The 70,644-nt window shown below is 35.8% G+C and overlaps 7 protein-coding genes across 33 annotated transcripts; 4 read left to right on the plus strand and 3 right to left on the minus strand.

Moving 5' to 3' along the window:
- The first annotated feature begins 1,548 nt into the window (after window positions 1-1,548).
- LOC112769601 (NADP-dependent malic enzyme, chloroplastic) lies at window positions 1,549-6,481 on the plus strand. Of its 13 annotated transcripts, none has more exons than XR_011876200.1 (16): window positions 1,549-1,905; window positions 1,994-2,094; window positions 2,295-2,329; window positions 2,423-2,467; window positions 2,558-2,636; window positions 2,730-2,770; window positions 2,875-2,971; window positions 3,042-3,168; window positions 3,239-3,310; window positions 3,403-3,475; window positions 3,556-3,651; window positions 3,829-3,879; window positions 3,990-4,082; window positions 4,924-4,946; window positions 5,327-5,389; window positions 6,254-6,481. XR_011876200.1 is itself a non-coding variant. In XM_072225173.1 (16 exons), exons 3-7 carry the CDS (start codon window positions 2,249-2,251, stop codon window positions 2,959-2,961), a joined length of 333 nt encoding a protein of 110 aa, XP_072081274.1. In that variant the 5' UTR covers window positions 1,549-1,905; window positions 1,990-2,094; window positions 2,173-2,248; the 3' UTR covers window positions 2,962-2,971; window positions 3,042-3,168; window positions 3,239-3,310; window positions 3,403-3,475; window positions 3,556-3,651; window positions 3,829-3,879; window positions 3,990-4,082; window positions 4,924-4,946; window positions 5,327-5,389; window positions 6,254-6,481. The 13 variants fall into 13 exon arrangements, 5 of the variants coding, with proteins under 5 accessions (XP_072081274.1, XP_072081271.1, XP_072081276.1 ...); XM_072225173.1 differs by having other exon boundaries at window positions 1,990-2,094; window positions 2,173-2,329; XR_011876193.1 differs by lacking the exon at window positions 3,990-4,082 and having other exon boundaries at window positions 1,990-2,094.
- A 12,528-nt stretch (window positions 6,482-19,009) lies between these two features.
- On the plus strand, window positions 19,010-22,491 carry LOC112772774 (probable WRKY transcription factor 69). 2 transcript variants are annotated; one of them, XM_072225996.1, is made up of 4 exons: window positions 19,010-19,455; window positions 19,839-19,875; window positions 19,967-20,134; window positions 21,740-22,491. In XM_072225996.1, exons 1-4 carry the CDS (start codon window positions 19,347-19,349, stop codon window positions 22,281-22,283), a joined length of 858 nt encoding a protein of 285 aa, XP_072082097.1. In that variant the 5' UTR covers window positions 19,010-19,346; the 3' UTR covers window positions 22,284-22,491. The 2 variants fall into 2 exon arrangements, with proteins under 2 accessions (XP_072082097.1, XP_072082098.1); XM_072225997.1 differs by having other exon boundaries at window positions 19,991-20,134.
- Window positions 22,492-23,145: 654 nt separating this feature from the next.
- On the minus strand, window positions 23,146-26,388 carry LOC112772773 (ras-related protein Rab11D). Its single transcript, XM_025817772.3, has 2 exons — window positions 25,276-26,388; window positions 23,146-23,816 (listed from the first exon to the last, which is right to left on the minus strand). The coding sequence occupies exons 1-2, from the start codon at window positions 25,494-25,496 to the stop codon at window positions 23,381-23,383; spliced, it is 657 nt and encodes a 218-aa protein (XP_025673557.1). The 5' UTR covers window positions 25,497-26,388; the 3' UTR covers window positions 23,146-23,380.
- Window positions 26,389-29,367: 2,979 nt separating this feature from the next.
- LOC112769602 (uncharacterized) lies at window positions 29,368-30,411 on the minus strand. Its single transcript, XM_025814099.1, has 2 exons — window positions 30,341-30,411; window positions 29,368-30,064 (listed from the first exon to the last, which is right to left on the minus strand). The coding sequence occupies exons 1-2, from the start codon at window positions 30,409-30,411 to the stop codon at window positions 29,368-29,370; spliced, it is 768 nt and encodes a 255-aa protein (XP_025669884.1).
- A 4,085-nt stretch (window positions 30,412-34,496) lies between these two features.
- Window positions 34,497-39,295, plus strand: LOC112769603 (TMV resistance protein N-like). Its single transcript, XM_025814100.3, has 5 exons — window positions 34,497-35,403; window positions 35,574-36,675; window positions 36,773-37,054; window positions 37,218-38,090; window positions 38,184-39,295. Exons 1-5 carry the CDS (start codon window positions 34,754-34,756, stop codon window positions 39,039-39,041), a joined length of 3,765 nt encoding a protein of 1,254 aa, XP_025669885.1. The 5' UTR covers window positions 34,497-34,753; the 3' UTR covers window positions 39,042-39,295.
- A 2,904-nt stretch (window positions 39,296-42,199) lies between these two features.
- LOC112769073 (disease resistance protein RUN1) lies at window positions 42,200-48,127 on the minus strand. Of its 14 annotated transcripts, none has more exons than XM_072226103.1 (8): window positions 47,083-48,127; window positions 46,428-46,991; window positions 45,156-46,239; window positions 44,718-44,986; window positions 43,313-43,956; window positions 43,130-43,195; window positions 42,775-42,899; window positions 42,200-42,704 (listed from the first exon to the last, which is right to left on the minus strand). In XM_072226103.1, the coding sequence occupies exons 1-5, from the start codon at window positions 47,742-47,744 to the stop codon at window positions 43,926-43,928; spliced, it is 2,610 nt and encodes an 869-aa protein (XP_072082204.1). In that variant the 5' UTR covers window positions 47,745-48,127; the 3' UTR covers window positions 42,200-42,704; window positions 42,775-42,899; window positions 43,130-43,195; window positions 43,313-43,925. The 14 variants fall into 14 exon arrangements, with proteins under 14 accessions (XP_072082204.1, XP_072082203.1, XP_072082200.1 ...); XM_072226102.1 differs by having other exon boundaries at window positions 42,775-42,910; XM_072226099.1 differs by having other exon boundaries at window positions 43,130-43,234; window positions 43,332-43,956; window positions 44,705-44,986.
- Window positions 48,128-51,740: 3,613 nt separating this feature from the next.
- On the plus strand, window positions 51,741-54,038 carry LOC112769604 (uncharacterized). The gene is made up of 3 exons (XM_025814101.1): window positions 51,741-52,074; window positions 52,363-52,643; window positions 53,616-54,038. The coding sequence occupies exons 1-3, from the start codon at window positions 51,741-51,743 to the stop codon at window positions 54,036-54,038; spliced, it is 1,038 nt and encodes a 345-aa protein (XP_025669886.1).
- Window positions 54,039-70,644: the final 16,606 nt, after the last annotated feature.

Below are 70,644 nucleotides of genomic sequence, written 5' to 3' on the forward strand. Positions count from 1 at the left end.
CAGCTTCTTTGTCCAACCGTTCCCATGTGGGTCTAACGTCTTCTTATCTTTTCTCACATCCTTAGAACTACTAGCTGGGAGAACCGGAGCACCCTCACGTTCATTTTGCGGCTGGCGGATACTTTCTCGTCGAACAATCCCTCTTTCCTGCATCTTCTTTTTGCCATCAACAGGCGACAGTCTCCTGTATTTTGCTTCCCCAACAAACACAACCTTACCTCTCAGTCTCATACGATTCATCTCTGTTATGGCCTTTAAAGCCCCTTGTTAAAACCATCACCATCTACTTAATTTTTTTATTTTATATTATTTTAAAATAAATATTAAAGACAATGTCATGGCCTCTCCGTGTATGTGCACGATTCATTGATTCTCCTGCTTTTCCAAGATTTCAATCATGGCACTACATACCATGTCTTCTTTTTTAACATTATTTGCCTACGTAAAGATACAAAGCTCCTATCAAACTTAAGCTTACATCAATTAAGTAAGCACATGTCTTATTAAAATATTTGATACATTTTTTTTTCTCCTGCCTTTTTTGGTCCGTAAACAATTTCTAGGTTTGGTTTGAAAGGTACAAGAAAGTTTATAAGACTTGGTATAATTTACAAAAGTTCCTCCTTGGAGGTAGGAGTTCTCTTTGCTTGTAAACTGTTTTTAATAAATAATCTATAATTATCTTCATAAGCGCTTGTTAAAACCTAGGAGTAAGTTTCCGCTTTCATGGTAAACAGTATCCAATATACCTCAACTTTAATAATAAATCAAAGAGTTTAATTTTAATACATTAATATTAACATGATAAAAATAGGCCGAGTCAAGTCAAACTTTAGTTTTAACGAGTCTGACTTATATTATAAATAGGTGAATTATATGGTAAATATGTAAATTTACAGATCTTTCTTTTTATGGGATGAAAGAGGGATTAAAAAAAGTTAGGATTCACATTTTGAACAACAATAAAATAATCAAAAATAACTATAAAAAGAATTTATATTCTCTCATACAACTTTAATCTGTATAGTAGAATGTCCGAAATAAATAGATAGTTTAAGTTTAGGCATGTTACTTCTTATAAATTTTTTTTTTTTTATACTTGAGTCTAGCTTGTTTAAAGTCTGACAAGCCAATAATTAAAAAAATATTTTAACGAATTGGTCCAATGAGTTTTATAGTCTTTTTTTAAAGCCTATAATTTAACATTTTTAACTAATAGACTTTACAAAAAAAATTATGTATGATCTGTTAAATAAAACGAGTCGAGTCGAGCTAAGTTTAAAACGAGCCAAGTCATAAGGTCTCATGACTCCCATCAGGTAGTCTGGCACACTTTGTTCAATTATATTTATTTTTTTAGATAATTATTCATGTGATTTTGTTGATGTATCGATACATAATTAGATATACGTGTAAAACTATTTAATACTGACAATAAATTAAAAATTAAAAATTAAATTTTAAGACAAAAATATTTTTGGTTGGGACACTACAAGGTTCTTAGCTATTGGTGGAGGTTATATAGTGGAAGTTTTTTAAAACCCCCATAAATAAATTTGCACATAATTCAAATAGCCACACACCCAAAACTGCCAAAAGCCCACCCAAACACTCAGCTCCTATCAAAGATGCAAAACAGAGCTAGCTTCCAGGGAGAGGGAGAGTGAACAAGCCCTATTGATCGAAACCCTAAATTGTAGTCGCCGCCGCCGCCATGGCCACTGCCACCACCACAGCGATTCATCTCCTTGCCGCTAGCGCCAATGCCACCACGTGCTTCGACATTCTCTTTTCCCATTGGCTCTTCCGTCGGCGTGTCTCCTGAGGTTACGACACGGTAACGTGCTTCGACATTCTCTTTTTCGTTGGCTCTTCCGTCGGCGCGTCTCCTGAGGTTACGACACGGTAACTTTTGAGATCTCCTTCTGTGTTCTTAGTGTTGATATTTTTGCTTACTGATTTCGCAAGAAATTTTCGTTATAATGCAAGGAAGGAATTTGGTTCAGACACTATTGAAATTTCGGGAAAACAAAGCTAATGTGTGATAACATGATTAAGTGGAGGAAGGAATTCAGTTCGAAAACTATTGTAGAGGTATTGCTTTGAATTCGTTAAATATGTCATATTATCATGATTAATTGTTAGTTTGAGTTAGGGTGTGTTGTTGTATAGGACTTTGATTTCAAGAAAATGAATGAAGTGATAATTCTTCTTTGAGCCTTAGACTACAACAAAAGTTTATGTGAGCATGAAGAGCTTGTTCCAGATTTTTAATTTTTTTTTTAATTTTCCAGCTGAGCAAGAGCTTGTTCAAGATGTTCCTGCTTTTGTAAGTCATAAATCCATGTCCATCCTTTGAAATTTGGTTTCACTCTAAGGAGATCTATCAAATTCTTGATTTTCTTTCTTGTTTCTGTATCAGGCTAACAATGCAGCGGACTCTGTCCGTTTAAATCTACTGCCCGAGGTAAAACTTTGATCCTTCCTATTCTCTCACCATACCTTGATAGAAGTTTTTAATTTTCTGCACAATAATTGATGATTTATGGTTCAATAGGAAACTTCAACCGTTCTTAAGGAACCAATTGGGGATGTACATATAGATGACTCCACCAGCATAAAGAAATTGCCTCATGGTACTGTATATTTGTATCTGCCTCTTCTCTTTTTTAATTTTTTATTGTTATTGACTTATTGTCCTTTCTAAATGTTTGGTTGGCTGGTCCTAGACTTGCAAATGGGTGAATCTAAGGAGCATTCATCTGGCAGGGTATTGTCAGCTACAAATGAAGGGGAAAATCCATCAAACTAGTTATAACAATAATCCTTTTTCGCCATTTTACATGTGACATTGCACTGACTCTGTTTTTTCAGGAGAGGAATGAGAGGTTGTTTTACAAGCTTCTGATTGATAATAACATGGAAGATCTGCTTCCTGTTGTTTACATTCCAACTGTTTGAAGAATGCAAGGTTAGGTTCCTTTTCCAGATTCTCTTGTTTGCTTCTTCCCTTCTCTTCCCTTGATTTATTCCATTGTCAGGAGCTGGAATTCATACACAAGAGTAGCAGCATTGTTGGCTATAGACCCAATATCTTCTCAACCACTCTCTCCCATCTCATTGCCACCAACTCTTACCACTTCCTCATTCCCTTCATTCCCATCCGAGGTACTCTCTTTCTTTATCATCTCTCCCTCTATTGAAATTTCCAACCTCATTCAAATTTCTTAACAAAAAGGTTGAAAGACAAGTTAGAGGAGTTTTTCAACTGTCAATATGAGCTCTTTGTTGAATTCACCGCTCTAATCAGGTTACTACTCTATCGTAAGGACCATCAATTGCTTGTTGGTTGTTACTTCTTTTACAATCTTTACCTTATTGTATTTATGAATCATCAAACAGATGGAGTAGAGGTGCAAGCATTGGGTGGCATAGTGATGATAACAGACCCTACCTCAAACAGCGACACTTTGCAGTCAGGATTCCACTTTCCACTACTCCTCTCTTTTATTGAATTTTATTAGATACTGTTGCTGACAACTTTTTTCATCAAAGGTGGTGTGCTATTTAAATAATTATGGCAAGGATTTCAATGGTGGACTCTTTCGTTTTCAGGATGGCCAGCCAATGTCAATTATGCCAATGGCTGGAGTGAGTTTATACTCTTTCACTACTACCACTTGTGTTTTTCTTTTCCGGTCAAATGGTTTCTACTGCTAAATAAAGAGAGTGATTTCTCTTTTCTCAAAATTTTGTTATTGAAATGATTCAATGTAGGAGGAAATGTTTTGCTTTTTAATTTATTTTACCCTTTTTATCTTTTAACAGGATGTTCTGATATATACCGCTGACCAGCATAACATTCATTCTGTTGATGAGGTATATTCAATTGTGCTCCTTTCTTGCATGTCCTTACTTACTTGACCTTGTACATAATCAGCTGTTTTATTTCGATTTAAATCTCCTTCTCTCGGACTCTCTGTCCTCAGAAGAAAAGGGATAGAAGAGAAAACGCTTTCCTTGGATTTAAATGCTTTGGATTTATATTGGGTTCTGTCGATTTCCTTGTCTATCAGGAAAAGGTTTGTTTTTCTACTTCAAAGAATCTCTCCGTACACTGCCTGTCTTAACAAGCTCATCAGCATACAATTTCTAGAGATCAGAATTCTTCTTTCTCAACCAAAAATAAAGAAGAGTCAAGTTCCCCTTATCAGTCAATTAACTTTGATTAATTAATTAATTAATTAGGAGCAGTAGCTAATTAGCTATCACACATCATTATTATTTTAAAATATTATTTTAAAATATGTTGGTTGATGAGATGTCACTCAATGTTAAAATTTAATTAATCCCAATATCATCCTATGATCTTAATCTTATCTCCAAGTTTGGACCGAGTCATTCATTGTACTTCTCACTCCAAAAGGGAAAAAGTAAAATGCTTTCACTTTACTTTTCTTTTTTTCAACAAAAAAAATCTACTAGTACATTTCTTGTTCTATAAAATGCAAATAGTCGTGCTATTTAATTGTCTGATCAGGTACACTAAATTAATATACACATTTTTTCCTTTTGTTATTAGATAGAGTAGGAGATTTATTTCATAGCTAATTCATTTTATTGGTAAAAACTAAAAAAGCATGTTAGTTTTGTAAATAAAGTAACATAAAAATGAGTATACAAACATTTTTAAGATGAAAGAAGTGAATGAAGAGAAATAGGAAGAAGCAACTTAACAGTTAGTAGTCATTATCGAGAATAAGAAACAGAAAGCAAATACACAAATAAAAATGATATTGGGGAAATGGAAAAGGGTCCCATGAAGCACAAAGGAACAAGTGCACATAGTCAAATTATATACTACTTCTATTACTTAACTCTCTTCTTTTAACTTTTACTTTTTCTTGTTTTAAATTTATGCAGACTTCGTGATTTGAAGCAGCTAGGTGAGTCAACTTACTACATATGAATGAAATAGTAAAATAGGATTCATGGAGTGCAATAATACTCTATTTTTGGGACCATATTAACATCATTATATTTCTGCTACTTTGTAATCTAATATGTTTTGGCTCCTTGAACTATTTTACTTGTTGAGGTTCTTATGTTTCTCTTTTTGTACATATAAGTCATAATTGTTACTATTTTACTTCCTTATGTTCCTTTGTTTCTCTTTATGTTTTTATGTTTTGGCTCCTTGAACTATTCTACTTGTTGAGATTCTTATTTTTCTCTTTATGTTCTTATGTTTTGGCTCCTTGAACTATTCTACTTGTTGAGGTTCTTATGCTTTTTATAATAGTACTATAAAATTCATGATTTTCAGGTTTGACTACATTGTTCATGATTGTCGTGCATGTGGCCTAGGTTGCAACTTTCAGCCTGAAAGGTATTTATTAAGAGGAGTGCTTTGAGTTTGACAATGATTGACCTTTTGTGCAAAAATGTTACTCTACTCTTCATTCCTGAATTATGCAGAATTATGCAAAAGCATCCATACTTTATCGATGTTTTTCTAAAGCTCAGCTGGCTCTACCATGCATAACCCCCAAGATTCATTCATTTGCTTCTCTATCTTAACTTAATCTTTCTTCTTTCCTTCCCCTTTCATTTTTTTTATATTTATTTTTCTTTAAAAGAAAAGACGGGCAAGAATTGTTCATTTCCTTTCTTCCCTGTTACCGCTCCTAGTTACTAATTACTGTAGAGCTGGGTGATCGCTTAGTTGAACTTCCAACTTTTACTCTCATGCACTACTAATACAAACACCCTTCAATGTATTTTCCACCAACATTAACCAATTGGCTTTACCTTATCCCTAAATTGAACCACCTTCCATTTCCTGCTTTCACCTTCTAATTCTATATCCAATCTCTCTATAACTAAATTTACTATCTCATGCAACTTATATTAGATCTTTAACTTATTATTTTAACGTCATTCATATTTACATAAAAGTCAAAACTTCCAAAAAGACTATATCTAATTAAATAAAAAGACTTACTTTGGTAATTATTATTATTATTATTATTTGTTCCACGCTATTGGATATTATGTTATTAGTACCAGATATTATATAGCGAACTACGAAAATTTTAAACATAAACACTAACTTTAAAAATACTAACTATGGATTAAGATTATTATTTCATTTTGTCACTAATCTACTTAACAGAATACTTACTCATGATCATGTAATTAATCGTTATTATAGCAACATCATAACTAAAAATAATTTTACTGTATTTTGCAGATTGATGGAGACAATGCAAGTCATTGATAATGAAATACGTTATCGTGCCAAAGATTGTTAGTAGATTCTGAAATATTGAGATTTTTATGTAATTAGATGAGATTGAAATATTGAAGTTGTTTTATTTTACTTTAAAAAAAAAGTAATAGTTATGTAGAAGAATATCACATGGAATTATGTTTGGAACTATTGACATTGAAATTTTATATATAGTTATGTTTTATGAAAGATTTAGTTTTTAAATTTTAATATTAACAAATAAATTTTTAATTTCAGAGTATGTAAATGAGATGAAATTAATAAATGATTTGAAATTAAAAATAAATAAATAATTATAGGATTTGTGGAGGTTTGAAAATCTCACAAAATAGTTTATTTTTGTTAAATTAAAAAATCAATTTGCGGAGGTTTTAAACTATCACAAAAGTGATTTAAAATTGTTATAAGAATTCAATATAAAACTTCCACTAAACACAAATAAAACCCCCCACTGAATAGATTGTGGAGGTTTTTAAAAACCCCCCACAAAAGACCTCGTGGCACCTCCCCTACAAAAGACCTCGTGGCACCTCAAATTTTGGGGGTTTTGGAAACTCCCACAAACCATTTGGTGGAGGTTATAAACCTCCACAAATAGGAGAAAAAATCTCCACAAATAAACAAAAATCTTGTAGTGGGACATGATCACATGAACAAAGAAAAGAATGTTTGAAGCCCAGAAATAAAGACGTAGTAAGAAATGGGCCTGATCGGTTCCTTCGGGTTTCTGAACGATGTCACTGGTACGTTTTACTTCCCTCGGTGGCTCAATGGATTTCATCATATAACAACTATGATTATGATGAATTTGAGAAACAGTTGCTGTGCCTGTACAGTGTATCTCCACCAAAATCCTACAAAGGGAAAAAGGTAGCTTTATCTTAAAAAAAAAAAACCGCACTGGCTACAATAATATTAAAAGTAATAATTAGAAGTTATAATTCATCTTTCTAATATTTTAAAAATATAATTAAAAATATAAATTAGGACTTTCAATTATCTTTTTAATGTGAATAATAAAAACTATCAACAATATTATCATACATATAAAAGACAACTTAATTATTATAACACAGATATTACATATTATATATTGATTATTTAATAATGAGAAATACTCGATAGTTAACAAAATTTATTATTTTTTTGTTATTATATTTAACCATCAATTGAATTTATTTAGTTTAATAATTTAATAGTATATTTTTAACCCATATTTTTAAATATTTATTATTAATTAATAGCAAAAAAATGACTAATTTTTTAATATTTCTCTTATTTAATTAATCATTGTAATTATCTTTCTTGTTGTCTGTTTTTGTGTAGGAACAAAAAATAATTCAAAAAAAAAAAAAACAATAGAGAAAAAAGAAGAAGAGAGGGAGAGAAAGAGGAAGAGGGTTGTACATTATTATTAAATTGAAAAAATAGTCAAATATTAATCATTCTTTAAATTGGACATCAAAATTTATTTTTAATTAAATTTATCTTTTAAATATTTTAAATTAATCATATTCTTTTACTTTTATTGTTGATGACATCAAAAATTCACTAACAGATTAAATGACATCACAGCATATATATCTAATCGTCATAATTAATTATTAATATAATAAGTTGATGAAATTATATCAAATCAAAATCAATTTGAGGAGGCTGTTAAGGCATTGATGAAGTTTTTTAATTTAAAATTGATTTGATTTAATTCATAAATTTATTATATTCACAATCAATTAAGACTATCAATATATACTATAATATCATTTAACATGTCAGATTAACAAATTCTAATACTGTCAACAATAAAAATAACAAAAAAAATTAATATAACTAATTTAAAATCTTAAAAAAAAAAATTTGATCATTTACTCTTGTTAAATTATTACCGCTTCCTTCGTAGAGTACTAAATATGATTCTCAAATAGTGAAATCTCACATGGCCAAGCAATATATAGCATAGGAGATGAAGGGTTGCCCAACGAATTGTATAGCACGTGAGAGTAAACCCTGCCGCTACTATTTATGCATATATATTTGCCCTAATCATGATCTAGTCTTTCTTAGAGCCCAAATTTTAGCACACATAATTGGATGTAGCTTTGCTTTTGCATGCGTTATGGTTTTGTTTAATTTCTCTTCTTTTCTATATATATATATATATATATATATATATATATATATATATATATATATATATATATATATATATATTATTGATCAAATATTTGATTCAACTAATTCGACTTGTTTTGATAGGAGTTTCAATACGAAAATAGAAATCATTCTCTAAAAATAGTATGATCAAAACTTTAGTAGTCCCTCTTCCTCAGATAATTGAATTCTCCCTCCCCTCTCTTCAATTGTTATTATATATTTTCATATATCTCATCAGTATATCACTACCATAACTATCTGTAATAAATTTAAGCTTGAAAATTCGGGTTTAAATAAAATATATTGAAATCTAAAGTCTCAAGTTTCAATTTTCAACTTTGCGGCTGCTTTGAAGAATTCATTGAAGGGCTTATTGTTCAAATTCGGGAAACTTGTGACTCGAGCTCAAAGAAAAAGAAGAGATTCAGATTAAAGAAAAGGTTTGGTACACAAATTTAAGTGGTGAACCTCACAAATCAGGAGTGGGAGGTTGCTGTTATATAGTAAAGTTAACTCAGCATAGGTAACCTAACTAATTTGCTAAAATAATGTTACAGCTAGTTACAGCTAACTTAAAGCATAGCCAATCTAACTAATTTGCTAAAATGATGTTATTAGCTTAAGGTATCAACATCCCCCCTCAAGCTGGATAGTGAAAATTCACTAATCCAAGCTTGGAATACATCTGCTTGAAGGGCCCAGGAGGCAAAGCTTTGGTGAATACATCAGCTGTTTGGTGAGCTGAAGAGATTGGCAGTAACTTGAGTATCTCAGCTTGAACCTTTTCCCTTGTGATATGGCAATCCACTTCTATATGTTTGGTTCGATCATGAAAGACGGGATTGGCAGCGATATGGAGTGCGGATTGATTGTCGCAGTACATTGTGAAAGGCTTTGGATGATCGACATTGAGGTCCTTGAGGAGATAAAGAAGCCATTGTCCTTCGATGGAACCAAGGGCCATTGCCCTATATTCAGCCTCGGATGAAGAGCGAGCCACCGTGGCTTGTTTCTTGCTCTTCCAAGAGATGAGGGAAGTGCCAAGAAAGAAGCATTGTCCAGAGATAGAACGACGTGTATCGGCACAGGTCGCCCAATCAGAATCTGTGTAGCCAGATAAAGAGAGGTCAGAGTCGCTGCTGAAGAAAAGGCCAGTTGCTGGAGAGGCTTTGAGATAGCGAAGAAGATGCATGCCAGCTCTATAATGATCATTAGTAGGACAATCTAGATATTGACTAAGTTTGCTGACCGCAAAAGAGATGTCCGGACGTGTGTTAGTAAGGTAGATGAGGCGCCCAATGAGTTGCCTATACTTGGTTGTATCTTCGAGTCTAGTGCCTGAAGTCTTTGTAAGTTGAGAGTTGTAACACATGGGAGTGGAAACAGGTTTGGATGTTAACATACCAAAATCCTTGAGGAGATCAAGGGTATATTTTCGTTGATAGAGAGCAATTCCCTTACTATTTCGAGCAATTTCCATGCCAAGAAAGAACTTGAGTTGACCAAGGTCCTTAATGGTGAATTTCTTGTCAAGAAGTGTCTTCAGGTTGTTAATCTCTTGCATGTCATCCCCAGCCATGACGATATCATCAACGTATACTAAAACTGCTGTGAATTTGTTTCTAGTTTGTTTAGTAAATAATGAATAGTCATGCTTAGACTGCACATAACCCGCTACTGTGAGGACAGAGCTGAGCTTCGAATTCCACTGCCTGCTCGCTTGTTTGAGTCCATAAAGGGACCTTTCAAGTTTGCAAACAGTATTGGAAGGGACTTGTAGTCCTGGTGGTGCTTTCATATAGACTTCTTCGGGTAAATCGCCATGTAAAAATGCTGTATTGACATCCAATTGGTGAAGGTGCCAGCCCTTTACTGCTGCAAGAGCCAAGATGAGTCTGAATGTTGTCATTTTAACCACCGGACTAAATGTATCGAAGTAGTCAAATCCCGCAGTTTGAGTAAATCCTTTTGCGACAAGTCTTGCTTTGTGTCTTTCGATGGTTCCATCAGACTTGTACTTTGTTTTGAAGACCCATTTGCAACCTATTGCCTTTTTCCCAACAGGGAGGGTTGTGAGAGACCAAGTTCTATTGCTTTCAAGAGCCAAAAGTTCATCACTGATAGCTTTCTTCCAACAATCTTCCTTCACAGCTTCTTCAAAAGACTTGGGTTCGGTGTTGGATGATATGGTGAGGGAAAAATGTCTCTGAGATGGTGAGAGTGCATCATATGATAAGTGAGCAGAAATTGGATACCTGCAAGGACTATTGGCAATAGCTTTAGAAGATGAAGTTTGCATGCAATGATAGTCCTTTAAGTAATTTGGTGGCTTTCTTGTTCTGCATGGTCTCTCATTCAATTGTGATTGTGTGTGTATCTGTGTATGAGATAATGGTGTTTGTGAAGGAGGAGATGATGATGTATGATCAAAAGTTTGTTGATTTAGTGAATTTGAGGAATTCGGTGTGGGTGTGTGATCGGACGGTGTATTAGATGCTAATGTTTGATCATGAGATGATAAACTATGTGGTGGTGCCTGATTATGAGTGAGAGTGTCTAGTGCATGATATATATGTGATGCATGAGATGTAATAGTAAAAGGATCTGTTTCATCAAAAACGGGTAAAGATGATTTCAAAAGTCTTGGGTTCTCAATTTGAGTGTTAGTGCTCTTTGTGATAAGAGGAAAATGAGACTCATAAAACACAACGTTCCTTGAAATGAAAACCTCTTTATTTGTTAAATCCATCAAAATGTATCCTTTAGTGTTTGATTTGAATCCGAGGAACAGACATTTCCTGGCCCTACTGTCAAGCTTCTTCCTATTTGCTATCAATGTACAAGCAAAAGCAAGGCAGCCAAACACTTTTAAGGAGCTAATGTCAGGTACCTTTCCATATAAAATGCTAAATGGTGAGTTCTTCTTTAGCTTAATGCTAGGTATTCTATTCATCAAGTACACAGCATGATGTATTGCATGAGGCCAAAGACATTTGTGAAGGTTTGATTGAAAAATAAGACCTCTAGCAATGTTAAGAATGTGTTGGTGCTTCCTTTCCACAACGCCATTTTGTTGTGGAGTTTCTACACATGAAGTTTGATGAATGATACCTTTAGATTGGTAAAAAGAGGTGATATTAAATTCTGGACCATTATCAGATCGAATGGCCTTTATTGTTTTGTCGAATTGAGTTTCTATCAAGAAAATAAAGTTTTTAACCAAATTTGAAACTTCAGATTTCAGTTTGAGAAAATGTACCCATGTATATCTACTCTTATCTTCAACTATTGTCAAAAAATATTTGAAACCGTTGGTTGAAGGAATGGAAATTGGTCCCCATATATCAAAGTGCACTAAATCAAAAAATTCATTAGATGTAGTAGAACTAACAGGAAAGGGAAGTCTCTTTTGTTTAGAGAAATGGCAAATATCACATGGTTGTTTAAATTCTTTACCATCTACAAAAGGATAAATGTCATGCATCAATTGCAAAGTATCTTTTGGTATATGACCTAGTCTAAGGTGCCACAGATTATTAATATTGCTAGTGCAACTTATTGTGCTATTGGAAAGAGAAGTGTCATTGCGGCATGCTCCATCATGTGTAGTATGTGGAATTTGTGATTGTTGAATGAGAGATGAGGCAGAATTTTGAACCAGTTTAGTGTTGGGTTGAATAGTCAAAGAGTATAATCCTCCATTTTCCTCAGCTGTGCCAATCGTCCTCCATGTATTCAAATCCTGTATCTCACAGCTCTTGTCAGTGAAAGAAGCTTTGCAGTGTAAGTTTTTAGTTATTTGAGAAATTGAAATAAGATTGAAATTGAAATTAGCAATGTATAAAACATTTGTAAGATAAAGATCTTTTGAAAAAAGAATGGTTCCGGAAATAGAAGTGATAGTATGAGAACCATTAGGTAATTTGACCAAAATTGGTTTTATATGAGTGTAGTGGATAAAATCAGTAAGTGTGTGACAGACATGATCAGTGGCTCCTGAATCAAGTATCCAAGAGTTGGAATAAAATGATTTCAATGACAAGAGATGTGATATGTGTGTGCTCATGTGTAGGGTGTGAGTAGGAATACCTGACTCTGAAGAATTGATTGTGGCACCAAGAGACTGAGAAGGGGATTGTTGCAGTAAAGCTATGAGTGCTTGTTTTTGATCTTGAGTGAAAGAGAGCTCAGCACTACTACCTTCTTGTTGTGGAACAAGGATTTGACCTCTACTTTCATCAGATTCTGCAGTGGTCATCACATTCATTGTTAATGTGTTGTGCTTTTGTTGTTGCTTGAGATGGGGTGGTAAACCATGCTTTTTGTAGCAGGTGTCTACAAGATGACCAGTCTTGTGACAGTAGGAGCAAGTTTTGGATGGTGGCCTTCCAAAACGGCCACCTCTTCCTCTAACCCCTCTACCTCGCCCTCGAGTAGCCAAATGCTGAAATCCAAGAGAGGTGTCAAAACTGGATTGAGCAGCTAGAATTGTTTTTGATTCAAGAATGTCAGGGGTGGTTAATTGTCGTTCTTGCTGGGTCAAGAGTGCAAAGGCATCATTGATTGTTGGGAGTGGCTTCATTAATATGATATGTGATCTCGCTACAGCATATTGTTCATTGAGACCCCTTAAAAACCTAACTAAGTAACGGTCTTTTCTATAATTTCTAACAACACTTAGTCCACAAGTACAAGATTCTCCACAATTGCAATGAGGAATTGGCTGAAAGATGTCTAATTCTTGCCATACAGCTTTCAATTTAGTGAAGTATGAAGTAATGCTCAACTCACCTTGTTTGATGGAGAACAACTCTTCCTCAAGTGTAGCTATTCTAAACACGTCCCCCTGAGAGTATCGATGTTGGAGATCACGCCAGATATCAGCAGCATTGTCATTCCATATTACACTATGAAGAATTTCTTCACTGATCGAAGAAGCTAGCCAAGACACTACATGAGTATTGCACTTCTCCCAAGCCATGAAATTGGGGTCATTTTCTTGAGGTTTCGGGAGACTTCCATCCACAAAACAGAGCTTGTTCTTTCCTTTTAGCGCCAATGTCATGGCTCTTGACCATGTGCTGTAATTATGAGTGGTTAACACAACGTTAATGATGGAGATGCCAGGATTTTCTCCATGATGCAAGAAATAAGGGCTTGATGGGTCAGAGATAGAATTGACTTGAGTTCTGGACATATGTGATTGAAGGTTGGATATTTGAGATAATAAACGAGCTAGGTTTTGAAGATCAGAAATTGAAAAATTTGAATTCGGGTTTTCATTGTTGGACCCTGGATTCACCCCAACTGGAGGCTCTTGATGGTGTGCCATAGTTGTTTAAGAAAAGAGAAGAAAGAATTTGGGGTTGAGAAGATGAAGGAACACGAACGGAGTCACAAGACGCTCACCGCACCATGTTCAAATTCGGGAAACTTGTGACTCGAGCTCAAAGAAAAAGAAGAGATTCAGATTAAAGAAAAGGTTTGGTACACAAATTTAAGTGGTGAACCTCACAAATCAGGAGTGGGAGGTTGCTGTTATATAGTAAAGTTAACTCAGCATAGGTAACCTAACTAATTTGCTAAAATAATGTTACAGCTAGTTACAGCTAACTTAAAGCATAGCCAATCTAACTAATTTGCTAAAATGATGTTATTAGCTTAAGGTATCAACACTTATTTTAGGACAATATGATATTTTTATAATTATATACTTAAAATTAATTATTAAAATTAATTATTAGAGTAAAATATATATATTAAAATATAGAATATATATTAAAAATAAATTAAATTATATAAATTGATATATAAATATATAATAATTAATTTTTATGATTGATCTTAGTGCGTACATACATAACATTTTTAATATTTTTAATATTATTAATATTAATTAAGTTTAACTAAAATATATGTCATTTTATCACTTAAAAAGATTTTATAAAAAACATAAAATAAAAATTTATAATACATTTATTTTGTATTTATTAAAATAAAATATTTAAAAGTTTTTACATAATAACAACCTTAGTATATACTAATTAAAGATACATATTAACTAATAATGGATATGACTTTTGAGTTTTGACCATTTCAAATCGTAGTCATAATAATTTATTATTTATTATAAACGCAAACAATATATAATGATGTATACCCGTACATAATATAATATACTTTTATTGTAACCACTAATTTCTTTTAAAAATCGAACTTAATACCTTCTAGTTATATATATATATATATTCTTTAATCATTAAACTATAGTTATTTTTATATTTATTGTTTCATATAAGACATATATCAATATATCCAAAATATATACATACACATTAACATGAGACTTAATAAAATGAACACTACATATTATATAAACCTATTACCATTTTTGTTTTGATAGTCTACCTCTCCGATCCTTTCCCCGTCGTTAATTAATTTATGCTACAATATAATAAGTCAGCAAATTCTTTATTGGTGGATTTATCCGAATAGCTGTAGAGATCTTAAGGTTAGATCTAGCTAACATATTCATTTTTTTTCCATCATTTTGTTTACTCGTACTATTGAATGAATGCATGGGAAGCTTGTAAAAAAAAAAAATACAAATGAAATTATCGTATTGTTCTTGTTTGGGAAACAAACTCTTATTTAATATCCTGCTGCGGTTTGGCATTTTATTCCTTTCGTATTTTTTTTTATTTTTTATTTATCGAAGATAGAGAAACTCGAATCTGGAACCTCCTAAAATAATGAATCTTTCTTCGGCGAAAAAAAAAAAAGGCTAAATTATCATAAAATAGCAAGACTTTTCAAATTGTTTGATGTCATTCTTATCCAAATGTGATGCAAGGCAAAGATATAAAAAACTGTTAAGTGATTAATATTTTTTTTTTGTATTTGCTTTATATATATTTTAGTTAATCTTAGTCAATTTTTTTTTATTTTTTTTCTAAAAATATTGGCCATCTAAAATATTTTAAAAGGAATTCGACGAAATAATTGTTAAATTAATTAAAATATAAAATAATCTTAATTAACTCATCTCCAACTTCTATGAGCTTTCCAATAATGCATTGCGATCTATGCCAAAGTCCAAACAGAATTAGGTAGATTTCAATACCATTTGATTTAAAATTAATTATTTTCTTATTTAATTCATCACCCACCTTGTCCAAGGAAAAAAACAAATAAGCTCTTGCTTAACCAAATCACTATTTTAATACCAATGGATCACAATGTATAAAATTAAATATATGTTGTATGCATGTCAGACGACCTAGCATTTTAATAATTGATCATAATAACAATGTTATTATAAAGTACCTAAGAAAAATAATGGCATGATATAATAAATGACCAGCTGGCATACTTATAAGATAAGATTGCAACAGTTTAATGATTAATTAATTATACATTAGTTAGACCAGAGGAAAATTAAACTAATTAAATCCAAGCGAAAGAATATCGCGGAGTAATTATAATTATAAAATCACAATAGATAGATAGATAGAGAAAATATCTCTAAATTTATTTATAAATTTGAGAATTTACTCTGAAATAACTATATATATTATTTAGCAATCCAGTTCATGATATACCTACATATACCTTTGTATAAATATAACCAAAATAAATTAAGAAAAACTGGCATTTGTTTTCTCTATTTATTTAAAATTTAATTATAGTAGTGACAAAATTAAAATATTTTTAAAATTATTAAAAAGAAAAATAAACAAAAAGGAATTCGAGATAAAATTAAAGCTTCCTATCTTAAACATGATATATTGGAGGAAAAAACAATAACTATCTTTCAAATTTCAAATAACGTTGTTTTCAATGAAATTATAATCTACTACGTACTAGATAAGAGTTCAATGGCATTAATGTATTTTAGGCTCAATCTCAATCCTATGGGCTATTAGTAATTTAGTAGAGTGAGAATCTTATATTACTACTCTCTTACGAAGATTGAAAAGGGTTCAAGACAAAACAAAATAAAATAAAATAGAAAATATCTGTGGATATTAAAACATGGTTACTCTTGATACACATGTCCTTATTAATTGGTACTGACTGAAGTGGTGTTACAATATACTAATGTAGAATCATCCCATATTTGTTGAATGACAAATAATGTCTTTTCTTTGTTGACTAATAATAATAATCTCATATTTAAGTTTTGATGAAAGAAATAAAATTCAACATTTTTTAAAGAGGTGATTTTTAGCCAACTCAGTTAGCCATGGTAAAAATCTCCTTTTTAAAACCCTAGCCATGGTAAAATAGATGGTTACTATTTAGCTTTAGTTTTTTTGGTCGGAACAAATTAAGGAATTGGGTTGTTTGTGAAAATAGGAAAAAAAAATTGTAAAATGAAACTTCTTTGAGAACTCTTGTAATTTGCAAAAATGACGTTATCATGGTTAATTGATTTTGTTTTCAAAACTCAAATTAAATAAATTATTAGTGTTCATCATAATAAAATAATTGAGATTCTCTAATAACCACCCTTATTTATGAGATAGTTGTTGGTTAAAAATCACTTTTAAGAAATAATTGTCTTTTATAAAATTTGAATTAATTATCTGACCATGATTATTACTTTTGATAATAAGAAGATACATGTGATTTTAATTAAAAACAAAATGCTAATATAGAACAAAGTTTTACTTTTACACTATATCTATAAATAAAAATATTATATGCACATTAAAAATTAGATAATATATATACTATGTTTAATTTATTTTTAATATATTTTATATTTTAATATATATTTTATACTAATAATTAATTTGATAGTTAATTTTTAACGTACTAACATGATTTATCTATAAATTAAATACATGGTATGTTAAGTGTAAAATGGAACAGAATCAATAAGAAAGTGAGAAATTAATAACTCTAAATTCTATATAGTGTAATTATTTAGTTCCTTCTGATTTTTTTTTAATTAAAAGTGAGACTCGAATTCGAGACCTTTAAGTAAGAATGAAGAGATTATATCTTCTGATTTAACTTTGAAACAAACTCAAATTTTATCTTATTAGTTAGATTATGATACTCCATCACAATACAACCTTGTTCCATTCATTTCCTTCCCATTTTATTCTATTTTTACTAGTTTCTTTTCCGTGTATTATTGGACGAGAAACCAAAAAATACAAATGAAGTATATATGTAACAACACCTGGTTATAAAATTAACTATAGTGGCACACAGTTTAGTAAACTCAACCATGTTTTAATACAACTTTTTCTTAAATTATAGTGAATGACCATGATACATGAGAGTCTAACACATCATAATTAAGATTTCTAGTTATAGTTATGAGACAAAATGACTTTAATAATTAAGCATATCCAACAAATTAAATCAATTCAACTAAAACCCTTTAACTCGGACACACACACACACAAAAAAAAAAAAAAAAAAAACCCTTTAACTCCACACGCACACACACGTACACTTCTCAATAAATCTTATATTTTTTTTCCCCTCTAAACCCGATGCAGACATATAAAATGGGAAGAAAAAAACACAATATGTTAAACAAGAAAATGTGATAGCCATACTACCTTATAGGGTATTTTTTTTTTCTCATTATGCTGTAGCAATTTTTGTACGTTAACATGCATGTCTATACTTTTTGAGTTTAATTTATATGATTTTACAATGTAAATATTTTTTATATTATCTAGTTAGATATTTTTACTTATATAGGAACATAGTTTTAAAAAAAATCTGTATAAGATGTGAAACTGTGAATAACTTGATTAAATATATATATTATTAGTTCCTTTATGGCTTTATTGATTAAATTTTCTTATAGACATACGTATGAAATTTGGTACCACTTTTTTTTTTTGTCAAATTAATGATTGATTATATAAACATAATTAATTTGTCCACACACGTAAGAGCGAACAAGTGCTGACTCCCACACGATTTATTTTGTTTTGTTCCTCTCACAAACACAAAGTGTCGGATGAAAACAAAATGTATGTGAACTACTAGAGGATACAAAAAAGAAAAGGTGAAGCTTTTATTCTCAAATCTTTTAAAGAAGCCGATTATATATAAACACTCATTGTTAGCTTCAATCACCGAGGTTAAAAGGCGCACTTTATCTTCTTAATTATACATTTTTTTTTTAAAAGAGAATGTAAAAGCTATAGGCACATACACTACTAGTGAGTAGTGACTATATACATAATTATTAACGTATATAATATTTTGGTCTCGCTTTAACCCTCTGAATTTGGACGCCCTGCCACCAAACACAACATACACAATGTGAAAACACGACAAAAATAGATGCACATGTGCAACACTACTACACGCATTAATTAACACATTTTCTACTAAGAATTACTAACCCTAATATTATTATAGCAATTAAATACATACGTATAATAATATACACACGCATACACATATAGGGTAGTAATAATATGTAATGAGAGATTCATCAACCAATGAAATGAATGAAAAACTCTTGTTTAACCAATTAGCATTAACCCACACCCCAATCAAATAAATAATGTTTTTAATTGGTATTTTGCTTGCACGTCCACAATAAACAAATTAAAACTCTTTTTGTGCCAATCTGTCACCATGGCGGCTCATATATTAAACAACAACCCCACCCCCACCCGTTTCTCCTCTCTCACTCTCACCCTCTTCCCACTAATAACAATTCCCTCACCACCACCGCTTCTCCGGCCAACCACCACCTCTTTTTCCGGCGAGCCCATCACTTCTAGCACCCAACAACACCAACTCCTATATAGTAGAGAAGATGCATATGTAAGAGTTTGTGTATTATATATAAAATAAAATATAAATATATATATCAAACCCATACAACAAGATTCACAATAATTCGAAGCCCATTATGTACCGTAGAATCAACACCCGACCATTATACGTGGCTGACATAGAGGACCAGGAGAACGAGCCCGAGCCCGCATCAGAAGCCGGGCCTGCTTCTCCTTCCTCAGGTGAAATAGACATGTCTCGGAGAGAGGCTCGGTGAAATAGACATGTCTGTGAAGATGCGGACTACCTCCACCTGGACAGAAAGACCCTATGAAGCTTCACTGTTCCCTGGGATTGGCTTTGGGCTTTTCCTGCGCAGCTTAGGTGGAGGGCGAAGAAGGCCTCCTTCCGGGGGGGCCCGAGCCATCAGTGAGATACCACTCTGGAAGAGCTAGAATTCTAACCTTGTGCCAGGACCTACGGGCCAAGGGACAGTCTCAGGTAGACAGTTTCTATGGGGCGTAGGCCTCCCAAAAGGTAACGGAGGCGTGCAAAGGTTTCCTCGGGCCAGACGGAGATTGGCCCTCGAGTGCAAAGGCAGAAGGGAGCTTGACTGCAAGACCCACCCATGACACAAAATTTGAAGCACCATCACCTAAGAAAAGGTTTCACTTTATTCTTTTCCTTAATTTTTCTGTATTATTATTATTATATTTTTAGTTTTCTGTTGAATTGGGAAGTTAATAACCGTTGAAGGGGGTTTCATAATACGGTACGTAGGAGGGAGATGAAGAAGAGAGTGGTCACAATACCGATCGGTGACGTGGACGGATCTAAGAGCAAAGGAGAATCATATCCACCGTCCGATTCATGGGCCTGGAGGAAGTACGGCCAGAAGCCCATCAAAGGCTCACCTTACCCAAGGTACTACATACTACTAATTATTACTAATCTCATGCTACCCTTAATTACCTTCCTTAATCATCAATTTCTCAGCTTAATTAAGTAATTAGCCATGTTTAAGCAATCAACATAATTAAACTACTAAAGGCTAATGCAGATTGTTTTTGGAGTAATTAAGAACCGGGAATTTGGATGTTAATTAAAGAATTAACGGTGGTCATTAGGAACTTGATGTGTATACTGGAGTGTTGCGGCGGTTGTCGGTGGTGCCGGCGAAGAGAAACATTTTGTGCAGGCGGCTGAGCTAAAATGCGCCATGTGTGTTGTGGTGGTGGGTAGTTAGAATTTAGAACTTAGAAACTTGGGTTGTTGTGATGCTGCAGCACGCGCGGGCTCTTAACCGCGTTTCCGTCACGCAATAATAATTTAAGTATTAAAATATGACCGATTGGAAGCCGTCATTATCTAAGTTTGATATTTTGGTTTTTCGAAGAAGAGTTCATTTTTTTAATAGAAAGTGATTTGCGTTTCCACGAATATGAACGTTTCAACTTGAAAGTTTCAACTTTAACCAAGTAGGTTGTTGGAAGTTATGAGTTTTTGTATGTGGCTAAGGGCATATGTGCCTGTGCATGTATTATGTACTTGAAAAGTTTTTTTTTTTCTCTTGCAGAATTGCATTTAATTTTAGGGAAACAATATAATTTGGAAGGAAAATTTGACTCTGAACTTAAAGTAAAGTTTGTGTAAACGGTATTAAATAGATGACATTTTTAACCATAGGTATAAGCATATTATTTTAGGAAATGAAGGATGCACAAGCTAACGCTGAGGTGCTGTGTTTGAGAAACACGCGCAAGCTTTGGATATGTTGAAACTTGAAAGAAGAAACCGATCCATGAAAGTGCCATTTTCTAGTCTATTGGATTGTCCGTTTGTCATCCAGTCCACATCACTCTTCATTGTTCTTATGCTTTTCCATAAACGTTTTTTCTTTTTTCATTTTTTTTTTTGGTGACTTCACAAACATTTTTTAATTATGCCATTAATATTTTACATGAATTCGTTAGCTGAATTAAAAAATTATTCACCCATTTTTTTTTATCTAATCAAATATGTTAATTTGTAACTCTACCATACAAAAGGGGATAAAATTCTACCAAAAAAATATGTATAGTTTATAAGTCTTTTATGTTTATTTTATGTTAGTCCTTCGGTCTTATATTTATTGATGGCAAACATATTTGACATTTATCAATTATAAATTTATAATTGCTTTTACGTGTTTATTAATAGATTATTTTATTTATTAAATATATTTTTTGGTGTCTTATTTATTAAAATATATGTAATAGTAGATAGAGTGGTTACTATTTATTTTTTGATTTAACAAATTTTTTTTTTTATTTTAGTCTTTAGATGAGCTAAATCCAAAATCTATTAATAACTTTTGTTTCTTTTGTTTTTTCTTATAGACGGTAGTAGTACATTAGAAACCTTAATCAAACCCTAATAAACAATTAAATGGTAGTATAAAAAAACCTTATATTAAAATTAATTTATCGATTAATCATCAATCATTAATAATTAATTAATTAGTTAATTTGAATGATGTACAAATTGCAGAGGATATTACCGATGCAGCAGCTCAAAAGGGTGCCCGGCGAGGAAGCAAGTTGAACGAAGCCGTGTGGACCCCACAAAGCTCATCGTCACCTACAACTACGAACACAACCACTCTCTTCCGGTAACCAAATCCCACTCCTCCTCCTCTTCCTCCTCTTCTGCCACCGGTAACGCCACCGCTACCGCCGTCACCGAAGTCGTTGTGGCCACCTCTCCCTCCGAGTCCGCCGCTGGCTTCCCGCCGGAGGATCTGACGGTATTCTCGAGCCACGTCGATCTCGACCTCTCCGGCGACTCCGCAGTACTTCTCAGCCACCACAACCACCACGGATTCGGGTGGTTCGACGACGTGGCCTCAGCCGGCGGCGTCCTGGAGAGTCCGATCTGTGGCTGCGTTGATGACATGGCGCTGACGGCGGAGGAGGAGGACGGGGAAGAGTCGCTTTTCGCCGGCCTCGGCGAGCTGCCGGAGTGCTCGGCTGTTTTCCGGCGAAGGAATATTCCAAGCGCCAGCGCGATCCAGTGCGGTGGCATCACAGGATAACAGTGAGACTGTGCTGGGAACCTTTTTTCGGTTTTTGTCCAGCGATATATATTATAATATTCATGGCCTGAAAATCGTGCGCATTTAAAAAGGAAAAAAATGAGAATATAATAGAAATAAACTATCTTAGATTCATGGGATTTCTTTTCTTTTTTACCCCTTGTTTTGTACATTTGAATAAATAAATAAAAAATTGTTTAGCCGGCCACCACTTGTGCAGGATTGATTCGGAGTTGTTTTTCTTGTTTTGTACAATTGAACAATGAGAAATAATCATAAAAAAAAAAGAGAAAGAAAAGAAATGGGTCTTGTATCACACATTCATTTCTAAAGAATGTAAATCATATTTTCAGAATATTAATTTTCCTAGACTGGCGAAAAACAATTCACGAATTGCGATTTTTCATGTTATATAACTTTAGATTACCTTTATCTACGAAATAATACTAAATTGAATATCAATTAAATTGACGAAAAATTGCTTTGAGAATATTCATTTGTGGATTTATCGCCAGAAAGGGATCTATATTGTGTAAACAGGAATCAATCAGATACATAATTAATAATTGGCAGGCTACCACTTGCGTATATTTAATCCCTCATCCCTCCATTCCTTTTAGTGTTTTGTACATTTGAATCAATGCACATGCACCACATTAGCAGACATGTCTACTGGCATATAATTATATTATCCATAAAATTTCATTTTATTCATTTTATTTAACTCTCAATAACAAAATGAGATGGATTTTCTGTTCTGCATTGCAAGCACAAAAGTTCTAATGAGATTTTTTATCGTTTTCCTAAGTTGCTGCCGAACACTGTCTCCATTGTGTTGAAAACTAAATCCAAAACAGTAAGATTCAAACTTACAACTGCACTAGAATTGAATATTGCAAATAAAACTGACCTCTACCAACTTGGGTGGATCAGTTTGTTTCAAGCACGTTTTTAGAATAATCGTTTTGCAAAACATAAATGCTGCATGTGCATGGTTTGTTAACAACAATATCCAAAAACAATAGGTAAAAGCTAGCATTATTCTACAAGAACCTATAAGGATTCACGTGAAAGCATTTACAAGATGGCACAACCATTTAGTTTGAGCAGCATCCAAATCTCTTCAAAACCGAAGAATCCTCTTTCACATTTATTGTCTGTCCTTTAGAGGGAACGGCGGAAGTATCACTGTTGTCCCCGGCCTCGACAGCTCTCTTGCTTACTATGCGATATATCTGAGTAAGAACCTCAGTGAATGCATTCTCAACATTGGTTGCCTCCAAAGCAGAAGTCTCCATGAAGTAGAGAGATTCCCTCTCTGCGAAAGATTTTCCATCATCTGTTGGGACGGCAATGAGGTGTCGGAGATCCGATTTGTTTCCAATTAGCATGACCACAATGTTAGGGTCTGTGTGATCCCTCAACTCTTTCAACCACCTTGAAGCATTCTCAAATGTAGAATGCCGTGTGACATCATATACAAGTAAGGCACCAACAGCTCCTCGGTAGTACGCACTGGTAATGGCTCGGTACCTATCATAGAAAATTCACAATTCAGTTGAGTGGAATCGATAGTTTTTGTTTGGTTTAGCACAACAAACATCACTTCTCCAACCTGATTTGCAATGGAACTTTGTGTTCTCTAATAAATTGCAAAAGAAATTTATGGATCAATATATTCTCACTAGATATTCCACTAGAAAAATTCTTATGTTCTCTAGTCTCCAAAGTTAGAAAACATGATTCAAAACATCATAAAAGATTAGAACCACCTTGGCAGAACATATTTAACTTGTGACGACATTTCATAGAAAGAATACCAATGAGTACATGTGGCATAATATCATAATTCATAAGAACAAGACAGCAAGGTAACTATCTTCATTCTTTGTTCCTTCTTAAGTAATGATCAATATCAGTAAGGGAAGGGAGGATTCCAAGTAGAAACCTTCTATCAGTAGGATACATGTTGACCAAGTAATTGCATTTGCTAAGGCCATGAATGAAGTTGCAATTGCATTTTATTCCATAAAATTATTGTAGTCTTGTATGCTGTTAAGGAAGTAAACTTAGAATGATAAGGCCCTGTTCTCAACTATGCAAATAATAATACCAGAAAGAAGCGTCAATTTCCAACTGCTTAAGTACCATCAATTTATTGACAAGTATCTAGTATCTACTTTTCTAATAGTTTGTGAATAATTTCAAGTGGTTGAGATATTAAAATCATTTCATAACACTTATATATTTCAAATAAAAAGGTAGAGACAACAAAAAGAACGCTATGACTAGTTTACACATAAATAATATGGAACAAAGAAGAAACCCTCATCCAATATATCTTAGATGTCATCCGCCCAAACTCTATTTGGTGAAGGTTACAAGTATCGTATAAGCTTTAGCATATGTGTAATTCACTCAATTAGAGTTAGAGGCTGACAAAGCTGACATTCCATTGTGCTTTGTGGGAGTTGCCCTATGGTAAAGGGACAGCAGGTAACTCAAAATTAACATGAGCATCAACTACTTTGCAAGAACCAAGCATCTTAATTTTACGAAGAAATCAGTACAAAGGAATTGCTGGGAGGTACTTTTAGCTTCAGAAGCATGTTATACACGCAACTAACGCCCCAAAAAGGATGAGATCCATTCCATCTTGTTGCCTATCATAGCAGGGTAGTGAATAGTGATTGCATAATTCGGAAAAGCAGTTCAAATTATCTGAATTTTCTTTCACAAGCATGTCGAGGGCAAGCATAAGCTAAGGAAATGGCATGAAACAATAATATCGCTTAACCTAGAGATCAAATCAAATCAATATGATTTACCTCTAGATAAATAACCATACTTTACAGAATCAAAGCAACAACGGGAACTTAGTAACAATCATGATCACAATCAGAGCTCCAACAAAAAATAAAAAGCTTTAATTTTGTAAAAATAGAGAGAGAGAGAGAGAGAGAGAGAGAGAGAGAGAGAGAGAGAGAGAGACCTTTCTTGTCCAGCGGTGTCCCAAATCTGGGCCTTGACGACCTTGGAATCAATATTCAAGGTCTTAGTAGCGAACTCAACACCTATGGTGGACTTTGACTCCAAGTTGAACTCGTTCCTGGTGAACCTGGAAAGGAGATTAGACTTGCCAACACCCGAATCGCCGATCAGAACCAGCTTGAACAGGTAATCGTACTCTTCCTCGCCTCTGTACGCGGCCATCTTCTCTTTCACACCACTCACCACTTTCAAAAGGGGTTTTACTCTCTCTGTTTTCTTTGTTGATTTGACGCTTTGTTACGGAAAGAGAGAAAAAAGAAGGGAGGGAATTTCGGGAAGGATTGTTAAGGTGGGATCAGGATCAGCTACTGTACACTACACTAGAAATTAGGGATCCCGATTGTGGTTTTCCTCTCTTGCGTACTACTCACTACTCTCTTATGCTCCTCTCTTAGCACCTCTAACTTTTTCCCCCTAATCCCTTTTTCTTAACATTTATTTATCCATACGTATACACTTAAATCACCAATTTTAAACAAATTAACATAATCTTTTAATTATAAAATATAAATAACGTTAACTTGCGTGTCATGAAGATGCTAATTTTTATCCTTCTTTTTTTTTTAACATTTAAATATGCATGCTTTGTAGAATTCTAGACTGTGTACTTCAATGGTTAGTTTTAAGCCAAAGTTGGAATAGGAATAACCTATGGGACGGATCAAACTTACAACTAAATGTTTTAAGCCTACATGAATTATAATATAACAAAGAGAAAAAAAAAAAAAAAAACTTAAAGAGGCCAAATAAACACTTTTTGTTGGTAAAGCATAATAAAGACAGAGGAAATTGAATTGAAAGTTTGGTTGACTACTAAATAAAGAATGGAATCAAGTGTTGTATCTAGAATTCACGCTTATCCAAGTCAAGTTAATTCAGTCTTTCTTATCCAGTTCATTGACTACGCATTATATTGCAAGTCAGATTTATTTCACTGATGTCCTCTCATCCTTTCTCTTCGTGACTGCAATGGATGCTGAAAACAATCAAAGCATTTCAGCGCTTCGTCATAAATGCAAATACGATGTGTTTATCAGTTTCAGAGGTACTAACACTCGCAAAGGTTTTGTTGGTCATCTTTAGAACCATCTTTCAAATATGACTAGAGTCTCCAGAAAGGAGAATCCGTTTCCTCAGAGCTAGTCCATGCAATTCAAAAGTCAAAATTCACGGGTTTCTCGTTGTCTTCTCAAAATGTTACATTTGCTGACTCTAGGTGGTGTTTGGATGAAATGGCCGTCATAGCTGAATGCAGGAAAGAAGTGAAACAAGTACATAAGCCACTTTTTCTTCTTATTCTAGTAAAAATTCGAAACATATTCTAGAAAGACATGAATTTGAGTCTTGTCACTAATACTATAAGAACTCTCTGGAAAGAATGTATTAATCTAATGGCCTTGGTGGACAAAACAATACTAGACCTACCTAAACTTTCCCTTATAAAGAAAAAAAATGCATACAGGCATCAACATGTCTTGACAATTAAGTAATCAAAACCTTGAGTTAACAAAAGTTGCAAGCATTACTCGTCTATTTTTTTTTTTTTTTTGAAACAAAAGAAGCTCAACACGTTAAAGTGGAGCATACAAAAGAAAGAAATACATAAAAAACTACTAACAAATACATCAACTCCTGGCATCTCCAATACTGCCCTTAGCCTCCCACAGGATCACAACCACGTCATTTTGTGTAGCTCAACACCGTCCTTGTGTAAATTACCTCAATACTTGCTCTTGTATTCTTGAAAATTCGTGCATTACGTTCCAACCAGATATTCCAAATCACTGCAAAGAACGTTGTCATCCACATCTGCTGCCCTTGTTGTCTATTGGGCATGCCGCGCCAACTCTCAAACAACTCTTTAATGGTTCCAGGAATTACCCACTCTTTACTAAGTGACCTCAACCACTTGCACCACACCTGCCATGTTACCTCACACCGAAGAAATAAATGCTCAGCAGATTCTACTTCCTTAGTACACAGTACACACATACATACTATCACTCAGAATGTTAACTCCTAATTTTAACAACCTTTTCTTGGTGTTAACTCTACCAACTAGCACAAACCACCCAAAAAGCTCAATTCTCGGAGGTACGAAACCTTTCTAAAGGGAACTCGTGAAACTATAGCTCGTGATCTCGGCCGACAGCGTCTCCGATTGTATGGCCTGTATCACAGATCTAGTAGAAAAAACACCTTTATTTTCAAACTTCCACACCAAATTGTCCTCCTGACCAGATGACAATTTCACTGGCCTTAACCTCTCATGGAGCTTATGGACAAGTTCCAGCTCCCATTGGAACAACTCCCTCCTCCATTGAAAATTCCATATCCATTCTATCCCATCCCAGAAACCACAATCCCCAATGACAACCCCTTGCTGGCTTGAAATAGAGTAGAGTCTTGAAAAACTCACTTTGAGAGCACCGCCTTGAACCCAGTTTTCTTCCCAAAATCGAGTTTGCATACCATTGCCTACTTCCATCGCCAGACCATTAACCACTTTATCACGAATACGTTGTTCTTTTATATTCAGTTGACATATGTCTTTCCAAGACCCTCCTTTTACTGGTAAAGGCTGAGCTGCTAGCATTACATCCGGGTTCAACTTGTTGCACGAACAAACAATCTTCTTTCACAGCGAGCAATCCTCCTTTGAAAATTGCCACCACCACTTAAACATGAGCACTGTGTTTTTCAGCACTGCATCACCAACCCCAAGCCCCCAGCCTTTTTCGGAGCTTGGACTAGCTCCCACTTCCAAAGGTATACCATAGTTACCAGTCTCCTTGCACCATATAAAGTTCCTTTGTAAAGCAATCAGCTTGTCCGCCACCGCCTTCGGCATCTTGTACAGACTTAGGTAATATATGGGGAGGCTATTCCGATTTGATAAGGACAAGCTTACCTGATTTATTCAAAACCTTAGCTTTTCATAGGCTAAGCTTCTGTTCCACCTTATCGATGATTGGTTTCCAAGTCTTCACCAGGCGCGGGTTCGCTCCTAGAGAAATCCCCAAGTATCTTACCGGTAGAGCGGCTTGCTGGCATCCCAGTAGCCCACACGCATGATCAATCCATCCTTGCTCACAGTTCACCGATATCATATTCGATTTATCAAAATTGATGCTCAGCCCAGACATCAACTCAAAACACCACAACAATCTCTTATAGTTTACAATTGTTTCAGTCACCGGCGGGCAGAACAAAATGGTGTCATCCGCAAATTGTAAGTGCGACAGTTGAATATGATCTCCCCCTACCAGCAGCGGAGCAATGCGCCCGTTCCTGATGGCTTTCCCCAACATCCTATGCAAAACATCGACAACTAGTACGAACAGAAGTGGAGAAAGTGGGTGCCCTTGTCTTAGTCCCCTCTCCATCTTGAATGGCTTGGATGGTGACCCATTTACCAGGACTGCCATGGTAGCCGTAGTAACACACTCCTTCACCCAATTCCTCCATCTTTGGCCGAAGCCCATTTTCTGGAGCACAATATCAACAAAACTCCACCTTATTCTGTCATAGGCTTTTTGAAAATCCAGTTTGATAATAGCCGCTTTCTTTTTCCGAGTCTTCAGCCAATGAACCGTCTCGCAGGCTATGAGTGCTCTATCATGAATTTTTCTACCCTTTACAAATGCAGTCTGAGTCTCCTCGACCAACCCTGGCATCACATATCGCATTCTTCTCACCAACACCTTCGAAATAACTTTATACACACACCCCACCATACTAATCGGTCGAAAATCCTTCACCTCCTTTGCACCTTCAAACTTCGAGGCTAGTGTCACCCACGTTACATTTACATCCGCTGGCATCTTAGCACTATGAAAGAACCTTAGTACCAGCTGTACCGCTGCAATAAATTCCGGCCCAATGTCCTCCCAGCATCTCTTTATGAAGTTCATGTTATACCCATCACTCTCCGGGGCCTTCGATGATTCGCAGTCCCACACGGCCTCCTTGATTTCCTCCTCCGATGGCATCACTTCCAGTGCTTCAACCTCATCCCTCGGTATATGCTTCACTAAGCCATCCCTAACTCCAATCCTCGGAGCATATTCCTCTCTCTATATAACTCCTTGTAGAACCCTCTAATCGCACCTTTTATTCTCACCTGATTTTGCACAAGTCTTCCATGTATCATCAGGGCATCAATCCTGTTATTCCGTCTTCTGGCCGAGGCAATGTTATGAAAGTATCTGGTATTCTTATCCATGTTTGCAGCATTCTTGGACCAAGACATCTGTTTCCAGTGGATTTTCTTTCTATTGTACCATTTTGCACAAAAGCTTACCAGCGCCTTCCTTCTAGCCTCCGTTGTACCATCATATATCCCATCACTAACTAAATTGTCCAGCCTGGTGATCTCCTCCTCAAACCTCATGAGTCTCTTATCCATGTCTCGGAAGTTATCCTTGTGCCATTGCCACAGTGATACTGTTAAAGCCCTCAGTTTACACGTGAACTGTGCTTCTCCGAGGCTTCTCCATTCATTCTTCACCATTCTCAGAAATTCCTCGTGCGTAAACCAGGAATCCAGACTTCTGAATGGCCTAGGGCCCCCTCCTATTCTTGTAACTTCCAAGATCAACGGGCAATGATCGGACAACCCCCTTGGGCCACCTTTTAGTCGAATATCCGAAAACTTCTCAGTCCATTCAATATTAACCAGCACCCTATCAATCCGACTACAAGATCGACCCCTAAACCATGTATACTTTCTATCAGTAAGAGGCAAATCTATCAACTACATGTCATGCACCCAGCCCTTAAACTCTTCCGATGATGCCGACAAGCTAGTAACTCCTTTGCGATCCTCAACGTATAAAATTTTATTAAAGTCCCCTAAAAAGCAGAAAGGAACCTGACACAACCCCGCCACATAGCTCAGTTCTTCCTACACCCCCCACTTCGCCTCCCTCCCATGCGTCCCATACACCAAACAAAAAGCACAACGGAAGTTGGTCCTTGTTAATACTCCTTCAACGCACAGTCACCGCTCACCTTTATATCTGTGATGTATTTGAAACACACCATCATCCCAAATCAATAACAGACCCCTCGCCATCCCGACAGATTTCACAAACTCCCACCCAGCAGTACTAATTCCCTAAAGCCTTGCAACATCATATTTAGTAAGCACTTCTTGTTTTGTTTCAAGCAGTCCTAACATGTTCAAGTTATATTTATTCTTCAAAGATTTCACCATGCTCAATTTTCCGTCCCCCTTCAACCCCCTAATGTTCCAACATATCACAATCATTTAAACAAATTTTTACTCACCTTACTTTGATTTTTTGGCCAATTCCTTCTCGCCTTTTCCTTCTTCTTCGCCAGTCTTCTCTTCGCCGCTATTTCTTCATTTTGTGCTTGCAAAATCCCATAATATCTTCTTCCTCATCGTATAACACCGCCCCCGGTTCCATAGCCAGTGCCCAGGTTGCTTGATTTCCTGGATCTGCTCTTCCTGCGTCCCCTTGTACTCCTCGCCCTCTGAATGACAACCAGTTTCTGGTTGAGACCCTGCTCCTCCCCCCAGGGGACCACCCCCGTCAACCACAGCCGGTATGCCCCCCTCTGATTTGCCATTTTCTACCGAGGTTCTACCCTTCCCAGTTTGCCGTCCCAGGCTCTCGTGGGACCTAACATCGTGGAGCCTGTCCGCCCTTCCCCCGTCCTGCGCCACCTATTCCCGCCGGAGTACTACCTCTCCCGCGGTCGTCTCCCCCTGCGACACCCTTCCACACTCACGCTCAACCACCGCCTCCGCCAACGGTTCTGCTCCCTTCACTTCCTGGGTCCCCGCCACCAGCGATCGCGAAGCACTGCGCGCCGCCCCTCCCGCCGCAGTAGCAGCCACCTCTGGGTACCCTTGCCCGCCTCACATACCCTCCCAAGGCGCCGTTGCACTCAGCGCTCGTGGAGCTCTCCGGACCCTCAGTCCACCCGACCCACCCGTGCCTCCCATGGAGAGAGGTCCATGAACCTTTGCAGCCAGTAAACAACCCTGGCCTAGCCCAACATTTGCCCCAATCACTAGGTGCTCTTCATAAGCGTGCTGCAGCCCACATCCTTCCTGATTTGCTGTTAGGCCAATTGAAGGCAAGCCCAACACGTACCCCTCACACCTCCCAGCCTGATAACACACCTGACGGCCCACATTATACATACCATATGGACTAGCACACACTGCATGAACCCCTCCTCCCCCCGTTCCACACACCTGCGTGACCGTGTTTTCCGACTCCCCCTCATTAATCACCTAAAATCCCTGAGAATCCGCTTCCCTACCGTCCTTGGTACCACTAACTGATTCTGGTACATACATATCCTTTTTGAAATTCAAATAATCAACGTTAACATCATTCAAAAACACATCATTAATTACTATTCTGTCCTCCCCGTGCACAGCCTCCATAGGTCTACCGTCAACCAGTTCGGCCGCCGGATCCCAACTTTCCGCCCCCTTCGTCAGGACCTTGCCAGCGGCGTCAGAACCTACATTCTCATCACAGACAGCGCAGCTCCTCTCCCCACTGTCCGCCCCACCAACCTGGGAGCCTACCTTCTTCACAAAAACCCCAAACACAGCATTCCCAACAGCAATTTGCACCCACTCGCGAATCACATCAAACACCCCCATCTCAACTTGAATCCTTCCCGCTGTAAACGAAGCTCCTTCCCCTATCGTCACATCACACTGTAGCACGTCGTCCCACTGCTCTCCTATTTGTTTAAACGTGTCCGTCGACCATGCATGTAAAGGGATTCCATAGCACTCCAACCATGTTCTTCGAGTGTTACAGCATTCCGACTCCTCCCAACGCCAGATCCTATGGAAGACTTGCAACAGAGTATCCATTTTCTCATTTGCTTGGGTGATAATTTAGTGATAATGTTTTCCCACTCTATTTCAGGAAAGAATTTGGTGAATGAAAGATATTGTTCAGAAGGTAATAAAAGAAGACCAATTCTATAGTGCATTTTGTTTGGTGTCTAACTTTTGCCTAAATTATTTTTTATAGTAACTTTAATATTTAAAATTTTTTAACTTTTATACTTTTAAATTAAAAATTAATTATTTTACCTATTTTAGTAATTAGGCCATACTTTTTAGACACCATAGCAAACACTATAAAAGAATTGCAACATAACTCATAAGTTCTCAGGGTCTGTAGATGACTTAATCGGGATACAAAGACGTGTAGAAGAATAAGAAGAACTTCTAGAGTTAAGCGCCGACAAGGATGTGGTTTCAGAGTTTTAGGAATTTGGTGGAAGATCACACATAATGTAAGATACAAAATCAAGATGGTGGTGCTATGGCAGTTCAAAACAACTCTTGTTACTGTCTTGTATGACAGAATTTTTTATCAGTTTGAACGTTATTATTTTATTGAAAACATAAGCAAATTAAATCAAGATGGTGGTGCTATGGCAATTCAAAAGCAAATTCTTTCCCAAACTCTAGCAGAGGAAAACTAGAGATGTACAGTTCTTTTGAGATATCCGGGATTGTAACAAATAGGCTGTATAATTTAAAAGTTTTTATGATTTTTGACAATGTCAATCAATTAGAAGAACTAGAGGAGTTGGTTATAAAGTCACTTTGTGCAAGTAGAGTAATCATAACAGGGCTATCAAATCTTCAATACCTTTATCTTAAACAGTGCACGAGTTCATCAACGGTTCTGAGTCTATTGGAGATCTCCCAAGGCTTAGGTTCTTGAGTTTGAGAGGCTGTACGAATCTTGTTGAGACGCCCAAAAGCATTAATGATAAAGGAATCTCTTACAACTCTGCAGTTAAGCGGGAGCATAAAACTCATGAAGTTGAACTTGTTGCCAAGAATACAAAAGTATATGAATAAGATCCTATCTAAATCTTTGATGTCTCTGGACCTAGGCTTTTGCAGCTTACATGAAATCCCTGATGTTTCTGTTCTAAGTTCTAAGTTCTAACACACTAACCAATACAACATAATGAATAGGGACAACGGCATCTCATTTTCATAATAAAATTCTAGCAGAAATTTTGGTTCTCTGATATTTTCCGACATTTTTCTCTACCTCTAACATACATTTATATACTTGTCCCTCTCCCTATTTTCCCAGTCACTTCCAATGCGGCTTTGACATTGTTGTTCCAGGTAGTGTCTTTCCAGAATGATTCAGTCATCAATATAAAGGTGATTCGATAATAAGGGTAGCAGAGTCCAATGTGAATGGCAACTGGATTGGCTTTGCCTTTTGCGCATCCTTTAAGGCAAAGGCAAAAGCTCCATTAACTTTGCAGCATCCCTTCTATCTTTCCTTTAAAACTGAAGAGGCAGAAGAAACCTTCAACCTGCCACTTGGTTTGGACATGGACATGCACAAGATTGACACCTCAGAGCATCTCTTTCGTTTATCTACGTGCATAAAAGAGTAGGAATCAGGACCCAACATCCAACTTCCCTATTATTGGTTGATTACTGATCAAGAGGAGTATGAGGATATACAGGCCAAGGCCAAAGAAAATTATCTGTCTCCCATCACACGAACTTTTGGAACCTTTGACTATAAATGTAGCAGTTTCAAAGCATATTTTTGTTGTCTGTGGTTGTTTCGTCCACACTTGCATTTCACAAAATCTTTTTATTATGATTTTATGCAGAAGGGTGCAATTCCATCTGTTAGAAAAAGAACGATCTCAGCTTTTCAGCTGGCATGGTGCATGGGTTTGCATGTCGATGATTGAACCCGATGAAAAATATTCTCTAAAGTGAAAATGTTAGTAAAGTAAGAAAGCTGAGATTTAATTTTTATTGATTTTGTATCTTACATTATTTGTGATCTTCCACTATCTTAATTTCATGTTGGGTGGCATTCTTTGTTTTTCAGAATTGAAACTCATCAAGGGTTGCACTATTTAGCTTGGTAGGTTTGTATAAATATTTTCATGGTCATCTTCCAAAACTCTGTATTTCCATAGTCTGATCATCCATGAATTTTTGTAACAAGGTACGTGTATGCCATTATTTACTTTTGTTTTTAGTTTACCTATTTTACTTAGTTCAATTGTATTCTATTGCAATTTACAACGATCAAAACAACAAATGCTACTAGTAACGGTTAAAAAGAACTAATTGTTCACTAGAATTTTTTCTTTTGTAAATTGGTTGTAATTTATTACCCGATTTTCACTTGCACTTGATCAAGAAAAACCGTTATACACTTATACTTTCCCTGTTTGCTCACTCTCATCAGCTTCTTGGTTCTTGCAGTACGCGTTTAGTTGACCCCCAAGTCAAGTCAAAAAGTCAACTAAAGTAGCTTCTGAACGGAAATAGCCGAGGCGGTTATTCCACTTTGCTTCCAAATCTTCTAGTTCTTGATTGAGAGTGAGTTCAGCAAAAACCAAAAAGCAAAATGAGTTCAAAGGATGACAGCACGCTACTCTCTGCCAGTTCTTCAGACAAATCTGGCAATAAGTCTAAGAAATCCTCACTTAGGCGGAAATTCAGGGCCCTACTGGGCTTTCCTAAACCTTCAGATTCAAGCCCGTTGGGCCATCCACACCTCGCTTCTACTTCTGCTAACGTCATCGAAACTGCAGCACCTTCATCTCGTCCTGTCTTCAAGTATGACGTGTTTCTCAGTTTCAGAGGCACTGATACTCGCAACACTTTCGTTGATCATCTTTACAATAATCTCATCAGGAAAGGTATCTTCACCTTTATGGATGACAAGAGGCTCGACAAGGGAGAACCAATTTCGTCGCAGCTCATTCAAGCAATTCGAGATTCAAGGGTTTCAATCGTCGTGTTCTCGAAAGATTATGCTGGTTCTGCATGGTGTTTGGAGGAAATGGCTACAATATCTGAATGCAAGAAGGAATTGGGACAGAAAGTTTTCTCCATTTTCTATGATGTAGATCCTTCTCATGTTCGAAATCAGAGTGGAGCGTATGAATCTGCATTTTTGCCGCATGCATTGAAATACAATCTTGACCGGGTTGCGAGGTGGAAAAGCGCTATGACGAGCTTGGCCAATTCGGTTGGTTGGGATGTCAGAAACAAGTACGTACATATAAAATTCTTCTCTTGTTTTCTATAAAATTTGGGGAGTCCTGTTCAATAGTTCTAGTCATGATTCATGCTAATCAACAATTTAAACTTAGATTAACTGCACACCCTGATCAAAATTTTTATATGATATAATCTTGCTTTCATGTTGTTCTTTGTATCAGGCCAGAGTATACAGAAATTAAAGAAATTATTCAAAAGGTAGTGAAAACATTGAACCACAGATTCTCAGGGTTTGATGATGATCTGGTCGGGATACAGCCCCGGGTAGAAAGATTAGAAGGGCTTCTAAAATTAAGCTCAAAAGATGATAATCCACTGGTTATCGGAATTTGTGGCATGGGTGGTATAGGAAAAACAACTCATGCCAAGGTCTTATATGACAAAATCTCTTACCAATTCGATGGTTGTTGTTTTATTGAGAATGTAAGCCAAAGTTATAGAAATGGAGGTGCTGTTATTATTCAAAAGCAAATTCTTAATCAAGCTCTAGATGAACAAAATCTAGAGATGTTTGGTCACTTTGAGATATCTGGCATTTTAAGAAATAGGCTGTCTTGCATAAAGGTCCTTATAGTTCTTGACAATGTTGATGAACTGCAGCAATTGGAGGAATTGGCTATAAGTCCTAATTCACTTGGGAGAGGAAGTAGAATTATCATAGTCACTAGGAATGAGCATATTCTAAAAGTTTATGGAGCAGATGAAGTTGATAAGGTTGCACTGTTGGATGATGATGAAGCTCGTGAACTTCTTTTAAGAAAAGCATTGGGTGATGATGGTTCTAGCAGTAGCAAATACATGCATCTAATTCCTAAAATACTGGAATATGCTCAAAATCTTCCATTAGCTGTCAAAATAGTGGGTTCGTTGTTGCATTCCCGAGATGTTACCCAGTGGACTGATGCCTTGAAAAGAATGAGGAAAATTCCAAACAAAAATATTATGGACGTGCTTCAGATAAGCTTTGAAGGATTGGAATTATATGAGAAAGAAATATTTCTACACATTGCTTGTTTCTTTCATGGAGAGAGAGAAGATTATGTAAAACAAATTCTAGATAGTTGTGGATTACATCCTCATATTGGAATTCCAACTATTATGGAGAAATCACTCGTAACCATTAGAAATCAAGAGATTCATATGCATGAAATGTTACAAGAATTGGGGAAGAAAATTGTTCGGGAAAAATCTCCAGAAGAACCAGGATCATGGAGTAGGTTGTGGCTTTATCACGATTTCTACCGTGTATTGACTTCAGCAACGGTAATGAATTATACCTTCTTGCAGAATAACATTCCAGCATTCCATGATTATCTTGTTTCCTTTATTATTGAACACGTGGATACCTTGTATTTTTCAGGGATCTTATAGTGTTAAAGCCATAGTTTTGGATCAGAAAGAGGATGTTTCCAAATATAGTCAGCTGAGGATTGAAGGATTATCAAAAATGATGGGTCTTAAGTTACTCATATTACATCACAAGAATTTTTCAGGAAGTCTTTATTTTCTTTCTGACAACTTGCAATATATTTCATGGCATGGCTATCCTTTCTCTTCTCTACCAGTAAATTTTGACCCACATAGTCTTGTTGAACTAAATTTGCGTGATAGCAACATCAAACTACTATGGGAAAGCCCAAAGGTATTTGAATTATAAATCTTCCCTTTTTGGTTAAAGAAATAAAAAATAATAATTTTATTCCTCTTTTTCTCTGTTTTTTTATACTTAATTTGTTATGGTTACTTTCAAAGGAATGCAACCTTTAGTACAAGCTGACATGTTGGTAGAAAATCTCTGTTCACAGAGTTTCCCATGTTTGAAAAAGATGGATTTGAGCAACTCGAAAGATCTCGTGAAGACGCCAAATTTTGAATGGATCCCAAACCTTAAGTGGCTGGATCTTTCAGGATGCACAAATCTATCACAGGTTCACCCCTCAATTGGACTTCTTACTCAACTTGCTTACCTCAGTTTGCGTAATTGTAGCAATTTGGTCAGCATTGATCTCAACACTGAATATAAGTTATATTCTTTGAAAGTTCTACACCTCTCTGGCTGCACAAAACTAGAGAACACCCCAGATTTTACAGGGCTGTCAAATCTGGAGTACCTTGACCTTGAAAAATGTATAAGTTTATCCGCAGTTCATGAATCTATTGGGGCTCTTGTAATGCTGAAGTTCTTCAGTTTGAGAGGGTGCATAAATCTTGTCCAGCTACCTGCCAGTGTCAACAATTTGACATGTCTTCAAAATCTAGATTTACATGACTGCTTCCAACTGATGAATCTTCCGCTAAGACAAATAAGCATGTTATCCCCCTATCTAAGATATTTGATATTTTTGGATCTTGGATCCAGCAAGATAAAAGTAATTCCCGATGCTATTGGAGCGCTAAAGTGCTTAGAAAGACTAAATCTTCAAGGAAGCAGAATTCAATCTTTACCCGAAACCATCAAGAGCCTTTCCTGCCTGGCATATTTAAACTTGTCAGGTTGCCATGAGCTTGTTGAATTGCATGATCTTCCATTTAAGAGTGCTTCATCAGGGGGAAGGTATTTTAAGAAAGTATCAGAATCTCGTAATCATAGATCGGGATTATATATTTTCAACTGCAGTAGGGTTATGAAATGCCACTGGATGTTAGTTGCAATTTCATGGTTAGCAAGACTTGTTAAGGTGAGGACTATTCTAATTGTTTTACTTTTTATTATCCTACTACAATCTCTTAGTTTACACATCTATGCTTGAATTTCTTTCTTTCGATTGCAGGAACCCGGTCATTTTCGATGTGGTTTTGACATTATAGTACCTTTTATGGGTATTGAAATTCCAAAATGGTTTTTCCATCATCGATTTGTAGGTGGCTCAATAATAAGGATATTAAGCATTGACACTGATGTAAATGATTGGCTTGGTTTTGCCTTTTGTGTAACATTTGAGGTGAACAAAAATAGTCGAGCAAATCCTGGCTCCTCCTCAAAGCTGCCACGCCCTTTGTATCTTTCATTTGAAAGTGAAAACACAGAAGAATGCTTTGACTTGCCGGCTTGTTTAGACATGGAGAAGGAGCATGTTGGTCCAATATCAAAATATTGCTGGATAATCTATATCTCTCGTGCACACTGCCATTTTGTGAAAACAGGAACCTGTATCACGTTTAAAGCATGCCCGGGCTTACAGGTGAAGGAATGGGGCCTACGCATGGTATGCATGGAAGATATAGTGTTGATAAGGAGAGAATTCCGTGAAATGGATTGTAAAGGTTATGATCCTTGGTTTCGTCGTGGTATACAAGAAATCTCTGATCCGATAATCTGTCTTCCCCATAATTGTTTCTATACTATGGATGAGCATGAGAATGAGGGCTATAATAGATTAGGGCCTAAAATCCAGCTACCCTACAATTGGAATGTAACTGATGAAGAGGAAAAGGAGAATCTGGATGCTAAGGCCAAGGAAATTAATCTTTACAATCTTGGTCATTCTTCCATAGAGGAAGAGCAAGTTGTGAACGGCCATTCTTCCTCGGAGGAAGAGGAAAGCATGAAAATGAAAGGCAAAGCATTGCAGGTAGCCTTTGATGAGGAAAGTGATTGCTCTTACATGAGTGATTTATCTCCGAGGTAAACTATCCTTAAAAGGATTACAGGTAAATAAGTAAATTCTCTTCTCCTACTTAATTATTCTTCTTTACCCAGATGCTTATCGTTGTTTGGTACATAATTTAAGGTCACTTCAATAGTTGCATCGTTTTATAGATCTGCTACCCCTTGCACATTTGAAGAAGTAAAACTTGGAAAACAATGCTTCACTGTTGCAGATTTGGGTAGCTTGAATATGTTCTACCTTCTGCCTTATCAAAAGGATCGGGAATTCCATTCTTTTCTTTCCATTATTTTTTAGTGTTTGCTACAGTACGATGATAAATTCATACGTATCGATACATTTAAAATATGGACAAGTAATAATAAGCTACGTAGAATTTATTTTTAACATCAGTATTTAGTTTTTTCTTTTTTAAATATATATTATATCACCATTTTTATTAAAATACCCTTTTAATTAAATAAATATTTTATTTATTTAATTTTATAAAAAGACTTAAATACTCTTTTTTGTATATATTAGACAAAAATTACTCTTTTAGATTAATTAAATTGTTTAATTTTATAATTTTAAAATTTAAATAATCTAAAAAACAAAAACAAAAATACATTTAACAAAATCATTTGTCTCTTTATAAATCCTAATCAATTATTCATACCAAAAAAATTAAATAAATTTAAAAAGTACTAAACAAAATCACTTTGTTCTTTGTTTGCTGGGTTCTCACGCAAACCTCATCTCTAATTGTTCATACCCAAAAAAAAATCATCTGAAAAATTGAGAAAAAAAAATAAAAGAACAGAGCTTCATGTCTTCATCTTTCTGGGTTTTTCACCAGCACACTCCCATCGAATGTCTCTCTCATTCCCAATTCTGATATTCAAACCCTCTCTTCTCTCTCATTGCCACTAGAGTCTCTCTCGGTCTCACTAGAGTCTCTACTCGTTCACACAGTCACCTTGCTTCTTTGACAAGAAGAGCTTGATGCGACGGTAGCTCTCAAACATGGTTCGAACCTCATCTTTGTTCCTCTGCTTGGTGACGACCTCATCCTGTGACAGAGGCGGAGAAGGAGAAGTAGGCGGACGAGCTAGGGTTTGAGAGAGATCAAGTAGAGAGAGAGAGGATAGGAAGAGGAGAGAAGAAGATGAAGAAGGTTAAACCTTCAGAGGCGTGATGAAGAACAATTTTGGTTCTTTGTTTTTTTTAATATGTTTAAGGTAGATGAAGAATAATTTTTATTTTTTGTTTTTTTTAATATACTTTTATTTTGTTATTTTAATTATTTAAATTTATAAAATTAGAATTAATTGAATTCTAAAATTTGATTAATTTAAAAGGGTATTTTTGTCTAATTAAATAGAGAAAGGATGTTTAAGTCTTTTTATAAAATTAAATAAATAAATATTTTTTATTTTTATTTAATTAAAAGGGTATTTTAATAAAAGTGGTGATATACTATATATTTAAAAAAGAAAAAATTAAATACTGACGTGTAAACATGTCTTATTGTTATTTATCCATATCTTAAACGTATCGGTACGTATTAATTTATCAACATACCGTAGCAAACATCTTATTTTTTTGCCAACAATTAGGATTTCATTGGCAATTTAGCATTACTAATTTATTGTGATTTTTTTCTTCTTGTTTGTGCTACGTTTGATATGTATCATTAATTCATTATCAATTATTGGATATTTCATTGATAGGAAAAACATCATCTAAAGTGACAAGATTAATAAAGTAATAAAGTGAATGATTAATCATAACTAAATTTTTAACTTTTATGTGAACGACGTTATCTTAATTTAAAATTGATTAACCACTTATTTTCTCACGGGACTTGATTGTCATTGATAAAAGTAGTCGAGAAAAAAAATCTTTTAAAGTGAACAGATTCATAAAGTAATTTACTCACTTTTGAATTCATAACTTTTATTTTATTTATTTTTTTTTTGTAAGATTCACTATCATAATTCAAAGATGAGATTAAAGGATTATTTTATCAATTTTTTACAAAAACTTTTCTAATTAGTAACCTTATCATATATCCTAGCTAAATCCTAAAATAAAAAGAGTAAACATATCCACTAAAATTTCTTTTATATTTTTTAGAGAGAATTTCACTCCCCTCTTCTGCGAGATGCTAAAATAACACTCACATTCCCTCTATTTTATAAATGTACATTTTTCTCCTTTCTAACTTTTAAAAAACCTCTTCTTTAATTCATTTTAAACTTTTTGTGTTAACTAATGTTAACTTTATCCATTTTTTAAGAAAAAATAAATTATTTTTAAAAAATACCCATTAACAAAAATTTTAGTTTTTATCATTAAATTTTACTTACCAAAATACCCTTTAATAAATTATTCTTTTATTTATTAAATTATATTTTTAAAAAAATTTAATAATTATATTATTTTTTAAAAATACCCTTCAAGAATTTTTTAATTATTAAATTATAATTTTACCAAAATTTTCGTTAACAATTTTTTTATATTTTACTATTAATTTTTCGATATCTATATATATTATTTTAACATTAAATAAAAAATTTTAATAAGATTATTTTTCAATATCAATATATATTAATTGTTATACATATTAACAGTGTAAGATTTTTTATTTAATGTTAAAATAATATATATTAATAATAAAATATAAAAATAATTATTAACAAAAATTTTAGTAAAATCACAATTTAATAATTAAAAAATTATTGAAGAGTAGATATCTTAGAAAAAAATAATTTAATTATTAATTTTTTTAAAAGTATTTTGGTAAAAATACAATTTAATCAATAAAAAAATAATTTATTAAAGACTATTTTGGTAAGAAAAATTTAATGATAAAAAATAAATTTTTTTCTAATAGATATTTTTTCAAAAAATAATTTATTTTTTCTTAAAAAATGGATAAAATTAATATTAGTTGACACAAAAAATTTAAAATAAATTAAAAAGAATGTTTTTTAAAAATTAGAAGGGAGAGGAATGTTCATTTATAAAATACAGGGGATGGGGTGTCATTTTAGCATCTTGCAAGGGATGAGAGTGAAATTTTCTCTATTTTTTAATATAAAAAGTGATGTTACTTGTATATCTAGGTAAGTTTAACAGACATTTTTTTTTGGTGACTACAGACATTAATTTAATTTAAAGGTTTAAAAAAGATATTTAAATCGAAATTACAAATTCAGAAATAATCTAGTACGTATACAAAAAGTGTTCTCAAAACAAATTCCTGTCCCTAAAATTCCATTCTTTCTAGTCATGTTGCCAAAAGAGATTCTAGAGAGTACAAAACACAAACAAGGGGGAATATCCTTCAAGAATAACAGCTATAATAAGAACTCTTAATACAGAGTAATGGATCATGTTCCAAGAAGGGAGCCACACCAGAGTGGATTCCCTGTATGGTTAAAAGAGCCTTAATTCATAGGGCAGTGTAGCATGATTGGGTGTGAGTTGTGTGCAAGTAAAGCACCACACTTCACTCCTCTGTTCCCTCTTTCCCTTTCACATCTCTTGGAAGCTCAAACCGAAGCACTATTCACCAATCACTTACTACCTTCCATCGACACACCCAAAGTCAAGGGAGAGCAGGGAAGCTCTCGCGGCACTGAGAACTTGTGTGCGTAGAGTGTTTGAGTTTTTTCCCTTAAACATCTTCTGATGAACCTGAAAAACCAAAATGATTTATACTTTGAAATGGGGGGAATAAAAATAATTGTCATAATTGTTGACTGACCTCTTTATAAAACGATTTTTTGTTAAAAGTGGCAAGATTTGTGTTGGTTCTTCATCTGTTTCTCTCTCTATTGAATCCCAAGTTCCCGCCATCAGATACTCATTAAGCTCTTCCTCTTCAAATTTCTGTGTGGATGCTGACAAATGGTTATTAGGCTATTGCCCTTGGAATATGTTATCTTAACAAATCTTTGATAGGACATAATAATTTCACCATCAAACTTTGGAGTCTAGAGTTTGAAACTACTCATAGTTCTGAAGTACTCTCGCAAAAGAAATTGACTGGGAAAGATAAAACACTAAAACACTAATCAAGGTGGAATATCGAAACATTTTTTCTATTTCTACATACTCACTACTTCCAGAAATGAGAGTTCAACTCAATTTGAAACACTGAGCTGGAATTTCACTCACAAAAGGAACTGCAATGTCAAAACTCAACCACAATGGAAGTGATATACCTGCGACTTGCAAAGGTATAAACAGACAAAATATAATAAAGAAATTGTGATAAGAGGAGAAAGGCAGAGAGTATGCACCTCAACTATTCTTGCTCACCATGCATTCGATGATTCAAGTGCCTTGTCATGATCCAGTTGCAATCAAATTAAGACCAAATGAGGGCTTATGCAATCTTGTAAGCACACAATAACACATCACTTTTTGATACGTTAGCCTGGAAAGCCTCTCAGTGGTATATCTACCAGGAAGACAGTACTTTTTCTACGCGACTAGGAACTTATGGAGTTCGAATAATTCTGACACCACCTAACTTAGGAAGATCTATGTCGGCTGGCACATTTAAGAACTTAAGCTTTTCAAGATTCCCAATAGAATGATGAACAGTGGATAAACTTTCACATTTTCCAAGATCAATGTGCTCAACATTGGGTAGTCCTGTAAAATCTGGTGTGTTCTCAAGATGTCTGCAACTATAGAGGTCAAGAACCTTCAAAGAACTTAATTTGCATTTATGATCAAGATTGAGGGTGACCAACATATCACAGTCACGGAAACTCAAGTAAGCAAGTTCTTTAAGATGTCCGATAGATGGATGGACTTCCATTAGCTCTCTGCATCCTGTGAAATCTAGACGCTTAAGTCTTGGGCTCCCTTCAAAATTTGGTGTCTCCCTGAGGTATTTTGAGTAACTCAAATCCACCCTTTCCAAATGTGGGAAGTCCTGTGAAAAGAATCATTAGATACCAACATGTCATTATGATATATTAAATCTCTTAACTTTGATACCAAGCAGGAAAAGAAAATTAGAATTATAAAATGTGAAATATTAAACATCTGTGCAGAAGATATAAAAACACTTTCTCATTATATAATAGAAACAATATTATGACAAAATAGTTTTACTTCTGACACATTATCAACATTGTTTTTATATTATCACTAAAGCATTAATGAACAATATCATTAATTTACATTAGGTGTAGTAAGAGAACATGGATCAAATAATGCCATGATGCTCTATTATGTATCATATTTGATATCCAATTTAAAATCATTTATATTTCAACCCACTTTAACGTTTTATCCATAGCTAGTCTTGGATAGTTTCTACCTCTTTCTAGTTGTAAGCATACTCTCCATTTGATCAACTCACCTAATTTAAGTCTTTAGTCCTTCTCCAAACATGTCTTTATCATCTCAGGTATGATTTTACTATTGTTTAACAATTGGCGCTACCACAAGTCCACACCTCTGAGGGTAAAGTACTCATTAATAATCCCATATGGCTTAATGTGGTCTCTTACCTATCTAAACATCCAAGTTATATCTTCTAAAATATTTCAATTTTGTTTACTCTCTTTAAACTCTTTATGCCTCTTTTAAAGATGATTATTCTTTCCACTGTTTCTTTAATTAAAGAAAAGAAAAGAAAAAAGAAAATAAAAAGAATGAGGAAGATATTAAACTACCTTGCAGCCATACCATGGGCGTTCGATGTTGCTGTTAGGCAAATTCAATCCAACAAGACGATTATACGGTTCTAATGAAGGCAAAGAATAGAAAGGATATCCATGCCAAAAAAGATACCGTAATTCATTGGGAAGAGAAGTAAGTCTTCCTGAAAAATGCAGATCATATAATATGAGCAGTTCAAGATTTCTAATTTTTGACAATCCTTCAATGTTCAAATCTTCATATTCAGAGATGGAGGCATCCTCATATAGAACTATATCTTTAACCTTGCTTGTTGCCTGAAAAACGAGCAGAAAAATATTACTAAATAAAATAATTATAAAAAAAAAGCATACTAATGGAAGTACTTGAATCAGTTATATTCATAAAATTATCCACAAATAGGAACCAAGTTTTCCAATGACACAAAAAAGCCAGGGAATCTAAATTCGCAAGAGGAATCGTTACCGTGTTTGACTTCAAGACAAAACTAAAGTCCTCGTAAAGCCACAATCTACTCCGCAATCCTGGATTATTTGGATATTCTTCATGGACAATTTTCTTTCCCAAATCTTGCAACAGATCGTGCATATGAATTTCCTCATTTTGGATAGTGATGAGTGATTTGTCCAACAAAGTTTGAATCCCTATTTCAACCAAAAATCCACAACAACTTAGAACTTCCTTTACAAAATCTACCTTCTTCCCATGAAAGAAACAAGCAATGTGCAAAAAGATTTCTCTGTCTTCATCGTCTAATCCATCAAAACTTGTTTGAAGAGTCTTCATGATTTCAAAAGATGGCTCTCTTCTCAGTCTATCCAAGGTATCTTCCCAGAAGGTTACATCACGGTATTGCAAAAAAGAACCCAGTACTTTGATTGCCAACGGAAGACCATGAGCATATTCTAGCACTCTAGGAATCAACCTAGTATAGTCCTGATCATCCACAATACCACAAGCACTCAGGAACAGTTCACGAGCTTCATCATTATTCAACAGTGAAATCTCGTGAATAAAATCTACTTTATATGCATCCAAAATATGCCTATTCCTAGTGGTTATGATAATCCTACTTCCCTTCCCAAGCATGTTGCGATTTATAGCCAATAAGTCCAACTGGCGTAGCTCATCAACACCATCAAGGACTATAAGGATCTTTTTCCGATATAGCTTTCTTAAGAGGTCAGATATTTCTAAAGGATTGTAGATATCTGAAAGTTCTACATTTAAAGATTCACAGAGTATTTGTTTCTGCAAAGCAGTTGCACCACCAACTCTGTAAACCTGGCTTACGTCCTGAATGAAACAAGCACCCTCAAATTTCTCAAAGATTCTGTTATACAAAGCTAAAGCATGGGTTGTCTTTCCAGATCCACCCATGCCCCAAATTCCAACCACTAAAATACAATCATCCTCTAATTTCAAAAGCTTCTCTAGCCCGTCTAAACGGGATTGTATCCAACCTTGACTATGGCTACTAGGCCTTGGGAATTTAGGGAATAACTGTTCCACTGTCTGAATGATATTTCCAATCGCTTCAGTCTCTGGCCTGAAAGGGAAAAGATTAAAAAATAAGAAGCCAAACGTATATTTTTACAACATGATTTGTAAAATAGTTTAACTTAATATGATGAAACTAGAATGCAAAATCCACCTGATTAGTGGTTTGCACAAGTTATGACTTATGATCTGCCTGGAAATAATCAAGATTCCGTAAACTATGCCTTAGATACGTACCCATCTCTTAGAACAACACCACGTAGATCAGTGATATACTTGAAAGCTTCCCTCCATTGTTGAACCTTGAGAGGATCTTGCTTGAATTCCTCTGTATACGAAATAAAGGCTTTCTGGTATGGACCCGCTTGTCTTCGAACATCACTAGGATCCACACCACAGAAAACTGGGATGATAGTTTGTTTTAGTTCCCGGTGACAATCAACTATAGTAGCCATTTCGTCCAAACAGAATCTTGAGTCAGCATAATCACTTGTGAAGACAATGATAAGAATCTTTGAATTTTTAAGTGCTTGCCGGAGCTGTGACTCTGACATCACCTCGTCACTTCTGAAGGTGGAAAATCCTCTCTTGTTGAGATATTGGTAAAGATGGTCAATAAATGTGTGAGGAGTGTGGGCGCGTCTGAGACTGAGAAACACGTCATACTTGTTGACTTCCTGCGATGATGGTCTTCCTTGAGGGGATTCTGGATTTTTATCAGCAAACCTTGAACTTTGGAATTTATAAACCAGTCTGTCCAACACCGCCTCAATCATTTTGTCAATCCCTTCAGTTGTTGCTCTGCAAGAGGAGAGGAGCAGAAATTAAAGGAAAATACCACTAATCCGTCTCAAATGGAAAGAGAAAGGGAAGACAATGTTTATATACATACTGATCTCTTAAAATCAAACCACTAATATTGGACAAATACGTCATAGCACTCTTCCATTTGTAGATCTTGTCAGGCTCTTCTCTGAATCTCTCCCTATGCGAGTCAAAGGCATCCTCGTATGGCCCAGTTTGATATCGAACGTCACGTGGATCGACATCATAGAAAACTGGGAGAAGTTCCTGCTTCATCTCTTTGTGACAATCAACTATAGCAACCAGTTCGTCCAAACACCACTTTGAGCGAGCGTAACCCCTTGAGAACACAACGATAGAAATCCGTGAATCTTTAATTGTTTGCAGGAGCTTTGATGAAATGATTTCTCCTCTGTTTAATTCCTTCTCGTCTTTGAAGGCCAAAATACCTTCTTCCAAGAGACGTCGGTAAAGATAATCAACAAAACTACGGCGGGTATCAGAACCTCTGAAACTCAGAAACACATCATATTTGTAACCCCGCGGGGAAGACGAACTTCCCTCGGTGATAACCAACGCCTCATCTTGGTAACCAAGTAGAGCCCAGAACTTGCTGCTGAGTAAGGGTTTCCAATTGAGTAACATGCCTGCTATGAATGAACCAACAACTATACCTGATATGAAAAGGCACACCACCGTCCATGACCAACTCGCATAACCAGAAGCTGATGCCGTCTCGTCTGGCTTCATTTCTTTCAAGACACTTTGCAGCTATGCTCGCCTCAAAATTCACATAAATCAACTCAATTAATGCTCTCAGAAATAGCAAATTCTTTGTTTGTGCACTACCAGAATGAACAGTGGCAACAACGGGAGGGCTTGGGAAAAAGAATGGGAAGATGATGGGTGTTAGAACACGAGACTAAGGAAATGGTTTAGTACATATGGAGATTGTCCTCCGAATATCATACAAGATGCAATATATATAGAGAGAAGGAAACGCAGGCGGAACGGACCGAAGGAGGCAAACTGCCGCAAAACTGTTGAAAAAGTGGAACGGAAGAAGATGTGGATGTCAGTGTTCTTTGCAGTGATTTGGAACATCTGGTTGGAACGGAATGCACGAATCTTCAAGAATGCAAGAGCAAGCCTGGAGGTCATACACACAAGGACGTTGATGAGCTACACGGAATGGAGTGGTGGTGATCCTGGGGGAGGATGAGAGTACTGGGGATAGTAGGGGTTGGTTTATTTGTTGGTAGCTAGTTATGTGTCTTCTTTTTTCTTTTATTTGCTCCACTTTAATGTGTTGAGCTTCCTTTGTTTCAAAAAAAAAAAAACTGTTGAAAAAGTGGTGAACCGAAAAAGCTTCGAACCGTCGGAAAATTAGCCAGTCCAATTTGGATATGAGAAGTTGGTAAAGTAGTAAAATAAATAATTAATTAATATTAATTTTGTAATTTTTATAAAATGTGTTTATTATTTTAATTGAGTAAAATAATTAAATTAGTTTTTAAATGATTATTCGTTCATGACATGTATCCCGCTAAACTCGGGATTAGCATCAACAACAACAAATCGACCATAAATCCCGAAAATAAATAATTAAAACTGAAACAATCACTTGACCAAAAATACACATGAGTCAAGTACTATCCCCTAGCTGTTACCAACAACAACGGAACTTATCATCCAAGTCATTAATATCGGAACAAACCAAGCAGCACATAGCACTCCATTCATCTCTAAAATCAAACCTAAACAACCTAAAAAAGACAGGTTACATCACTCACTCTAGTTTACTTCTCTCACTCAGATAATACTTATTCTAACTTGAGCGTCAGAGTGCTTTTTGCAGGTGCTCCCGCCGCTGTGTTTCAAGGTGTCGAGGTTCCTTTATAGCGTTGCTTCCTGGACGGCTTATAGCTCTTCCACAAATCCAGCAGCCAGCTAGGTATCGTATACCTCGGCTCTTCCAGTACGGAACATTTGGCGCCCACCGTGGGGCCCGAAAATCATATTAACCCCACTCTTTTCACCATATAGTACTTTGTGTTTTCCTTTTACGCAGGATCTCTCAAACCTTCGCGCATAGCCGATAACGGAGTTCACCAACCCACTCAGGCCGAACTCATGGCCCAGATGGCCGAGCTGCAAGTAGAAGTCAAGAGACTCGCTGAGTTGTCAATCCAGAACAACGCCAGTAAGAAAGAGGATAATTCCAAAGGCCCGGCCCAAGGAGGCGTAGACCTTTTGGGAGTCAATCCTCCAAAGGAAAGGCTGACCTTAGGCAACCCGTTCTCTGAGGAAATCACAAACTACCAGATGCCAAAACACTTTACATTACCTTCCTCACTCGAGCCGTATAAGGGGATTGGTGACCCCCGGGCTCATATTAAGAAATTTCAATCTATGATGTTCTTTAATGGCCCTAATAACGAACCTGTTCTTTGCAGAGCTTTCCCTACTTACCTTGATGGCGCAGCTCTACTTTGGTTTTCAAAACTACCTGTAGGATCAATCTCTTCTTTCGAGGAATTGGCAAAATCCTTCATAGACTATTTTGCTGCAGCAAGGATATATGTACACAGATCGGATTACCTTGGCACCATCCGCCAAGGTCCCCAAGAAAGTTTGAAAGACTATCTGACCAGATTTGCAGAAGCGACAATGAAGATACCCGATCTAGATCCCGCCGTCCACCTGCATGCCATAAAGGCCGAACTCCGACCTGAAAAATTCAGAGAAACAATTGCGGTAACAAAGCCGAAGACATTGGAACAATTCCGAGAGAGGGCGGCAGGACAGATGGAGATCGAAGAACCCCGTGAAGCTGAAAAAATGGAGAAAAAACAACCAAAGAGAGAAGACGACAGGGCCACAAGGTCTGCAAATGTCAAAGACCCCAGGAAGCCCTTCAGGCTAACCCCAAAGTTTGACAACTACACCAAGTTCAACACAAAGAGGGAAAAAATAATCAAAGAAATATTCAACGCTAAAATCATAAAACCACCAGCAAGAGCTGGGAGCTATCAAGATCAGAGATTCGTCGACAAGAGCAAGCACTGTGCCTTCCACCAAAAGTACGGCCACACAACCGATGAATGCGTGATAGCCAAAGACCTATTGAAAAGATTGGCCCGGCAAGGCCTCCTAGACAAGTACATCGAAGGAAGAAAACATAAAGAAGGCGATAGAGAAGAACGCCAACAGACCCCAGGAAGCAAAGAAACCAATAAATGGTCAAACAACACGCCACCTAAGGGGGTCATAAACACCATATCAGGAGGATTCGCCGGGGGAGGAGAAACAACTTCGGCAAGAAAGTGTAGTTACCGCTCAATGCTAGCAATAAAAGGAACAACACCATGTAGCAACAAGGATGCCTCAGACCTAGAAATCACTTTCAACCAGGGAGATATATGCTCGGCCGCACCACACTCAGACGATCCAGTGGTAATTTCTATCCAAACAGGTGACTTATTGGTAAGAAAAGTCCTTCTCGACCCATGTAGTAGTGCCGATGTTCTGTTTTATACTACTTTTTTGAAAATGAAAATATCCGAAAAACTCATACAACCTTCCTCCAGAGAATTAGTCGGATTCTCTGGAGAAAGAGTGCCAATCAAGGGTTACATATGGTTGAGGACAATGATGGGAAACCACCCATTGTCACGGACCATTGACATACAATATCTTATAGTTGATTGCCCTAGCCCTTATAATATTATCCTTGGAAGACCTGCCCTGAACATGTTCAGGGCAGTAGTTTCAACTTTTCATCTATGTGTCAAATTCCAGGCACAGGATGGAGAGATAGCGACACTCCACTCAGATCATCAACAAGCTCGGCAATGCTACAATGCAAGCCTAAAAAGGTCGGCTCCAAGAATAGAGTTCCAACAAGAAGTCAAAGCAATTCATAACACAAGTGAGGTACTGTCTCTAGCAGAGCTGGACCCTCGTGAGGACACCCAAGAAATGCCTCAACCAGCAGACGAACTACAGGAAGTCCAGCTAACGGCGAAACCAGAACAAGTCACATATATTGGTCAAGCACTACAGGAAAAAGAAAGATCCGAGCTCATAAAAGTATTACAAGATAACGCTGACCTATTTGCCTGGACTCCAGCAGACATGCCAGGAATAGATCCAAACATTATCTGCCATAAGCTCGCCACTGACAAAACAAGCTGACCTATAGCTCAGAAGAAAAGAATCCTCAGAGCAGAAAAATCAAAGGCAGCACTAGAAGAAACCAAAAAGCTTCTTAAAGCTAACTTCATCACAGAAATCAGATTCACCACATGGCTCTCGAACATGGTAATGGTAAGGAAAAACTCAGGTAAATGGCGCATGTGCGTCAACTTTACAGATTTAAATAAGGCATGCCCTAAAGATGCCTACCCTTTACCTTGCATCGATAAACTCGTAGACAGTGCATCAGGTTTCAAAAGCTTGAGTTTCATGGACGCATACTCTGGTTACAACCAGATACTTATGCATCCAGAAGACCAAAGCAAAACAGAATTTATAACTGAACATGGAAATTTTTGTTATAAAGTAATGCCATTTGGTCTAAAGAATGCAGGCGCAACCTACCAATGACTGATGGACAAGGTGTTCCATCACCAAATAGGTCGGAATATGGAAATCTATGTCGACGATATGGTCGCCAAGACCACCCAGGAGAGGTCACACTGCGACGACCTCAAAGAGATATTTGAATAGATACGAGCATACAAGATGAGACTCAACCCAGAGAAATGTGCCTTTGGGGTGCAAGGAGGAAAATTCCTCGGATTCATGCTAACTTCACGAGGAATCGAAGCGAACCCTGAAAAATGCGAAGCAATACTTAACATGACGAGCCCTAAAACAATAAAAGAAGTACAACAACTGGCAGGAAGGGTAGCAGCACTATCTCGGTTCCTACCATCAGCATCAAGCCGATCATACCACTTTTTCCAAACAATAACAAAGAATAAAAAGTTTCAATGGACAGAGGAATGCGAGAAAGCGTTTGCCGAGCTCAAAACCATTTTGTCATCACCACCAGTGCTGCAAAGACCAGAAGTCGGTAAACCTTTATACTTATATTTATCTATTTCTAATCATTCTATAAGCTCGGCTCTAGTTATTGAGATAGGAAAAACACAACAACCGGTATACTTCGTCAGTAGAGTCATGCAGTCAACGGAACAAAGGTACCCGAAGATAGAACAACTAGCTTTAACACTTGTAATAACGGCAAGAAGACTCAGACACTACTTTCAGAGCCACACAATAATAGTACGGACAAACCAACCATTACGACAAATACTAACAAAGCCAGAACTAGCTGGATGACTGACTAAATGGTCTATAGAGCTCTCAGAATTTGATATCCAATTTCAACCAAGGTCGGCATTAAGAGCACAAATCCTCGCCGATTTCATATCGGAACAAACCTCGGATGAACACAACAAGTACTGGGAGCTACACGTTGACGGAGCATCCAGCCGAGGAGGAAGCGGAGCTGGGATAATTTTGAAGGAAGGAGACAACGTGGTGGCCGAGCAATCACTACAGTTCCACTTCCTAGCAAGCAACAACCAGGCCGAGTATGAGGCCCTCATAGCTGGACTCAAGCTCGCCCTCAACCTCCAGGTATAAAGCCTGACAGCACACTGTGATTCCCTCTTGGTGGTTCAACAAATCCGAGAAGAATATCAGGTAAAAGATCCCTTGCTAGAGCGATATTGGCTCGTAGCAAAGGATCTCATTTCAAAGTTTAGTTCATTTATCATTTTACATGTGCATAGAGAAAAGAATGTTAGAGCCGACATACTATCAAAACTTGCCGCCACTAGGGCAGACACACAAACGTCGGCATTATCACAGCTGGCACTTAAAAAACCCAGCATTGAATTGTTATCCATAACAAGCATTAACCACCTCCATGACTGGAGAACACCTTTTCTTGAGTATATCAATACAGGTACCGTGCCCAAAGATGAGCTTAACCCGCAACATTTCAGAAGAAAAGCAAGTCTCTATACAAGCATAGCGGGAGAACTTTACAAACGCAGCATCTCTCAACTATTGCTAAAATGCCTAAACACGGATGAGGCAAGAGAGGTAATGGACGAAGTACATGAGGGCGTATGTGCAAACCACATCAGAGGATGAGCCCTAGCCGCAAAAATCGTCCGAACAGGATACTTTTGGCCGACCATGAAAAGAGATTGCATAACAAAAGTCAAGACATGTGACAAATGCCAAAAGCACGAAGCCATCTCTACAAAGCCGGCCGAGGTATTACACAGCATGGAGGTAAGCTGGCCTTTTCACAGATGGGGGCTTGATATCCTCGACCCATTTCCAATAGCACCGGTCAGGTAAAGTTTCTTTTAGTATCAATCGACTACTTCTCAAAATGGATAGAAGCACAACCCTTAGCAAAGATAACAGCCGAAAAGGTAACAACCCTTAGCAAAGATAACAGCCGAAAAGGTAAGTTTCTTTTTATGAAAAAATATAATATGCCGATTTGGAATACCAAAGGAAATAATATCAGACAATGGTAGACAATTTACCGATAATAAGCTCGGTTCATTTCTAAAAAATTTTAATATACAGCACCATTTTAGCTCGGTCGAACACCCCCAAACCAATGGGCAGGCCGAAGCTGCTAACCGAGTTATATTGCAGGCAATAAAGAGAAAGCTTGACAATGCAAAGGGAGAATGGGCCGAGCTGATCCCAGAAATATTGTGGAGCTACAACACAACAATACAAACAACCATGGGCGAAACACCCTTCAAACTAGTATATGGGTCAGAGGCGTTAATTCCAGTAGAGGTCGGAACCCCCACAATTATGACCGAGCTATATGACGAACAACACAACACTTGTATAAGAAACGCCGAGCTTGACCTCGTCGAAGAAGATAGAGATATCGCGGCAATCAAACAGAGAGCCATGAAGCAATTGGTGGCAAGAAAACACAATAGCAAAGTCGTCCCAAGAGCTTTCTCTAAGGACGATTTAGTCCTCAGATGAACCGAAGATGCGAGACGACCTCCTTCGCACAGAAAGCTCGCCGCGAACTGGGAAGGACCTTTTCGAATAGTAAAAGTACTCAGAATTGGGGCTTATCAACTTCAAATATTACAAGGCAACCCAGTGTCAGGGAACTGGAATGTTTCATCATTAAAGATGTATAGATCATAAGTTGTACAATCAGCGGATGAAGGTACTCTTTTTTCCCGCTTAGAGCTTTTTTCCCAAAACAAAGAGGGTTTTGCCTAAGGAAGGGTTTTAATGAGGCCGGACGCCCAATATATTCAAATTATCGAACGATTCTCTCAAACAAATCCAGCTCTAAACAAAATGTGAAAGCAATAAAGCACACGCTACAAAAATCACAACAAAGTGATATCATCAACCTGGCCTAACCTCGGCCAAAGCAAACACAGTTCAAAGTATCAACAAAACAAGAAAACCAAACCTCGGTCAACAAAACTAAAAAAGTAAAGAGTCAATCATACATATCCAAAATATAAACAAAACAAACTAAAAGGGAGGAGCGTTCTCATCATGCTCCTCCACAGTGCCATCTACAACCAATTTTCCACCAACAACTATCTTAGTCATATCAAGCTGATCACTGTCAAACTCTGGGGCCAATACAGCAATCTGACTTACAGCTCGTTCAAATCCATAAGAGAACATCTCCATGCCATTCTCCTCCAACTCATGAACACGTGAAGTAAGCCGACCCTTAGCCACATCATTCTCCTTAACCTCAGCCTGCAACAGACGAATCTGATCTCTTAAGCAAGTTACCTCCTCTTCAAATTCCTTTGCCTTAGCCACAGCACTGATAACAGCATCATCTTTCTCCTTAGCGGCTTTCTCCAACTCAGCAATCCTCACGTTATACGACTTCTCCAGGTCAGCAACTTTGTTCACAGCCTTCTGCTGCTCAGCGCCGATGAGCTCGGTGGTACGACCAACATACATTAAGCGAGAGGCAACAATCTATATAAATTTGAAGCCGGAATCAAAATCAAAAGGCAAACAAAAATGTTTAAAAAAGCTCAGACTATAACAAAGATTACCTGAACAAATTTACCAAGAGCTTCCATGCCAACGCGGCGAGTCATAAGCATGTCACCAGGGTATTGAGACACCTTATCAGAAAGATCGGCAAAATCAAATTGATCGCTCCATAGGGAATGCGAACCAGAACCAGGGATAAAACTATGGAGTTTCTTTTGCCGATCAAAAGCAAACCTGCCACCTCTAGCAACCTCCCTGATTTCCGCTGAAATCACCTCCACAGATTTTTCAACATCATCCCTCTTCCTTTTGAAAGAAGATGCCGCTTGAGCAACAGATTCGGCAACATCACCACCCCCTCATTCACAGCCATAGAAGCATCAGTAAGCTTTTCTTTTTTCTTCTTAAGAAAAGTCTGAAGACGTGACGGATCAAAGAGAGGAACTCGCCCACCTACATAGAAGCAAAAGGTCAGAATAAATAAGGCGAATGAGAAACGAACATAAAACAATCAAGAAATACCTAAATATGTTTTCAAACCCTCCATATCACCAGAGTCATGATAGCGAAGAAGGTCAGGAATACACAGACACTCCCCCCAGCAAAACTCTCAACCAAAAAGTCTATCAATCGCTCCTCCTCCTCACTTCGTTCAACAGCTTCAAGAATCTGGCAAGGTTCCGAACACCAATATAGAGGAAACCGTTCTATCAACTCGTCATCGAGATAGAAGGGGTACTCGGACTCCACCGACCTCACTTTCACAAACAAGGACTTAAAGTTTTTGAAAGAAGACTTATAAAGAAGGAAGAGAGAACGACCAGGGTAACTACTCAAACATATCCATAACCTCTTTCGAACCCCTTTCGCTTGAAACAAAGAAAAAAGCACAGCAAGAGAACAAGGAACAGAAAGAAAGCTCATTAAACATTGGAAAGCACGCAAAAATGCCCACGAGTTAGGGTATAATTGTGAGGGCGCGCAGTTTAGCTGAGTTAGAACGTCACACTCAAATGCAAAAAATGGGAACCTATCGTGAAGCTCAATAAGACAAGGTGTATAAAAGTAGAAGTACTGCCAATCCCCCCTCCTCTCGCAAATCCTATCTTTACTAGAACAGGGAAGGAATTCAATAACAGCACCAGAACCCTCCTTCACAACATGCAAACCACGAAGCTCACTCATGGAGTCAACACTAACAAACGAGGAGGAGCGAGTCCTCACATCATCGTGAACCCAGTAATATGGATTAGCTTTATCCTCTTCCACAACTTTATCTTTTTCTTTATCTCTCGCCATCTCAGAAGAAAGAACAGAGAAACAAAAATAAACTACAGAGAAAAAGACAAACCTTTAGAAGTCATGGCAAGAGTCAGCTAGTAGAAAGAATTTGAAATAGCAACGAAATTCCCAAAACAAGGAAAAATTATTGCAAGCCCACTAACTTAGTGGGTAAATAACTCGCAACCGCTAAACAAGCGTGAAAAACCCAAACGGCAAATAAACGCATTAAAAGCGGGCACGTTTTGCAAGAGAAGAAACAACAAAGTCTCCCAATGTCATTTAAAATTCCACTGAAAATCATTTTGGAGAAGCCCAAGACCAGAAAATACAACGAAAGCAACCTAATAAGCTCGCCTACCATTTACATACAATGCCAGCCGAGCTTTGGGGCTATGACGTGTACCCCGCTAAGCTCGGGATTAGCATCAACAACAACAAACCGACCATAAATCCCGGAAACAAATAATTAAAACTGAAACAATCACTTGACCAAAAACACACGAGTCAAGCACTATCCCCTAGCTGTTACCAACAACAACGAAACTATCATCCAAGCCATTAATATCGGAACAAACCAAGCAGCACATAACACTCCATTCATCTATAAAATCAAACCTAAACAACCTAAAAATGATAGGTTACATCACTCACTCTAGTTTACTTCTCTCACTCTGATAATACTTATTCTAACTTGAGCGTCGGAGTGCTTTTTGCAGGTGCTCCCACCGTTGTGTTTCAAGGTGTCGAGGTTCCTTTATAGCGCTGCTTCATGGACGGCTTATAGCTCTTCCACAAATCCAGCAGCCAGCTAGGCGTCGTATACCTCGACTCTTCCAGTATGGAACAGTTCTATAAATTGGTTTTTGAAAGATTTTTTAATCAAATTCGTCTTTTAAAGATTTTAAATTAGTCATATTAGTCTTTCTTCACTTTGTTTGTTGATAGTGTCAAAATTTGCTAATATGACACATTAAGTGACACTCCAACACACACGTAAGAGTCTTAATTGACTATTAATATAATAAGTTTATGAAATTAAATCAAATCAAAATCTAATTTTGGAGAGAACTTGAGGTATTGGAATCTCTCAATTTGGAGTTGATTTTATCTAATTTTATAAACTAATCATGTTAATAGTTAATTAAGATATTTTAATTTAGAGTAAAATAATTAAATTAGTCCCTAAAAGATCATTCATTCTATAAATTGGTTTTCGAAAGATTTTTTTAATCAAATTCGTCCTTTAAAGATTTTAAATTAGTCATATTAGTCTTTCCGTCACTTTGTTTGTTGATAGTGTCAAAATTTGCTAATATGACAGATTAAGTGATACTCCAACACACACGTAAGAGTCTTAATTGACTATTAATACAATAAGTTTATGAAATTAGGTCAAATCAAAATCTAATTGTAGAGAGAACTTGAGGTATTAGAATCCCTCAATTTGGAGTTGATTTCATCAAGGTTCTGAAAACCGAACCGGTCATCGAACCGTTTTAGCTACTGATTCACTGGTTTATAGATTCAACCAGTTCGACCGTAGTTGAACCGAAAAAACCATTTTATAATAAAATAATAAATATAAATAAATTAATATCATATAACCATGCAGGCAAACTCAACAATTATATTGAATTAGAGAAAGTATAAGGTATAGTGTGAATAATTCAACCATCAATAAAACAAGCAAATTCACAACCATTAAGAAGGAAGATTGAATTAGTGAGAAGGTGAGCTTCTTGCAGCAGAGAAGATGGAGAATTGAAACAACAATCAATGAAACAATGCTAGCTGCCACTTTCTCTATTCCTCTATTATAAACACACCAAATATAATTATAGTCTAACAAATTTCAACAAATCCAAATTAATATACTCACTAGCAAGAACAATCTCAACAGTAAGAATTACAATAACAATAATTTAATGAATTAACAAGAGCAAGATTGGAATAAAAACTAACAACCTAATAACAAAAAAAAGCAATCTATATCCCAAGAATCACAATAACAATTTAAAAAATCAACAAATTAACAATTTAAAAAAAAACACAGCAACCTAATAATCTGAAGAACAATAATAGGTATATCAAACAAACAACAACAAAACTTGAATAGAAAAATCCAACAAATTAAATCACAACAACCTATCAATTTAGCAAATTAAGAAAACAACAGCCCAATAATTTAGCAAATTATCAACTTAACAAGTTCAAGAATAAAAAAGCACAATAAAACCAAAAATATTAAAGACAATAGAGCAACAACATAACAGAAGTAAAAGGGTGAACCATATGAATCTTCTAAACTAAAACAATGATGAAGGTATAGACATAGAGTTCCTGGAGAAGAGGTGGCTGGACCGTTGCGGAACTGGAGAAGGAGTGGTTGGACAGCCGCGGAACTAGAGAAGGGTGGCTGGACCGTTGTGTAACTGGAGCCGTAGAGGGTGGAACGCGGTGGAACTGGAACAGAGGAGGGTGGAGCGCGGCGGAACTGGAACAGAGGAGGGTGGAGCGCGGCAGAACTGGAGCAGAGGAGGGTGGAGCATGGCAGAACTGGAGCAGAGGAGGGCTGGAGTGCGGTGGACCAGAACCAACGCGGTAGAACAGCGGCTGCTCCACGGAGAAACGACACGAGACGAGTTGCAGTGGGACGGCGGCTTCGAGCATATGCGATGCGATGCGATGTGACGGCTGAGACGAGCGGAGACGACGCTAAAGCAGTGGGGTGACGTCTAGACCAGATTCGACGGCGGCGGTAGGGCGGCAGCGGTGATAGCTTGAAGAAGAGAGTAGCGATGGAGGCTAGGGTTTTTTCTTTTGAGAGAGGGATGCAGAGGGAAGATGAGTGGGAGACAGAGAGGGAGACGGTGACTCAGTGAGGCTCTTTTTATTTTTTTCAATTTTTTTTAAATTTAAAATTCAAAACGGTGAGTTGAAATGTGAAAATCGGTCGGGTCCTGGTTCGGTCTGATCGACCGGTTCTCGGCTGGTCCGACGGTCCAATTTCGAATTTTGAAATAAGCGGTTATGTTATTTGTCCGAACCGTTTTTCTTGTCGGTTCACGGTTCGACTGATTCATTCGGCCGGTTCGAACTGGTTTTCAAAATCTTGGATTTTATCTAATTTTATAAACTAATCATATTAATAGTTAATTAAGATTTCTAGGTGTGTATTGGGGTGTCACTTAACGTGTCACATTAGTAAATTTTGACACCATCAACAAACAAAGTGAAGAAAAGACTAACATGACTAATTTAAAATCTTTAAAGGACGAATTTGATTAAAAAAAATTTTTCACGGGCCAATTTAGAGAACGAGTGATTTTTCAAGAACTGTAACCATTTACTCTTTTAATTTAAAAATAATTAATTTCTTACTTTATTACTTGATCAACTTTTTCACTTTAGAAGATCTTGATCCAACAATATCAAATGCCATATTAACATGATTCTGACACGTAATAGCACCATAATGGAAGAGAAGGACACATCAACATGCTAACTCAACCCTAGGATGACATCGTCAAGCACGGATCAAAGTGCACATAAAAAAGTAGGTCAAATGCGGGTCGCGAAACGAATCGAATGAGCAAGGTGAGATAGACAATGAAATCTAATAGTAAAGATGCTACACAATAAAAATCATTCATTTTGGTGCAAATTGAACAGATACGATTAAATCTGGAGTTGCCAAGACAATGGTGGCAGATAGGAAGCTTTGGTCAACACGTGGAACGTCGGATGGTGGTAGCAACTTAGGGGGACTTGTGAAGGCACATTCGGTGCCGTATGATAGTGATTTTTGTCTTGTTAAATTCAAAAAGATGAAACGAAAAATATTGACTAATCAATGAGGTGACAAATCCTCAAAGCAGTGACAAGAGAAAAGAAAAAAGACACAAAAGAGTATATATTAAAATTATCCTATATATATATATATATATTGAATTCTAGTATGACTATGTTATGGTGGTTATGGTGACTGTTTCGATGGTTACCTAAAATTGGTTGTTTTTGGGCTTGAACGTGAGGTTCAAACGCTTTTAAGTGGTTTGTCTGATGTCTTCTCCAACGAGGATGAATCCGTCCGAGTTGTTTGTGAAGAGGTGGGGGGTGGTATCTGCAAGGGACTCCGATGCTTAAGTTAGCAAAGGTTTTAGGCAGATTTTTCTTAGATTTGATTCTAAATATACCTGAGAGTGTCAATATATTTATAGTAGAATTGATAATCACCTTTTAGAGTAGTTCCACATTTGTTGGTAGATGACCGTTTCATTTTTCTAGAAAAGTTGTTGAGATTTTTCTTCTAGATACATGGTATATATCTTAGGAGTTGGTTATTTATTTGGATAAGTAGAGCTAGACTCTTATCGCTAGCATCCAACCTTACGAGGTCGAGTAGTTGTGGACTAAACCAAACCTCTTGATTAGGCCTTATTCATTTTGGACCTGACTGTGTTTTTGAGCTAGGATATGAACAATGACTATGAAAGTGTTATTAAAAATAAAGTCACATTTTTTTTTTATATTTTGGTAACACTTTTTAAGTGACACTTTTTAAAAAACGACATTTAGCAATAAAAAAGTGTTACTTTAATTTTAGTCAGACTTTTTAAAACACTATAGTCATGGTAGTCACCATAACATAGTCGTATTAGAATGATCCTATACATATAGACACACCATCATAAATTACTAACTAGCTACTAACTCCCTAGCTCCCAACTAACAACTACTCTATTATAGGGGATGCAATGAGGCAGGTAAGGGTGAGTTTTTGCCCTACTCGACTCTGCTCCACCCTACAATAATCTGCATAGAACTCGCTCCGCTCTTACCCACGTGTAGTAAAAATTTGAACCCTAATCCATCTCTACGGATACCTGCCCTGCTCTTACCTGTCCTTATAATTATTAAAATCTAACAAATAAAATTAAATTTCAAAATTTTTATAACTATCATCACTAACTCTGCCTGGGGTGTGGGGGTACCTATTATTCGTCGGTGGTCTGACGCTTACAGCGTTAGAAATTGGGATAAGCTAACTTCCTTAGTCATACCAAGCCATGGGTTTTTGTCCCTCTTAGAGCTTTGAACTGTCTGGCCTATGATCATTTAGGACAGGTATTAACTAAATCCAACTCTCCGTCCCGCCTAAGACCTTGCCTGTTAAAAATTCGCTCTGCACCGAAGCGGCTCTAAATAAATAGGGACGAGATAGATATCCACGAGTTCGGATAGTGTTGCCATCCTTACTCTATTATTCTAACAATGGAAAGAAAAAGTTAGAGGTTAAGGATGATGATGAATGATTTTTAAAGGTAATATTAAAAATAAATTCATTAACTTTTTTGTTGAAATATTAATTGTAATCGCATACTTACCTTTCTTTTAGAAAAGAAATTGAATATCGATAATGATGATTTTGGATATGAAGAATGTGATAATGTTGGTGTTGTACTTGTAACAATGAAGGTTAGTGTCAGTAAAAGATACGTAGTGACAATGTAGGCGAGGTTGAGGAAGGAGTTTGTTATGATAGTAGCAGAGGAGATGGAGATGGCAAAAAAAAAACTTTTAGGTTAAAGATAGAAATGGAGAAGAAGGTAGAGAAAAAGACATAATGATGATAATAGATAACAAAATGAGAATAGTTGTAGTAAAGGGAGGAAGAAAAAAGAGAAGAGTAAAAATACACTACAACAAAAGTTATTTTTAGTGACAATAATATAATAATTACTATATATTTTATTTAACTTATGTGTTTGTCGTAAATATTGTTGTTGTTATATGTTATAATGGTAATTATATACCTTTTGTGACTAATAAAAATGTCTTTACCGACAATTGTATAATTACCACTAAAATTTTTAAAAATGAAATATAAGATGGCTAATATTAATTGTTAATAACTATGTTAACAACTTTTTTTATTATTTCTAAAAATAAAATAAATAGTTGCTAAAAGTGATTTTTTAATAATGACGATATTGTAGATAATAATGGTAATAATATGTTTAATATTCAATTAATCTTTATTATTTAAAAATTTATAATTAAAATTTTATATTAGATAAAAATTTACAATTAAATTGTTATTAGTTGTTATTTTTAAAAATAAATATAATAATCCTACAATAATTCATAATTTATTTTACGTCAAATACAGAAATAATATTTAAAGAATATTTTCAACAAAATATAATTAAAAATGATCTAATTGGTTTTAATTTAATATAGATATTTAATTTCAAATTTTTAAACCATAAAAAATAATAAAAAATTATTATAAAACTACAAATAATTTAACTATGATAGATGGTGATGGTAATCATCATGATGGATAGAGAGAAGGGTAACATCGGGGAGTGGATCCTTTTCAGTGGAGAAAAAATTGGATGGTGTCAATTGTTTAATCTCACATTTTATTATTTTCTCTCTCATATTTATTTTTTGTCCCACTTATAAAATTAATGATGGAAGATCACACTTTATTCTCGAAGAAAAATTGAGAGGATCCATTTCCAAAGTAGTTTGTGATGATACGATTAGATGTAGTATTAACTATTAAGAAAAATAGTTTTAACTAATAATTGATTATCAAAAGTTTGAATAAAATAATAGATTTAGGGTCAGTTTAAATTAGTTTTTTAAAAAAGTATTTGTTTTTTTTATTTTTTTTAAAAATTTTAATAAATAAAAATTATTTTATATTTAAATAAATTTTTTAAAAAAATTAAGTATTAAAAATATCTCTTATTTTTATTTTTTTTAAAAAAAATATTATTAATTTAAAAAAACAAATAATTTATTTTTTTTAATAAAGGTATTTTTTTGAAAAAATTCATTCAAATAGATTTTAAATTCAGAAAAAATATTTTATTTTAAAAAAAAAAAAAATTTCACTCAAAAAAATCAATATGATTTCAAATACGGAAGATATTATTAAATTAAATTAAACATCATGAATATTTTAAACATCTTTAAAATTTTTTAGAAATAAAAAGCATACGCTTAAACTCTCAAATAAAAAAAATATACTATGTATAATTATACACATAAAATTAGCTATTAAATCATATTAATTAGCTCATTTATAAGTTTCAATGTATAACTAATATTATTGTGAAAATATTCTTAATCACAATGATAATCTCCATAGACCTAGATGTTATCAAATGTGCTAAAAAAAATTGCAACGTCATTATCAATTATCGAATAATCCCACCCATCTATCTCTAAGAATATAAGTTATCGAATTGATTCGAAAATTATCACAAAAATGAATCAAAATTTACAATAACTAATATAAAAATCGATTTTTTATTTTTTCTAAAAAAAGATCAATTTAGTTTGATTTTCGGTTGGCATGATAAAAATCAAACTAAATCGAACCAAACTGAAGATTAACTTGCAGTACCAATGATTTTACTATTTTATTCTTTAACCTAACATCAAAATCACTAACTCTAAAGGAGTGACTAACTCACAAAGGATCAAGTGCTTCCCTCCCTCACTTTTCTTCTTCTGAAGAATATCAGAATCTCTCTCCCTCCCTCCATCTAGTCATAGATTGTAGTGCCTTCCTCCCTCCTCTTCCATCTTCCTTCTGCCCCTCCATCCTTTTCACGCAATCTGTGGCGGTAGTGTGTTCCTCGTCGCGCCGTCGCGATTTCCAACCGCAGGAATTTTTTCCGTCACCAAGCACCTCTCCGTCGCCAAGAAGCCCTCTCCATCACCAAGCAGACCTCTCTGTCGTTGAGAATCTCGTGTCGTCTCCAATCAACCGAGAACTCTGCGCCGTCATTAAGCCCTCTCCTGCAACTTAACAATGTCTTCTTCGAAAGTCAGTATATTCACCAATTTTTGGAATAAAAAAATTTGTTGTTGTTGCTGGTTCTTTTATTGTTGATTGTTTTGTATTTCACTGGCCCTAATTTGTTGAGTTAAATTTGTTGTTGTTGCTGGTCTAATTTGTTGAGTTAAATTTGTTGTTGTTTGTTGCCAATTTGTTGGCCCTAATTTGTTGTTGTTGCTGATCTAATTTGTTGAGTTAAATTTGTTGCTGTTATTGCTTATTTGCTGGTCCTAATTTTTAATTAGATAACAATTTGTTGTTGGTCCTAATTTTTTATGGCTGGTATTGTAAAAATTTGTTACTATAATTTGTTGTTATTCACTACAAGAAAAATATTGAGTACCGTCGGATTTACCGGCGGAAAGATAAAAAAAATCCTTCGGTACTATGTTTATCGGCGGATTTTTTGTCTGATTAAATTCGACGGTATAAATCTCACCGGTAAATGTGTACCGTCAGATTTTGATATCTGCCGGTAACATACGGCAAATTTAGCATCGGAATATGATGGTACATGGGCAAAAAATCTGATGAACATTACCAACAAAAAACATCTGACGGTAACATTAGCGCCATAAGTTGAGCCTTCGCGCCACTTTACCGTCGGAAAATCCGACAGAAAATATTTTTTATTTTTTTAAAAAAAATATGAATGGTCGCTACCGTCGGGATTTTTCGTTGATAAATCCGCTAGTAGTATGAATTTTTTTTCCAATGTATGATGGACCCCGATTGTTAACAATTGATAGTCAACTCTCAATTAACATTGAATAAATTAGTATTTTATCTGAAAACAATGATTTATATATGATGTAAAATATCAAATATACAGAACATAAACATGAAACAAAAGTTTGATAACGAAATACATAAGATAGAATTATATTGACATCAATCTTATTCAGATTCGTCATCTTCTTCCTCTGGTTCATTATCCTCCTCTTCCGAGGTAGTTTCCTAATCATCGAACTCGTATTATTCTTCTTCGTCTCCATCAATCTCGTCTTCTTCTTGAATATTGTCATCGTCCAATGGTACTGTGTCGTCATCTACCCTAAGGTTAATAATGTCATTATCCATAATAGTCGGCCTAAAGGTGATCGGATCACTAGTATCAACCACTATTTTCAAAGGAGTTGGGTAATGAATTTGGAAAGGTTCTTGACCTTCTGTCCCATCAGAATCGATGCGATCTCTTGACTTAGTCTTAGCTACAACCACCCAACTAGACTTGCATGATCACAGATAAGATAAATATTATACCTATCGTGCATTTTGAGGTAGAATAAATGGATCATAGTGCCTATATTTCCTGGTCACATTTATTTCAGTGATATTGTAGTCCTTCTGCTTTCCGAACTTGGATCATACCATTGATATTTAAACAGAAACACCTTGTAATACTCTAATTGAATTATATTGTGCAACACATCATTCCAATCAGAACGACCACTGCCTGAATCCCCACGAACTCAAACCCCAATGTTATCTATTTTCTTTCCAACCGACCATTGTAAAGAATAAAAACTGATATCCATTAACATTGTATATCGGGTAGCTTGTGCCCTTATTCATTAGACCCTAACTAAATGTAACTAGTTCTGAATCTGTTGTGTCAGCTCGATACACTCTGATGTATTCTCTGAACTAATTGTGAAAATTGTTCAATGACGTATCAGGATTTGTTTATTGGAATAAGCTATGATACAATACGATAAATAAGAAAATTTCAGTGTAATAAAGTTTTGATTAGATGGCAAAGATAGTAACTTACTAAATACAATAGTTACGAAGGCTTAAAAACTCATATCAGGTAGGATAAAACCTGGTCCACATACTCTTGCTTCGTACGGCAAGTGGATTGCTAAGTGTTTCATGACATCAAAAAATTCAGGAGGAAATATTCTCTCTAACTTAAAAAGTATGATCAGAATTTTCTTCTCTATGATTGTGAGATTATTTACGTTAAGTTTTGTAGTACATAAATCCCTAAAAAACTCACTTATTTCTGTAAGAGATTTTCATATGTTGGTAGGAAGTTCTCGGAACGCAACAGGAAGCAATGACTCTATAAAGACATGACAATCATGACTCTTTAACCCAGTAAGTCTACCTTGTGAGACGTTGCACACCTTCCCAAGTTAGAGGTGTAACCATCAGAAAACCTCAGTCCTCTAATCCGCCTACAAATATTTTGCCTCTGGTCCTTCGTTGGAGCAAACACTGCCTTTGGTTTAGCCCACCGGCTGTTATCAAGTCTCGTTAAGTTCAGATCTGGCCATCTGCAAATGTCTATTAAGTCTAACCTTGTCTTATCGTTATCCTTTGTCCTCTTATCATCCATTACCATGTGCATGATATTATCAAATACGTTCTTTTCAATGTGCACCATGTCATACGTTTCTACACCATTAACCCATAACTTCATCAACTCATCCACCAAGGATTGCAAAAAGACATATATTTTAGCATTTGGATTGCTTGGATCAGGTATGATACAAGTTTGGAACATATATGGGTCCTTCATGCACATTTTGGGAGGTGATTGTAAGGAGTCACCACTACAGATCAACAAGAGTATGCGTTACCGAAATTAGAATTTGGTGCAAATCTATCAGAGCACAAAGCTAATCTAATATTTCTGGGCTCGCTCGCAAATGTAGGGTGGACTCGATCAAAGTGCTTCCAAGCATCTCCATGTGACGAGTGCGTCATAAAACCGTCATCTCTCTTGTTACTATGTCAAGTCATATGAGGGGTTGAACACATCGATGCATACAACCGTTTTAGCCTAGGGATTAAGGGCAAGTAGTGCATTTGTTTGTTTGGAATTCTCTTTTAACTGCTATTTACTAATCCGCTCTCTCTTGATTTGAAATTCCGGTGCATTACAAAATCTGTAAGCAGTTAGATCTACATCCCCCTTATAATATAACATACAACCATTCAAACAACAATCGATTTTTACCGAATTTAGGCCCAATTTCGAAACTAAATTCTTTACTTCGTAGTGGCTTTGAGGGATGCCACTAGTCCCGATAGGTACTAAGTCATTGCAAAGGGTGGCTCACTTATTAAAGATTCTTCGGTGTAATTTGACACAAACTTAATACTCATCATTCTAACACATGCTGATAATTTCAAATGAATAGATCTCTCGTACAAGGGGTTTACAATAGATTCTAACAGAAGATAAAAGCTCTTTTCATCTGGGTTAGGCTCTTGTTCAGCATCTTCCGTATCAGTAACACCTATTGCATCAAACATCATTTCGTTGTATCTCTCTTGGTTACCCTCCCAAATCATTTCTTCCATGTATGGTTCTCTAACCACCCGAACCCTCGTCGATCAACCCCAACCATATTGAAATTCGAGGCAGACTGGTTAATTCCTTGCTCATCCACTTCTTCGTGTTTTGTCCATCCAATACCCATCCTTGAACTCATTACGGTAGAGATGAAGTGTTATATTTGAAGGTCCTAACCACTTAGTCAGCTGACATTTATAGCACGGACACCTAGATATCCCTTGAGACCTAAACAGTTTCATGTTGAAGATATACGCAAAAAATGTGTCAACCCTCTCAAAGAATTTAGGTTTTAAACCCTCTTGTCCACTGTTGTCCCTATCATACATCCACAGACGATGACTTGGAATCATCTTGCAACAAACACCCTAGAATTCATCCAACAACACAACTTATTAAAATTTTTAGAAAATTCGGTAGGATGTCTCTTATAATTAGAATCTCCAACCAAATTCGATTATCATTTTCTCACAAACCAAACATGTTTTAAATAATTTAAACAAAATTTTGGTAGAACTTTTTCTTAATTCAGAGACATCCACCAAATAAATTTAACAACTTTCACAAAAGAAAACAGCTACAGGCATAAATTAGAACAAACACAAATTCAATAATACATCAAATCCTAACCGTTCTAGTGCACAATCCCTTATAACTCCACAATTTTTCAGCAAAAAAGGGTTTTGAGAAGGCGCCTCTACACAACCTTCTCCCACTTTTATCCTAAAATGCTATCCTAGAAAAAGTAAATCCAGCATAAAACTTAACAATTGATTATATTTAGAGATGGAAAACTTACCTGAAACATGGATGCACAAAATACAGAAGAAGTGAACTCCAATTGATCTCAGAGAAATAGCACTGTCATAACAAAAAAAAAAAACTTATTAAATTCACAGGGTAAAACTAATTTAATAAACCAAACAAAGTCTTCCAACAGCTCCAACACTCTTAATCTCACCCTACTTAAACTAACTTAATTTAATTTCTATTTACATTAAATTAATATAAAAAATCCTAATCACAAACTTCATGATACTAATTTAATTAATAATTTGATAATAAAATACCTAACAAAATCCTAAACTCACAAAAAATATGAAAAAATAAAAAAACTAAACCAAACCCTAGTCACAAACTTTATTATACTAATTTACTCAATAATTTGATGAAATACCTAACAAAATCCTAAACTCACAAAAAAAATCTGAAAAAATATATATCAAATTTTAAGCACAAACTTCATTACACTAATTTTATCAATAATTTCATAAACTACTTAACAAAATCCCAAACTTACAAAAAAATCTTAAAAAAATATAAAAAACTATGCCAAAATTACCTCTGATAGTGGTTGCAGGATGGTGGAGGCATGGTGGTGACAGGAGGCGGCAGTGATGGCGGCAACGTCTCCATCACAGACGGCAGTGACCATGAACGCAAACAACGGTGACGTTCCTGATTGCTCCAGCAGTGACCGACAGCTCTAGCGGCGGCAGTGGAGGATCCAGCTGGTGGTGGCGACGCCAGCAACTTCAGGGCCGGAAAGAGAAGACGAGAGGGGAGAGAGAAGAGAAAGAGTGAGTTCACAGAAATGAGGGAGAGGGATTCACGCTTGAATTTTACCCCAATTTCACCGGCAAAAATTTTCGACGGCATTTCACTAAATCGATATACCGGTAGCCGAATCCAACGGAAAATCTCTGGGTAAAGTTGCCGCTATTGAAATAAGATTTCACGCTACTAATTACCGTCGGATTTAGTGGCAGAACATAAAATTTGACGGTACCTAATTCGAAAAAATAAATCTTGCTTGTATCCAACGTGAAAAATGCCTCTAAATCTGACAGTAAGGCAGCGTTTGTTTGCTGTTCATGTCTACCAAAGACATGGACATGGTGGTACGCGTACCACGTTTGTTTTATGAGACATAAGTTTATGAAGGACACAGTTACACACACTTACACACTAGAGACATGTAACTTGTGTCTCTTCAAAAGTGTGAGACACAGATTTTTAAAGGTGGACACAGATTCATAATAAAATGTTGGACAATTTTATCCTTAGTCAATTTAGAAAATTCCTAAATCTACCTTCTTCCTTACTTTATCCCTTTCCCATTTCTACACCGTCATCTTCTTCATCTTTCTTTTCTTCCAAACCATTTTATCTTCCTGAATCTATGTCTCTACAAGAATCATTGTCACTCCTCTGCCAAATTACTGTTGCTCCTCCTCCAAAACCGTTGCCGCCTCCTCTACCAGAACTACTGCTGCTGCCTCTCTCAAAATCGCAAAGCTATCACTACCATCCTACCACTGCCTCTGTCAGAGTTGCCACTGCTTCCTCTCCCAGTTTAGCAGATCGAACAGTTCGTGCCTTTTTGAGATCCGCTACCACTCCTCTCCCAGAATCGCAGAACTTTTCTCTTCGCCTATGCCTAAACTACCATTGTCGCCAGCTTTGCCAAAACCACCACTGCTACCTTCTGGAATTGTAGAACCGCCGATGCAGGCATTTTAGCTAGAATCAGTGTGCTGCCTCTGCCAAAAATGCTTCAACCTTTGCACCCTGTCAGATCTGTCTTTCTACTTCCACCCCCTATTTTCAACTTCATCTCCTCCCTTGATTTTTTGTCTTTTTTTTTACAGAAAAAATTATATATTTAATTTTTTATTTAATTGAATTTTGATTGATATTTATTATATATGTGTCGTTCTATTTTGATTAAATTTTTTGATTAATTTAAGAGTTATTAATGGTAACAGAGAAGTGGTGGTGGTGGTGGTGGTTTAGATAGTAGTGGAGAAAAAATAGGATGGTGGTATTTGTGATAAGGGTAATATTGAAATTTTTATATGATTGTAATTCATTGTTGTGTTTCTGTATTTAATTACCAAACAACTTAAAAATTTTGTGTCTCATTGTGTTTATGTCTTCAATGTCTATGTATTTGTGTCTATGTCTCAGTCCATTCATGAACCAAACGCAGTCTAATGGTCGCCGCTAAATCTGACAATATTCAGCGTGTTTCTTTTAGTGATCTCAAGTTATGTACTTCAGTACTTCTGTTGTTGATGATTTTGTACTTCACTGGTCCTAATTTATTGAGTTAAATTTGTTGTTGTTATTCCTAATTTCTAATTTTTAAA

Source organism: Arachis hypogaea, chromosome 18, assembly GCF_003086295.3.
Source record: "Arachis hypogaea cultivar Tifrunner chromosome 18, arahy.Tifrunner.gnm2.J5K5, whole genome shotgun sequence".
In the NCBI taxonomy this organism is placed as follows: Eukaryota; Viridiplantae; Streptophyta; class Magnoliopsida; order Fabales; family Fabaceae; genus Arachis; species Arachis hypogaea.

Coding starts and splice junctions, on each gene's coding strand:
- LOC112769601 (XM_072225173.1), top strand. CDS start 2,249: ATGAAGAGCTTGTTCCAGATTTTTAATTTTTTTTTTAATTTTCCAGCT. Junction 2,330..2,422: donor TTCAAGATGTTCCTGCTTTT/GTAAGTCATAAA, acceptor TTTCTGTATCAG/GCTAACAATGCAGCGGACTC. Junction 2,468..2,557: donor GTTTAAATCTACTGCCCGAG/GTAAAACTTTGA, acceptor ATGGTTCAATAG/GAAACTTCAACCGTTCTTAA.
- LOC112772774 (XM_072225996.1), top strand. CDS start 19,347: ATGTACCGTAGAATCAACACCCGACCATTATACGTGGCTGACATAGAG. Junction 19,456..19,838: donor TGCTTCTCCTTCCTCAGGTG/AAATAGACATGT, acceptor CAAGACCCACCC/ATGACACAAAATTTGAAGCA. Junction 20,135..21,739: donor AAAGGCTCACCTTACCCAAG/GTACTACATACT, acceptor TACAAATTGCAG/AGGATATTACCGATGCAGCA.
- LOC112772773 (XM_025817772.3), bottom strand. CDS start 25,496: ATGGCCGCGTACAGAGGCGAGGAAGAGTACGATTACCTGTTCAAGCTG. Junction 23,817..25,275: donor GACACCGCTGGACAAGAAAG/GTCTCTCTCTCT, acceptor TTTCTATGATAG/GTACCGAGCCATTACCAGTG.
- LOC112769602 (XM_025814099.1), bottom strand. CDS start 30,411: ATGGCGAGGGGTCTGTTATTGATTTGGGATGATGGTGTGTTTCAAATA. Junction 30,065..30,340: donor CACAGATATAAAGGTGAGCG/GTGACTGTGCGT, acceptor TCTTACTGATAG/AAAGTATACATGGTTTAGGG.
- LOC112769603 (XM_025814100.3), top strand. CDS start 34,754: ATGAGTTCAAAGGATGACAGCACGCTACTCTCTGCCAGTTCTTCAGAC. Junction 37,055..37,217: donor TACTATGGGAAAGCCCAAAG/GTATTTGAATTA, acceptor CTCTGTTCACAG/AGTTTCCCATGTTTGAAAAA. Junction 38,091..38,183: donor GGTTAGCAAGACTTGTTAAG/GTGAGGACTATT, acceptor TTTCGATTGCAG/GAACCCGGTCATTTTCGATG.
- LOC112769073 (XM_025813477.3), bottom strand. CDS start 47,744: ATGAAGCCAGACGAGACGGCATCAGCTTCTGGTTATGCGAGTTGGTCA. Junction 46,240..46,427: donor GGTGTTGTTCTAAGAGATGG/GTACGTATCTAA, acceptor TTTCCCTTTCAG/GCCAGAGACTGAAGCGATTG. Junction 44,987..45,155: donor TTGTCTTGAAGTCAAACACG/GTAACGATTCCT, acceptor CTCGTTTTTCAG/GCAACAAGCAAGGTTAAAGA.
- LOC112769604 (XM_025814101.1), top strand. CDS start 51,741: ATGAGACTCAACCCAGAGAAATGTGCCTTTGGGGTGCAAGGAGGAAAA. Junction 52,075..52,362: donor GCTGCAAAGACCAGAAGTCG/GTAAACCTTTAT, acceptor AATGGTCTATAG/AGCTCTCAGAATTTGATATC. Junction 52,644..53,615: donor AGCTCGCCCTCAACCTCCAG/GTATAAAGCCTG, acceptor TTTAATATACAG/CACCATTTTAGCTCGGTCGA.